Genomic DNA, 72,089 nt, shown 5'->3' with positions numbered 1-72,089 from the left:
AAATAATGTTAAGAGACTGTCAAGGGGGGGTGTAATGTTAGGAGACTGTCAATGGGGGCTGTAATGTTAAGAGATTGTCGGGGGACATATGTTAAGAGACTGTCATTTCTATAGCAAAAAGATGGTAGTTCATCATGCCCAGACCCAATTCTTCTCCTCTTCTGCTGGATACTGGTGAAGTCTTCCTGTCACATTTAAAGTTTCTCACATTTAAGGAAGTACTTTATTATAGCCGCTATCTCAGTTTCCAATTCCTGTAGCATCCTGTGTTTAGACCCCACGGGATTGTCCTGCTTCTCCTGCATTGCTCTATGATGGAGAGGATGCAGGTGTTACAAGCCAGAGGTGCACCCAGCTCACAGGTTCTGTGGCCTCCCTCAACAGTGCTTCAGTGGAAAGAACTACATGCCAGGACACCACACCATTCCACGTGTAGAAACATTTTCTTTAATCCCTGATCACTTTGCACACTGAAAGTTGTTCTAAATGAGTGTACAAAGTGTCAGTGAAACAGACTGAAGGTATCACTGTCTCCCTTAGAAAACTGCCATCACACAGTACAAGGCGGAGGCCCAGTTGCTAACTCAGATCTTGTGTTAAGCCATTTGCAGGTCATGGGAATTGGCCAGAGTTTCCTCCCTGCCCACTGCCTGGATGACTACAGTTCTCTGTCAGACAAAAAACCATACACTTGTCACTAATTTGACTGCCAGGTCAGCCATTGCTTTTCTTTTCTTGAAGTGTTTCTTGGTATCTAGGAAGAAAAAAGTCTAGTTAAATACTCTGGTTATTTTCTGTATTGCTTTAGGTTTTGGCTTTGAATTTTATCAAGTAGTTGTTAAATCCAGAGAGTAATTTTTTTAATAAAAGTAATATATGATTGAGAGCTTTAGACAAATAGCATGTACAGTTTCATTGACCCCAGAGGAAGCCATTTTAGTTTGATATATAATTTTCCAGACCTTTTCTAAGAACAAGTGAGGGTGTATCTATACTTCTCAAAAATAGAATTATGTCTAATTTAATTTCCCCTATAAATAAATCTATAGCCGCTGGGCCCTGATTTTGCCACATTCTCTAGAAATTTTTAGATGATGATTATTTTGGAGGCCTGCCTAGTACAGATTAGAACTGCCATGACATTGTTATCTGGAAATATTCTTTCACACTTTGACACATCTGTGGTATAAACTGTTGTAGGAAGAACACTTGTGAGGCTTTCCTGGAGTCCCAAGCTCAGTAAAGGCTATGACAACTCATCCTGAAGTTCTAGTATCTTTGAGGAAAGAGAACATCCTTTCATCTGCTGGCCCCTCAGGATCCTTTCATGGTTTCTAATCAATCCATCCTCACTCATCAGGAAAAGGGAACTTGGACAGCTAGTAAAATCTAGGTAAAATGATCTGTCTGCATTTACCCTCTGGTGGAAACATCAGAACTCAATAAGCAGAAGCTCAAAAGTGCACTCAGATGAAAGGTTGTGTTTACATCTGGAGGTCAGGAAGTCAGTCAGGAGTGCTGTGTATTATTTTTCCTTGCAGTACTGTGAATTAAACCCTTAAGAAATGTGAGGTGAGTTAGTTTCAAAGTGATGATCTTACAGGGAGATAAATGTCCCTTCCATTCAAGTCTGCATTTGATAAGGATGCAGTGTCCATGTTCCGTTACAGTGCTAGGAATAAAGAATCTCAAGCTGTCTACTGTGAAACACGATGGTTCAGAGACTTTTGCTGCTTTTAGACTGTGGCTACTTCTTAATGAAGGTCTCTTTTTATTTTGTTTTGTACTTAAAATGGAGATCACAGAGTCACACATGGGTAAGAAAGGGTTGGTGGAGTATATGAAGGTGTCTGCATACATGCCTCCATTCTCTGTTTTGAGTCCTTACAGCTACTGTTAGCTACCTGACAACTGTCAAAGCCAGCTGCTTTAACTTGTGCGAGTTTCATTAATCTATTTTTTATAGTATTTTAAAGAGTTGGAGCATGTATCTGTTAAAGAAAAAAAATCTTAACCAATTATTTCCTCAAATACAATTGCAGTTTCTACACCAACATGTTTTTATATATGAAACAATTTTTTTTATATTTCAGAATAGTTTTTCCATCCTTTGAAACAGTAAATTCCCAGAAAAAAAGTCCATTAGTCTTTATATAGACTCTACTTTCCAGCAGACTTTTTCTTCCATTTAGAAAACAATGTCTTAGAATTTAGTCTGTTACCAGCATTAGCTCTTCCATAACTGGCTTTCTTTCCCAAGCTTCCACACCCCCATGACAGTCAATAGATGAATGTATGCATGGTTAATACCAGTTTCTTATGGCACTAGGGGGAAATAAAACTTTGTTTTGTTTTGTGGGGTTTTGCTGTTGCTGTTTTGTTTGTTTTGTGAAGGTCTTACAACCCAAGCTGTCCATGAATTCAGTCCTCCTTCCCTGACATACAAGTACTGAAATTACAGGCATTTACCCCAGGTCCAAGATAATATACTTTAAAATCAAATTATTAACCTGTGTGATCTGGTGAAAACAGCTTGCTGTAGATAGACGTTGTGGTTTTATTTTTGGACAGCAAATTCCATGTTTTTGTCCCTCATTAGATAAGGTTCTAGAAGAGGGAATTTGTCCCTAAATGATGAAATCACTGATACATATTCCTGCACAATGACCAAAGTGTACATAGAGGTTGAGATAAATAAAACAATGTGAAAAGTCTTTAAAGGTCAGCTCATACATTTATATTCAGTTATTACTCATACAGGATGTGTCTGAAAATGATTTTGACACAGTTTATAAGAAAAGACAAATAGGGAGCATGCCTTTAGAAATAGGACAAGAATGAGGCCAGGCAGGTGGCATGTGCCTATGAACCCAGAGCCTTGGGAGCTGGAGGCCAGAGACACCAGTCCAAGGCCAGCATCAGATACACAGCAAATTTGAGGTGCCCGAGCTACAAGCTCTGAAGACAGCAGAAAAGGAAATAAGGCAAAAAGATAAATGCCACATAAAGAGAGGAGTAGGTAAACGGTGCCAAATCCTACCCTAAGGAATGCTTACAGGTAGTGAACCAAATTTATACATGAAGTGTACCATGTTATATTACTCTCAATACACATGCACACACACACATATTTAGGAGATACAAACCTATTCTCACTAGTGGCAAGGTCGAGTTACATAATCTAAGTAGCATAATGCTTTTTGTTATTTACAATAGGTTTTTTATATTAATTTTGATTTTATTTGTATGAGTTTTGCCTGCACCATGTGTATGAAGTGCCTGTGGAGACCAGTAGGGGTGTCTGATCTCCTGGAACTGAAGTTTTGGACCCTTGTTAGCCACCATGTGGCAAACCCGGGTCCTCCACAAGAGCAGTAAGTGAGATTTCTCCAGCCCAATAGTAGCTATATTGAAATGCAGACACTTAATCCAAAATAGTAATTCAGAGTAGTAGAGGTATTTCTGAAGATGGGAGAAATAGGAATTTCCACCTTTCTGAGACATCTTTTGCTGTTGCTTTTGGTTTTCATAATTAATGTAAAACTCTAAGGCCCGTATATTTAAGAACTAGTACAAGCAATAATAAATTACCATGACAAAACCATAAAGGGCTCTTCTGTACCGGTAGAAGGGTCATTGAGGAGACTAGCTCTCTTGATTTTCTTCTCTGAACATAGACAGTGAAGACAATGAAGACTTGCATTCCATACTTCCTGTCAGAAAGAATGTGGGTTTTAATAAATCATCTTCTTTTGTGCTATGTGTGATGTGTTCCAGTTCTTCCCCTGGACGCCGTGAAGATTTTCCTTTAAGGGTCAGAAGTTAGGCTTCACACAAATGCCAACTGGAACAGTGTTTTCTATGTACTAAATTTACTGAGCTCCAAATGCTCAAACATTAGATCTAGTCATCCTCTACTTTTCTGTGTACCCCATGTTCAATCCATGAGAAAAAAAATAATGCATTATTCTTTGAGATCTATCAAGAATGTATGCTTATACTTCCCTTCTACTGTACTGACCATGCTGGACTAACATCTCTTGCCTAGACAGCAGACATGCGGCCTTCACCTGATCTTCCTGCTTCCACAGTTTCCCACACACGACACTTCACAGCCAAACTGATCTGTTAAAATACAAAGTAGATAATGTGTCATCATCTATGTTTTCTAAACTCTCATTGTGATCGTGTTCCCCTCCCAATGTGGTACAATTCCTATTCTACCTTTCTGGAAATTTCTACTATCTCTTTTCTCCTGTCTGAACACTGCTCTTTGATTTTTAGCACACCAGGCAAACAAACTCTTTCTCAGGGCCTTGGTTCTGCATATTAATTTATTCTGGATACTTCCAGGGTTCACTTCCCAACATCCTTTGTACTTCAGTGACTGTCAGACCATGTCTATCATATAAGGGTCACCCGATCATCTCACCCTACCACCTTATGTTTCTCCTTTGCACTTACTCCCTAACATTAATTTCTTTGTTCTCTGATTACTTTTCCCACTAGATCATGAGCACCTAAGAAACAGGGAATTTGATCTGTTAACTGCTTATTACCCAGAGTCTGGGAGTTGACATATAACAGGTACTTAGTAATCTTCCTAGAATGAAGAGAGCATACCATATTAGAGAATCCATCCCCAAATCAGAACAGTAGAATTTTTAGCACCAATAGTGATCGTTAACCAGTGGTTACCTGAGAGCCAATCTGCATTTAAATGTGAAGTCTATGTCATTTTAATGTAGAGTGAGCAAAGGCTATGGAGCTGACTGATGCTCAGAAATTTGAATTTTTAGCAGTATCCCCTGGTAAAATATTCAGACCCATTTTTAGAAGTTATGTAGAATATAGTGTCTGTATCTGAGCATTTGAGCTGAAGCATTGTCCTGTAAAATCTGGACCATCAGTGTTTCTTGGCTTTGTTTTTGTTTTGTTTTGTTTTTTAATTTGTTTATTTTTCTATGTGTATAAGTGTTTTTGCCTGCGTGCATGTAAGTGCACATATGTCGTGCAATGCCTATGGAGGCCAGAAGAAGGCATCATATCCCTTGAAACTGGAGTTACAGATGGTTCTTAGCCACCATGTGGGTGCTGGGAATCGAATCCTCATCCTCTGCTAGAGCAGCCAGCACTCCTAACAACTGAGCCAGCTCTTCATCCCACCATCAGTGTTTCTTTACTCTGGTTTTGTTGTGGTTGATTATCAAGTCTATGAGTCTTGAATGGTCACTCTTTAGGAATTAGGTTTGTTTTCTCAGCCAATTAAAGAATTAAAAGGCAGGAAAAATCTCAGACAGAGAGCAATAAGCAACCCTTTATTGAAAGATACAGAATCACATCCATACACATAAAGAATCGGACACACACATAAACTCATACAGAGATAAAGAGATACATATAGAGATAAAGCTCTCCATGAGTCGAGAGGAGAATTCGGAAGCCAAAAATCTGAAAGCTCCCATGGAAGGCCTGGGTTTTAAGGGTCTTAGTGGATCCCGTTTCTCCCCTAATTTTGGATTGGCCAAATTAAATGGAGAGAAGGCTGGTATGTCACTTCTCCAAGCAGAGCCATGTCCAGGGCTGCATGACTCTATGTCATTTGAAGGGGCCCTGTTAGAGTGAAAAGTAAGGCCTTCCTTCCAGACCAAGAAGTAGGATATGTGTCACCTTTATTCTCATTGACCCTGTTTGCTTATTAGGGATTTAGTCCCTTACAGTTTCATGTTACAATCAACTTAGGAGGCAGCTTTAGAATGTCAGATTCTAAGGTTTCACCATGGATTATAATACAGGACTACATGGATTCATCTATCTACACAGTTTACTTATTATTTGGTCTTAAGTAAGTTAGGTCTCTTGAAAACTGGAAATTAAAATAACTCCTATGTTAAAATGCCAAGAAGAGCAAGGACTGAATGAAACAACGCATTAAAATGCTTAGAAACTGGCACAGCTAAAGCACTCATAAGGGGTTCATTGATATTAGACTTGTTGACAGTAACTACTCATCTTTTATTGCTGGTCTTATAAAAAGATTTCATTTTACTCTTTTATTTTGCTGAGGCATCAACATCCTAGCAAGCCTTGCTGCAGTGGCAACAAAGAAATAGCTGCACATCCGGTCATTTCAAGACCATTCTACTGAAAATGTTATAAACAGGGATGACATGGAGGTGATATCATTGGAGTAATTTATGACACGTAGATAATTTGTTTTTATTAAAAACCCTATTTTCAATACCTCACACCTATCATGAAAAAATAAATACAAAGGGACAAATTCCAGGTGGGCAAGAATCTTGATGTCAGTAGAACTGATAATTAAAATAGGGTCTACTTTAACTGGGATCATCATTGAGGAGGAATCTGAGACTGGTACCCAAGTGCTGAGAGTGAACATATTTTTCTACTTAAAAACTGTTCTAGTTTGTTTTCTGTTGCTGTGACAAACAGTATGACCAAAAACAACTTAGGGAAGGAAAGGATTTATTTGGCTTATGGGTTACTGTCCATCATTAAGGGAAGCCAGGTTAAGAACTGGAGGCAGGAACTGAAGCAGAGACCACTGGGGAGTGCTGTTACTGGCTTGCTTCCCCAGGCTTGCTTGGCTGCATTTCTTCTACAGCCCAGGCTGACCTGCCTAGGAGAGGCACCACCCACAGTGGGCTGGGCCCTTCTACTTCACTGAACAGTGAAGACAATGCCTCACAGACATGTCCACAGGCCAGTCCAATCGAGGAAATTCCTCAACTGAAGTTCCTTAGTCCTGGTAAGTTGACAGCAGACTGTGATTATGATAAAGATCAATGTGAAAAAAGAGGTAGAAAAGAAATTTAATTGCAAGTTTTATGGGGAAATCTTTTTACAATGTATCTGGTTTATAAAAAAAAATCTCAGTTTCTCATTTGAGTCTCTTGAAAATACATATAAAGCTGTGGAATCCTTGTTACTAAGTAGTGTTCCATACAGTATTGATGACCAGTGTCTTAGTTTGTTTCTTCATTGCTGTGACAACACACTCTGACCAGTACCAACTTGGGGAGGAAAGGGTTTATTTGTCTTACATCTCCCAGGTCACAGTTCATCAGGGAGCCCAAGGTAGGAACTCAGGGCAGGAACCTAGAGGCAGGAACTGGAGCACAGGCCATGGAGGAATGCGGAGGAAAGGGTTTATTTGTCTTACATCTCCCAGGTCGCATGCAGTTCATCTGGGAGCCCAAGGTAGGAACTCGGGGCAGGAACTTGGAGGCAGGAGCTGGAGCACAGGCCATGGAGGAATGCTGCTTACAGGCTTGCTCCCTTGGCCCCTGCTCAGCCTGCTTTCTTATGCAACACAGGCCCACCTGCCCAGGGGTGGCGCCACCCACAGTGGGCTGGGCCCTCCCACATCACTCATCAAGAAGATGCCCTTCAGACATGGCCACAGGGCAGTCCAATAGAGGAAATTCCCTGACTGAGGCTCCCTCAACCAAGGTGTGTCAAGTTGACATTAAAGCTATCCAGCACAACCAGCCATTAGTTGTTTCTTGGAGTCACTAGGAAATTGTTTTATAATTCTTTTTATTTTTTTTTATTTTATGTTTATGAGTGTATTGCCTGCATGTATAAGTGTGCCTGTGTCATACACTGCCCACTGAGGTGAGAACAGGGTGTCAGATCCCCTGGAACTGGAGTTATGGATGGTTTTTAGCCAACATGGGGTGCTGAGAATCAAACCCGGATCCTCTGAAAGACTAGCTAGTGCTCTTCATCTCTGAGCCATGTCTCCAGTCCCAGAATATTTTTCTTAATTGTTTTTCATCTAATTTTGGGATGGACTATTTCTTCTTGTAGTAGAAATTTAAACAACAATGATTCAACACACTGTTAAATTTCTGTGGTTTTGTTAAAATGCAAATCAAAGTGCAATTCTATGCTAGGATATTTGCTGAGATATTTTAATGTTTATTTTATGGTTCTGTAGACCATAACTGACATATATTTGAAAGCACTGAATTTCCAATATTGAACTTGCAAAATTGGTTTTCACTCTAAAGATTGCAAAGGGGTATGGGCACACATCAAAATTTTCCTGCCTCAGAAAATGAGATTTGTTTCATATAAGATAACATTTACTGAAACACAGTTTTCATGCCCTCAATCTTTATGATACTATATTTGCTTATCCTAAGACAGTGGAAGGCAAATCTTTGAGAGCAGATGTCACACCCTCAGGATCAAGGCAGAGGAGGGTGGACCACAGCATACAATGTCCTTAGGAACCCAACTCTACAGACACTCACAACATGACCTCTCCAGATGCACTGGAGACAGGTCAATGTTTTGTTTTGTTTTTGCAAATTTAAGAAAATCATGTTTGTTTGCTTAGTCCTTGTTCTTTGTTCCAGGAATTCCTTAGTCCTTGTTCTTCCCCAGGAATTCCTCTCTGCCTCCCCTTGGAAGAGCTTTTTCATTCTTTACCTAAAGCCTTCATAAAATAGAAGTCCATCTGGAAAAACCAATTCTTTGTTGTATCAATATTTCAATTACTATAAAATCTTGAATGATATTTCACTGAAAATAGAGAACTGAACTGTGCAAGGGAACCAAGCACAAGTGTGATAAGGGCACATGGCACCATGAAGAGATCACACCACTCTAGTGTCAAAGGTACCAACCTCTCAGAAATCAGATATAAAGACACGGCTAGAAGATGAGGGCGTTTACTCAGACCCTCACTGTCACAGTCAGAAAACTTCAGATCCTGCTCCAGCCTTCACACAAACTCAGTCTCCAGCAAGTCACTCCTATGGACCCTCATCTATAAAAAAGACCATTTGTTTGCCAATTCTCACCACTGCTGAATTAGGAAGTTCTCGCCGCTGAAGTTCTACTTATTAAATAAACGCTTCTCCATTTTATTTATTAGAATGACTAAATAAGAGCATATGTTATGGTCACTATAACTAATATTGAATTTAACTCATTTGACCTAGCCTTAAACCAAAGAGAACAAAATGTTGGTTCAGGTTTTTCCTAGATAGCTGTAACTTTAAACTTTTAAATGGCCAAAGTGTAGAGATCAAGAGTCTGCTGAATGCTGGTCTTTGGACAGGACTCCTTTATTAAAGTTTACCCACCCAAGCCTCAGAGGCCATCATGGAAGAGGGGGCAGAAAGATTCTAAGAGCCAGGGACGAGGCGCATGACCATATGGAAACAGTCCTACAAGCTCCTGGGACCCTGCTCATATGAGTCTATGGCAATGGTGTCAGCATACACAAGCCCCATGCAAACTCAGGCAGACAAAAACCTAGCATAGAACTGGGAAAATTAACAACAGACCCCAATCTTATCTGAAGAAATATTGGCAACTGATTGCTGCTAGGTGAAGAAGAACTGATCTTCCTAAAACAAGGGACTCTAGATAGGCTGACCAGACCTCAGTGGATGGACTTGCAGTGGGGAATGTGTGAGGACACTGACTTGACACAGTGGGCCTAAACAGGGATGACAGAGCATATGGGCTCCAGTTGGGGGATATGGGAATGTGCCAGTGGGGACGGGGGAAAAAGGTGACTAAGATTGATTGAGATGTTCTTTATGAAATACACAAAAATTCAATAAAAACATTTAAAAACAGTATTGAAAAAAGCTCTACTTTCTGTCCATTCTTCCTTGATAGTTCCCAAATTTGGAAACTCATGTTGTGAACCAGTGAGGATTTTGTTGTTGTTGTTGTTTGTGGGGTGAGGCATATTGGTTTGGTTTAGTTTGGCTTTTTGAAACAGGATCTAGCCTGGAACTTATTGTGTAGACAAGGCTGGCCTTTAACTGGCAGCGATCCCTTCCCACCTCTGCCTCTTGATAGCTGGGATTAAAAGCAAACACCATCATGCCCAGACTCAGTGAGTTGTTTTTTTTAAACTTTATTTTTGTATTTGTTATGATTGTGTGTGCATGTGTAAGGTGGGGTACAGAAAGGTCAGAGTACATCTCTGTGGAGTCAGTTTTCTGCCTTATGGGGGTTCTAGGGATTGAAGTTAGGTACTCAGACTTGCACAGTGAGAGCCTTTACAGGCTGAGCCATCTCCCAGGCCCTAAAGCAATGAGTTTTACTGTATCATTTACGTGGTTCATTTAGACTAATCTTAGTCTCATTGATCTCAGCATATGTGTATGAATGTCTCTTATGTGATGATTATTCATTAATCCACTCAAGAACGTACTGAACATCTCTGTATGTATAAGATTCTGAATAAGTAGAAATATTCATTAGGAAAAGAAGTTCTTGTGACTGAGAAAAATAAAACAGACTCAAATTGTAGCTGATCTGGTATTAACTTACGGTGTGCTCTACTACAGATGATTCTAAATTCTTGGGAATCATATAAAGAGGTCATGCTGGCACATCGCTCTAACATTCAAGCCTTTTATTTCTTCCTCCTTTCCCCTGCTTAGAATGCAGAGGTTGTATGACTTTACCATCATGAGTTAGTATCAATATAGACATCTTAACCCTGAAGATAATGGAAAATAATGATCAAAAAGAGCCCGAGTCCCTGTTACTGTCTTTAAGAAACTGGTTGAGGGGCAGGAGAGATGTGTCAACAGTTACTAACACTGGCTGCTTTTGCAGAGGACCTGGGTTCAATTCCCAGCACCCACATAGTGGCTAACAGCCACGGTAACTCCAGTTCCAGGGGAATCTGATATCTTCTGCTGACTTCTGTGGATATTGCATGACACAGGTGCACTTACACACATGCAGGCAATACATTCATACACATAAAATAAAAATAATAAAATACTTTAAAAGAAAAGAAATTAGACAGAACTTCCCTCCTCACCAGTGGACTTCTTCTGTAGGGAATGACTTTCTTTTGCTTAAAACTGAATATTTTTGTTATCCATTATTTGGAGTTGAATCCATCCCTAATCAGCTTATAATTTTAATCTTTTTGATTATCTGCCATAACTGAGTACTTAGAAAGTACTGGGCACTGTGCCGAGTATTTTAGATATTCTAATTTAACCCACACAGGGGCCATGAGGTCAGTGGTGCTTTATTGCAGGTCATGTCTGACGTACAAGGTGGATGGAGCTTATACCCCTGTGAAACTGGAAATTTGTAAATAACCTGGTGTTCATAAGTATTAGGCAATTTTGCATAACTAGTAAGTAACAATGCTGGCATTCAAATAATATATTTTAAATGAGTGATAATTGTCATGAACAACAAGCAGTTCATTTTTACTTGTGTTTCATCTACTGTGAGACTGAAATTGTCTTCCAGTGAATATATCATTGTTGTGTATTTTTCCCACTTTTTTAATTAGGGTACCTCTATGATTACAGATGGGGCTGAGCCTCATCTACTCTTCCATTGGGTCATTTGTTGTTTTGCCCCTCTTGGTTGTCTTATTTCTTGACATACAAAATCACTGTCATTATAAAGTTCAACTTAATAATTTATCATTTCTGGTTTTTACATTATTTCTGGGCCTATAAGAAATATGTGTTTCTCCCATAATTTTACTTGCATGATTCCTCAGTGTAATTGCCTCCCTAAAATTTTGACTCCATGATCATTTATTTCGTTGTAAATCTGTAAGATGTGAGGTAAGATTGCAACTTTCCTAACATAATTCTACCGCTACAGGAGCAAAATCAAAACCATTGCTTATTTTGTATGTTACTAATCTTTCTGTCCAATTCAATTGATTTCTCATGATAGACTGTTTCTTTGATAACTAGCTAAGATTATAACATACTATCTGTCTAATAGCTTACATAAAATGGATAATTACACATATTTATATAAATATCAAATATTCATTCTTTGTGTACCAGGAAAACAGTGGTGGTTTGAACAAGAACGTCCACCATAGGCTCCAAGTATTTGAACACTTGTCCCCATCTGGTAGCACTGTTTGGTGAGGATCCTAGAACCTTTAGGTGGCATGGCCATGCTGGAGGAAGCATGTCACTAGGGTGGGCTTTGAGAGTAGATAGTCCCATGCCATTTCCAATCCTCTCTAATTTCTTTGCATGCTTGAAGATGTGAGCTCTGAGTTTTCTGCTCCATCTGCCTCCTGCCATGCATCTTGGGTGTGATAGACTCATTGCTCTGGAGCATAAGCCAAATAAGTTGCCTTGGTCATGGTGTTTTATCACAGCAACAGAAGTAAGCAATACAGAAACTGTAATGAGACCAAAGTGCAAAACCACCAAATGCTCAGGAAGATGCTCAGTCTGTCTAACAAGCTGGGGAGGAGAAACTAGGGGGCAGATGAATCTTACTTCTTCATTGTCTTTGCCACAGGAAGTTTTCCTCAGCTGAAAGCCACCAAGGAGCCCTATTCCAGGATAGCTCGTCAAGATTTGTTCAGCAGTGTGAGCCCTGAGTTGTCTGGATACATTGAAATTGAAGATCAGTTTGCAGTGATCCCTAAACAGCCCTGCCTTTGCGGAACAACTCTGCTGTTCCATGAAAGGTGTCAGCCTGGATGACTCCACCCTAGTCAGAATTGTGGCCACTCAAAGCAATTGACCTTGTGCAAATAAAACGGATGCTCACTCAGATGCATCAGAAAACCCTAAGCACAATGATGGCAAATGACACAAGCAGAGATTACAGAAAGCTGCTTCTGGCCATTGTGGGCTGGTGACAGGGAGGATTGTGCTAACATTTATTTTTTAATGCAACTACTCAGGGTCATGAGACCCGCATGCAGCAAAACCAAACACTGCCTAAGCAGAGCAGCTTTTAACCAAGGACTGTGTCAAGGCAATGTGCTAGTTTGCACATGTTGTCATTGCCTTAATTCTCCTGTTAGTTTTTTTTCTGTATCTAATCATGTAAAAGCCACACCAATGATGTAGTAATTTTGCAATATTTGTAAAGCTTCATTCTGCTTTCATTTTAATCAAGATTTCAAATTCAATAAACATCACAGTAATCTCTAAAAAATTCTTGGAATTTCTATTTGGAATTCAAGTCTGCAAGATCATTGAGAAAGGAAAGACTAAAGCAAAAAATGATTTTTAAATGAGTTAGGCAATACCCAATGCACTACTTTGTTTACTTTTAAAATTATAAATTTAAAAACTTCCAGGCATAGAAAAGCATACCTATAATTCCAACATTCAGGAGGCTCCATGTGAAGACCTTGTTTCTAAAAAGAAATTTAAAACTAAAAACTAGTGCTTCTTATAGTGAATATTTCACTTAAGATAAATTTTTCCTATAAACATAGATAGGGACGATGAAGATATTTTCTCATTATCATTGAATGTAATGATGCCAACATTACAATTACCTGAATAAAAAGGCCTGACTCTTAAATTTAGTTTTTAAGAATGGGCTCAAACTCGGAGGATGCTCATTCCCCTGGAGATCTCTTGGAACTCTCTGTGCCCTGGAACTGTGCTGCTGGAACTGTGTCCTGGAGTCAGGCCTCACCCATTATTTTATTCCAAACTATTTCTCTAGCTTCAATTGGGGAGGTACAAGTTTGAATTCACCCTTCAAACAATCTTGCCTTTTCACCCCTAGTTCTTGAATGGCTCATGCACACAATGCCACACATCCTTTCTCAGTTTTCATGTTTGTAGTGAAGATTGGTGTGCTGTCTTTCAGAATTCTGATGTGTTAATTCTCAAGCATTCCCACACTCATTCCCTATCTAGGGGTGGAAGAGCAAATAGAGGCTCCCAGGAAACATGATCAGGTACCCAAATTACAAGAGCACATGGTTCAGTGAGTTTGCCAAGGTTGATTAAAAGTCATTGGTCCAGATTCTTCCCATTGTATGAAAGTCATTTCTACATGTCATCAGTAATTTTGCAGGAATCTATAAAACTATTGGGGATTTCCCTTTTACAAACTTCAACTTTGAGATTTTAATTGATTTTAAAACTATTTAAGCAACAGCTTAATTTTACTTTAATTTTGCACTGTCCATAATGTTTCTATCATTAACCTAAGACAAAGACTTATAAAACACATATTTAACAAGTCATGTTAATTCTTTCTCTTTCTTTTCAGTAGTGGGGATTGAATCCAGGGGTACGAAGCATGTGGTTGTTACTGGTCACTTATTATTACGCACATACTTTAGTATCTTTTTTAAAGTTCATACTTGACCACAGCCAAAATCTCTGTTGAGCCTTATTAAATCTTTTCTTTATTTTTATTTTATGTGTGTGAGATGTGGGTGACACTGTTTCATAGGTTGAGAGCCTGGTGTAGTAGCAGGAAACTCCCGCCAGTGTAGGCTTCCCTCACTCAGCTTCCTGGTTGCTATGATATGAGATGCTCTGCCCAGCATCACCGTCACTAAAACCTCTGTGAGTTAAAATAAATCTTTGTTCCCTTAACTTGTTTATGCTATATATTTTATCACAACAACATAATGTCTGTCTAACACAGAAGGAAAAAGGACAATTGTTTCTGCAGAATAATATGATGCATCAGGATACAGGAAAATATATTAATAAAATTATTCATAAAGAACCAACCCACCAGTGCCTAGGTGACAGACACCAGATGTTATAAGTAGATATAAGAGTCTAAGTGTTTATTTTAGGAACCGATGTCTATTTGGGGAACATTGCAATGTACTGTGAGCGACAAATGAATGACATGAAAAACAAAATGCTGTAGAAATCCCACTGTTTGAGGAAAACACATCACAATTTTCAGGCTTAAAAACATTGGCTATAAGGCTGTGGCCTCAGGATTAAGACAATGTAAAAGGAACTTCCTAGCCTGGTTGTAAATGTTTCCCAAGGCTTTGCCAAGCAGTTAGTTCTACCTCACATGACTCTACTTTGTGCTAGAATTCTCGTTTTCCGCAGTGCTGCACCGGTGGCCTGCCTTGCTGGCCCCTTAACGCTCATTTCATTCATCTCCTTGCAAATGACCAATCACCTATCAAGCATTATTTCACATGCTAGTTCCCGTCTGTCATTTTCCATGGCTAAATAGCCACGAAGGCAGACATAACAGCTTTGTCGCCCATAGCACCGTGTTCAGTGTTCTTGCTCCTTCAGGCTTTTACAGTACTAGTGGGTGAGTCTGAAGTTTCTAGTCTTTAGGGCAGAGCCCACATGATGTCCTCCATCTATGTATTAACCCCTGGCTCTTATCACAGTGGCAGTGCAGAATGAATGCTCAATTGATATTTTCTTACTGTGGAGCTATGGTGGACAGCACTATGGCAGGGTAAGTCAGAGAAGAATTTTCAGTATTAATCCCAGAAAGTGGAAAAGCAAAGTGGGTAGGATGATGGACGGAGGGCAGACATGGAGTATCTGCCAGCCAAGGTGCCAAGGTGGTCATCAGGAATGAGCACTTGGGAATGCTGGATAATTAAGAGGTTAGTACAACCTGAGATCTATATCTCCTTAAAAGTGCAATTATAGAATAACAAGCTAGTTTCTTGATTGGTTTGATTATAGTTCAAAGAGTCAGCTTGCTGCAGTTCTTTCACTTTATACTTGTAGAATACATGTGTGTAAGTCATAGTATAGCATTAGATTATAGAGTATCTTTTAAAAGTTTAAGTTTTGGTTTTTGGTATGTTGGGGGTGGGATGCATACACGGCCCTTTCGTGTCATGTGTATGAAAATCAGAGGGCAATTTTCAGGAGTCAGTGCCCTCTTTCCACTGTGGGTTCTGGGGATCAAACCCTAGTTACCTACTGAGCCTTTTCATTGGCCCAAGAGTTTTTATTTAAATGATACATTGTGCTTTTCTATTACCTAAATTTTTACTGTACTGTAATGATTTTATTTTTTTCATAATGCTTTTAACATTTAAAGGAGAATATAGACAGCTATGTTTGAAAATATGTTATTAGTTGTTGGCAAGTTTTAAAGAAATGGATTACCTAAAACTTTTCCTATATTTCCATTAAAATCATTAAGAATCTAGCTTTTATTTTCAAGTCTTATAGTTATTTGTTAGCTCTGGATTTTTAGCAAGAAACCCAGCAAATTGAGGTAATATTTTATCCTCACTGAGGGGGAAAAACAAATCAAAGGGAAAGAATAATTTTAGCCATGAGGTCGCATGAAAAAAAATGTTTCTTAAAAACAAATGCCTTAAACTTACCATTTCTCTGAGTTTTATATTAACATTCCATTTAAAAACAAATTTTAAAATCACAGACCCTTAATTACTTGTCAATTCCATTGGAGGGAGGGGGGCTTTCTCTAAGGCAGAGGATGATCAGTGGCATTGCTTCCAGTAATGTAAAAGCTATAAGCAGCTGCTACTGATTTGCGCATAAAGGCAGGTGTGTAGTTGGGACATAAAGGAGGTTAGAGAGAGAGACATGAAGCAAACACATATCACCAACTGAGCCTTAAGTTGATCTGCTCTCCTCTGCAGACATGAAATATATATATTATATATAACACAGACCTTATCCCTCTCACTTTCTATGCTCTTCTTCTGTTTTGTTTTATCTTTTTTATGGAAATTTCTACTCCATGGCATTTGGCCTCCATGTTTATTTTTTCTGTACCCATTTCAGTAGAATTCCAATCACTTAGGATGGGGAATTCAAGTTTTCACTGTTGTGCTGTCAGTTTCTTAGACTGTCAGAACATGGAACTTGTTCAACAAGTATCTTTCATAAAAAGAGGCTATCAGTCCACCAGACAGCCAAAAAGGTATTTGTGTTCTGATAATTTGGGGGTAGGTTAAATTCCATTAACCTACCTCTACCTACACAACAGTTATAAAAGCCAAAGGAACTTAGGGAAGACACTGGAGAATAATTAAAATCAGAATTCAATCCCTGGCATGAGGACACTGCTCTTCCGTACTTCCACCCTGGCTTGTGTAGTACAGGGGAGCAAGAACTCAAGCACAGAGCTGCTGTATTTTGTTTGAAATGCTACGGGCATGAAGTGCTGCCTGAGTGGCTGGGAATTCACCCTCAGAAAGAAGTAGGGGACAAGAATCACATTATAAATGTCAGTTTTCCTCAAATCCTTGGAGATTGTGAATCTAAGGGAGAATGGAAGCAGCTCAGTGAACTGCAGCAGCTTACAAGTTTAAAAGGCTCAATGGAGAGGCTGGAGAGATGCTCAGCAGTTAAGAGTACTGGCTGCTCTTGCAGAGGACTTGGGTTCCACATAGCAGCTAACAACGTCCATGACTCCAGTTCCCAGGACTTAGACATCCTTTTCTGGACTCTGTGTGTTGGTGTACTTACATGCATGTAGGCAAACACTCATACACATAAAATAAAAATAAATAAGAGTTTTCAATAAGGCTTATTGGAGATTTTGGCTATGGCCCATGTTTTGAGTATGAATTTAACAAATCAGAAAACCTTGGTTTTACATTTTGATAAATTTTTTTTGGTATTAAAGACTGCACCACAGGAATTAACTTATATATGAACAATCCAAAAATAGCCAACCTTTAACAAAATGCAAAAGGCAAAAATGTCAAAAGTTGTAGATGAGCAATAAGGAATTTAATATCCTACTAGGGAAAATATCAGCAGTACTCATAAACAATAACAGAATCCAGCATAATCTACCATTTGCAGAGCATAACAATTACTACATATACACAGTAAAGCTGTGACAATGGATCTAGAAAAGGAGCAGTTCATTGAAACAAATCAACAAACACAGCGATAACAGATTTTGCAATTAGAAGATAATCACTTTAAATCACTATTATAACTGTGTTCAAGGACAAAAAGAAGATGGCCTTAGTGAATAAACATGTAGAGCATCTCAACCTAGAGATATAATCTGTGCAACACAGTGCAAGGTCCAGATCTGAAAATGAAAATATATGAAACAAAAGTGCCATATGATGCTCTTACCAGTATATTAGAGATGACAGAAGACACAGATGAACGTGGAGCTAGGGATCAATAGTAGAGCATTTGCCAAGCATTTGAAAGGCCCTGGGTTTGAAACCCAGAACCACAAAAGCAGAGAGAAAATAAGGGGAAAGAGAAGGAGGGAAGGGGAAGAGTGTGAGAGGAAAGGATGGGGAGGGAAGAGGGAAAAGACACTGACTCCTGAAGACGCATCAGTAAGTACTATACAGTTTAAAGAAGAAACTATTAAGGATAAGGAATAGAAATTCAGAGAGGGTTAATATCTCAGCTGACAAAGAAGAATAGGAAAAAATACACGATGAAAATGTAATGACTAGAATTTCTCACATTTCTTGAAAAACACACTTCAGGTTTAAAAAATATCAGAGGAAACTTAAATGAATAGATAGAAAACAATAATTGTGTAGCTAATAATAAAACTCCTATAAGTAAGAATAAAATAATCTTGAAAGCTGGAAGAGTTTTGCTGGGTGTGAGAGAAATGGAGTATTATACACTGGGAAACAGTGATTCAAAGATGATTAATTTCTCACTAAATACTCAGAAAGCAAGGAGAGGCAATGTAACAAAGTGATGAAAGGAGGGGTTGGAGGGATGGCTCAGCCATTAAGAACAGTGGCTGTTCTTGCAGAACACATGTGTATGCAGGTGTGCACTCCCACGTGCTTGCACACTGGTCAGAGTGGCACATTGAGTGTCCTGCTCTCCCCTTACTACCTGGTGGAAGATCCTTCACTTGCAACTGGAGCTGGGCTGTCTGGCAGCAAATCCTCACAATCTTCCTGTGTCCACGTTGCCCCCCGGTGTTGGGGTTACAGGAGGGCACAACCAAGCCCAGCTTTTTATGTGGGTTCTAGGGATTCTAACTCAGGTCCTCATGTTTGCACAGCAAGCGTCCTTACCCACTGAGCCGTATCCTTAGTCAAAGGATGTCCTTTGTCTTGTAACTCCTTAGTCTTTCCGTGCATGTGTGTGTATATGTGTGTGTGTGTTTACGTCACAGCCTCTATGTGGAGCAGATGACAAATTTTGGTGTCGGTTGGTCCTTGACTTCAGCCCTGTCTAAAACAGCGTCTCCTGTTCACTGCTGCTTCTGCCAGGCTGGCTGGCCCAGGAGCTTCCAGGGACTCTCCTGACTCTACTCCTCATCTTCCTACAGGAGCACAGTGGTTACAGATATGCACTACTGTACCCAGTGAGACCTGGGACTTCCAGATCAGATCATCAGGCTTGTGTGGCAAGCACTTTATCCATCAGGCCATATTCCCAGCCGAACAAATGTCTTTTAATGGAAAAATTGTAAGTTGTTATTTTGAGTTTTGTGATATATGTGTTTGAAACACATAATAACCTATGTTAAGTAGAAGCATGCTGTTAAGCCCTGCTAATTTAAGTGGAAAAATTATTAACTATATGTAGAATGATAAAAGTTAGAGATGCATATTGTAATTATATATATACATTACTAAAAAGAACTTCAAATAGGTGAAGCTGAAAGAAAAAAAATTCAAGATGAAATGCTAATAGGCTAAGTAACCCAAAAAAGGCAAGAAAATACCCAATGTATTTCACTGTGTGTGCATTTTCACCTTAATAAGATATAACAAGAATTGTGAATCACAGCCCAGCATGTGGCTCTCACCTGTGTTGTGTGGCTCCTTTTGCCACTCGGATGCGTTCCCTCCTCCAGGGAAATGGAGGTTCATGAGACTCTGGACAGTCGTAGAACTTGCAAGGTTCAGGGCCCTCCCGAAGGTGAATAAGCAGTAAATAATAACTGGGAAAGGGAGGCTCTTTGGTGTAGCTTACTGCAAGTTATACAGGGGACTCCAGTGATGCAGCTTCTGTGAGTTGTCACTCCTGCCAGTTGTCATCCTTGTCAGTAATGCAGCTGCTTTGAGTCCCTCATGTTCCTGTAAGTGAACCCAATAAACTCATGGTTCACTGAGTTAGACTTGGGTGAATCATTTCCTAGCTCAGTGCTTGGTGCCTTATTGGGGTAAATAAACATTTATTCACATTTCTCCAGGAAAAGTCAAACAGCAGCTTATAACCCCCAGCACTTGGGAGTCTGAGGAAGGAGATACTGCTGTGAGTTCAGGACCAGCCTGGGCTATAGTAAAACCTTGTCTCAAAACATCGTCAACAGAAATACAAAGGAAAATGAATAAAAACTGACCTAGCTGATCAGAATGTTAGGAGTTGAATTCAAGAAATTGTGTTTTATAATTCACTCCTCTAATTGTGATTATCCTCATGTGTAGATAAGCCTTACCAACTTTACTGTGTTGTAAAAGTATAAGAATTCCACAAGGCTTCTTCAGGTAGACACATCACTCCACTGGAGAGGAGCAGGAATACAGACCTGTCAGCTGGAAGAGGCTGGATATGGCCTTATGGTCTCAAAAACCATGCCATCAAAGCCTAGGAGAGTTTTAACAGCTTGTTCTTTGTTAATCCTTATATACCTCTTGTAACTTTTATGTTCCTTCAATTTGCCTGCCTTTTATAGGCGTTTGATGGAGACAGAATTATCCTAATCTGACACTTCCATTTTTATGAGGTAAGATTTGCTGGAGAATACCCGTGTTCTCATTCAACTCACACATTTATGGCTTGAGCTAATTTGCCATGGGGGGTTTCAAGAAGACAAGTCTATTACACAGACAATTTGTATGAAGGCAATGCTGTGTGGATGGTGAAAGCCTGTCAAAAAAGGCTAGAGGGACCTATTGGAGTGCTGAGCATCTTTAGGCAAATCAGGGGAGATTTAATATAGGCCTATTCTCTCCTGTCTCTAAATATCACCTTATGTTGCCTTGAAGCAAAAATGAGGGAAGCTCGTTAAAAGAAAAGCAGAGAAAGAGTCAAGAAAGTAATTTATAATGTTGAGACTGGAAATCTCACCACAGATTTTTTATTGAGTTTTTGAGAATTTCATATTATATATTTTGATCATATTTAGCTCCTCTCCCATAGCTACTCCCTCTTACTAAACCCCACCTATAGAGTCAGACACCCTTTGGTGTGCCTCTATCCACCGAAGTGTGGTCAACCTACTAAAAGTCTCACCTTAGACTGAATCTCCTTCCCAGCAGCCATCAGTTGCTTCTAGTTCTTCAGGTAGGATTGGGGTTTATTACCACTTCCCACTTCTATCAACATAGATTTTTTTAAGTATAAAATTTGTAAGGTACAAATGCCTATTTAATATAATACACACAAAACTTTAAAATAATTTTATAAATGCTTGTTTTTTTTTCCCAGTAACCTGTTTTGAATAAGGCTCTGTAGTCAATAAGAACTCTAGATTCTTAATGAATATACTAATTTAAGGCTATGGATATTTAATTTAACTGCACAGGATTCCAATTTGGAATTTCTTTTTTATTAATTTTAATGATTTAGTTATCTTTTGAGTAGCAAATGTATTTAGGCTCTGTGTGGCTACTATCCTGCCTTACACATCCTAGTCTAGTGAAAGACACACAGGGCTACAGTGAGAGGTGTGCAACACTGTGCTAAGCACAGTGATGGAGAAGAACATGCATCTTGAGAATAAATTGGACTTGGGAAGTTAGTGAAAACTTTCTGAGAGATGTGATCACAAAGACAGGTCTTGAAAACTACCTAGGATTGATGGAAGAGGGAAAGATCTGAAGAGTCCAGGAGGAGGAACGAATGTGCAGAAGTTTAAATGTGAGAGAAGGCATGGAAGACTTGATAAACCAAAAGTAACTCATTCTACTCAAAATTTAGGGTGGTGGTTTAGACCAAGAGCATTACAAAACGGGCCTGCAAGGAAAGCAGGTATCATTTAATGGAAAATATATGGGATAGTTAAGAATTAAATGTTTATTTCAGAGGCAATTAGAAGTCAGTTTTAAAGGGGGAATGGTTAAATCATGGAAGAATGATCACTTTGGTTCTAATGGATTGGAAGGTGAGTTTGGGAACATAGGGTTAGAAAAAGGAACATAGAGAGTTCCAGGTCAGCTGGGGCTACAAGAAGAAAAAGTCTGAAAAGTCCAAAAAGAAAATGAAATTTAAAATGAAACATCAGATAATATTATGAGCAAAGAAAGCAAATGCCAGGTGGTGCAACTGAGATATATCTGGAGGAATAAAAATCACAAAGAAGATGTGTCTGAAAAGATGAGTGATTACCTGTAGAAAAAAACCTGAACAGGCTGAAAGACTATGTAGAGATAGAGACAGAAAACTAAGAAGGAAGCAAGCTCACAGAAAAGCAGAGCTAGACATTTTGAGAAAGGAGGGAAGCACAATCAGTAGGTGTCTTTGTCTCCTGGTTTATATGGGAGGCAATAGATGCAGGACTGTGTGGAAACAATATCTGGTCCTTGGGGACATATGCCAATTGTCCATCCACAGGGAGCCTCTATGTTTCTGACTAGTGTAGAACAAAATGCAAAGAAAGCAAGAGTAACCTCATGAACATGGAAACCAACCTTCATTACTAATATTTGCTTCTGATTTTTTAGGTTTTGTGGGACTTGACTTCCTCCTTAAAACTTTTAATGGGATTTAAAAACAAAATATCTTGAATGGCATGTAATTTGAATAAATACCCAAAACCTCATTTTTCTGTTTTTCCTTAGACTCAACCAGCAGGTACAGAAGAAGCACTATATTGAGATGTTGAATAAGCAGTTCAGTTGAACTCCAGTTCACTTTATGACACATAATTACCAGCCAGCCAGAAACCGGAGAGGTTTGTGGAAAGCAAGTGACGCTCCTTCAGTTGGAGTCTAGTGTGAATAGAATGCACTTACTCAAGAGGACTTTGTGACAAGCTCTTGGTTTGCAAATATGAAAAAAATAATAATTGAAAGTATTTCTCACAAACATTTGTTTATTTTGAAAGAGCTACATTTCAACTCATGAAAGATAAATGGAGATGGTCCTTTCAGAAGGAACTTAGATTTAAACTGACAACACCAGCCTCAGTGTGATTCCCTTCAAGCAGGTTTCCAATGGATTGCTTAATATCCCATCCCCACCAATAAAAAGCTTAAAAGAAAAAAAAAATCCAGTGGCGAATGCAGCTAAATGTGAACTAGTGACAACACTCTCCAGAAACACAGAAATTTCCATTGCATGCTGAGCAAGTAAAGAGAAATGACAGACAGGTAAACACAGCTGCCACCTCACACCTGAGATTATCTGGGAAGAAGTGGAGATCTCGCTGTAGTTTTGCTTTTAAATGCTCCTAAGTGCCAGTGTATTACAGGCTTGATCCCATGATGTTGCTGTTGAGAGGGACTGTATAAAGTGGGGTTGTGCGAGGTCATTAGGTCAATGTGAGCTCTGAGGGATGTTGTGGGACCCTGGTCCCCTCCTTGCTCACTTCTGTTCCCTGGGTCATGATGTAAGCAGTTTCCACCCTGACAAGCCTTCTTTCCAGGATGTGATGAAACACCTCAGTCCCAAAGCAACAAAGCCAGTTGGTCATGGACTGGAATTGCCACAACTGTGAGCCAAAATTAACCTTTCTGAGATAATCAGCTTAGGCATTTCATTATAGTAATGAAACACTACTACACATTTCAAAGAAATCATTGGTGCCCACTGCCTGTAAGCTTGGGACCTTATCTGGGGGCCAAAGCCATATTAATTATTGTGCATGTCATATTTAATTATGTGAGGCATAAAGTCAGACAGACAGAAACTTAGAACCATTTATTTAAAGGAAAATAAAAATCCTTATTTACAACAGAGTCTTACATTAATATAGTGCTACATATTTAAGAATAGTTGAGATACACTCCTGTTTCACTATGGCACACACACACACACACACACACACACACACGGTATGTTATCCTACATAGTTTCTGGATACAAAAAGTAAAGAAAATGCACCACCAAAGAAAACTATGTGGACTCCCTCCTTGCACCAGTCACTTAGATCTCTCAGCTGGTCAAGTGAGTGTACGACTTAATCCTTTTCCTCTTCTTATGGATGCCAAAGATTCGAATAGGAATGTAACAGTGTGTGGTAAGCCCTATTAATAAAGACTCCTTTGTAAGATGAAATAAATCATATCGAAGAAGGTCACACCTTCTTATTTACAAGAAAACACAAATATTTTCTTCTTAAATTGAAGGCAACAGTGACCGGAAAGATGGTTCAATTGCTAAGAGCACTGGCTGGTCTTCCAGAGAACCTGATTTCCTATCCTATCACCTACACTAGGCCACTCAAAACTGCCTGCAACTGCAACTCTAGGGGGATCCAAAGCCTTTGTCTTCCTCAGGTACCTGCACTCATGTGCACAAAGGCATGTATATAAAATAAAAACAGTAAAAATTTTAAATGTATATAAAAATAGTAAAAATTAAATCTTAAAAATTAATGCAGCAAACAGCAGGAAGTTTTATAAAAATTTGTCTATTTCTTTCAATAAATATATGAAATACTATAACTAGAAGTGACATATAGAATATTTCCAACTCAGCAAGTCAATGGTATGTCTTCAAAATAATCTAAGCATCTGTCTTCATCGGCTCCCTCCCTATTTAACTTAAATATATGGTAGTCACGAATCAAAAGCTATCAGTTCAAGTTTTGTCTCTTCAACTTCTATCAGTCAAGTGTTTTCCACAATGGGTTGACTACTTTTGCTTATAAAAATGAGAAAATATTCTATGATATTATGTGTTCAGAGCGCTTAATCTGAAAATTATATGGAATGTGTTACATAAAAATGCCAAGGTGGGAGACAGTAAATGCCTTTTAGCTTCTTTTCCTTCGTTTCCCTTCCTTCGTTTCACTTCTTTTGTTTGGCAGTGTTCAATTATTTTCTCCATTTCAATGTGCAAACTCTCACCTCAAAGAAGATAAGAGATAGTTTATTCTGGAGCCAAATATGAGTACCACGGCCCAGGTACATAGACTTAGCTTATCCCAAATTCCGTGTTCCACCATGGTAACAGTTTCATCAAGTTTTTGCAGTAACAGAACAAGAAAGCTGTTCTAGTCTGCTTTTAATTGCTGTGATGAAAACACTGACCAGAAACAACAGCACAGTCCATCATCAAAAGATATTATTTGTCCTTTTGGGGTTTTTAGTGTGGAGGCAGGGAGGGCTTATGGGTGCTACCTGGCATCTGAGCACTTCAGTTCCATATTAGATTCATTCATTAATCACTGATGCACCAAAGAAACGGCAGAGGAGTATGGACAGAGTGGAATGGCATGATCGTTTTGAAATCTACATTATAGCAGTTTTTCCAGGTGCCTGGAACTCGGCTACTTCCTGGAAGTGTGAGTTCCATCAAGTTCTTTCTCTTAACCTTGGTTTGCCTAAAGTTTCTTGAAACCCTGAGATTTAAAGAGGCTAAAGGAGAAGAGACAATTAGCATAATGCACAATTTGGACCCTGGGTAAATGTTAATTCACATCACTTTGAGGATCTTTCAAGGAAGTGATGAGCATTAAAATGCACAAGTGAATAATACGACTGAAAATTACTTTAAATTACTTTTGCACTTACCTTTTTATCTCACGCTTTCTTTACAACTCATCTCCTTTACCCTGAACCCTGTAAAGTTTCTACCAAAGGTGAAATGAACGTCCCTTTTGAGATTCAGAAATTGTGGTTCATTTTAAAATATGTATGAAGAGAAGATAATTCTCAGAATGGTCATTTAAATATACTCATTTTTATTCTGAATACATATCTAAAGACTTTAGCTACTGGAATGAATAATATACCATGGTGTTGTGGAGAGAGTTGGCAGGTGGGATTTGGAAGACAAAAATGGGTATTTATTGCACACTGCACTTGTTATCGGCAAGCGAAAAGTATTAATTGGGCAAGTAGTAATTAAATATCTGTATTTCAATATTTCTACAAGTAAAGCTTATCGTTCTGTAGTTTATGTTTTTCATTGCAAGACTGAAGTTTTAAATTTTGATATTTGACATTCAAACATTTGTCAAAAATCATTTCTAAATCATATATAAACATGCCGTTTGCATGTTGATTAACTGTCACAATTTTCCCTGTAATAATCTCATAACTGAAAGTGCACATAAATTAAAACTGAGTAGATTTCTATTCATTCCAAAAGCTAGTATGAAATAATCATTTTCTGAACAAAATCTATAGTGTGCAAATTAGCCATTTGTTCATACATGCAATTTATAATGGATATTTAACTGTGAACTTATTTATACAGAATGCTTGGATTTGCAGATCCAGGCTATAAATACAATAAGGACCCAGCAGGCCTGAAGGACAAACTTCGTGTTATTAAAACAGTTTGGAAACCAGATTAGGTGATCAAGAATGCTGGCATTACCCGCAGCAAGGCAGGTGAGGGAGCTCTTCCCACAGCATTCTGGACTGAGCTTCAGAAGTAAATCAGGTGTGAGAAGCCAGCAATCAGAGCAAGCAGCACCCTGGCAATTGCATATTTGGAGACCTCAAGAAACATAATTAGATATATCTCAGCTGGCAGTGGAGGGGTCCATTCTCAGTTTCCTGGAAGTTTTCAGGGACTCTGAACAGTTTTGGAGGAATACCAAAGTTACCTTGTCCTCTCTGAACTGAACAAAGATGGATTTCAACTCTGTAAAGCCATCCAAGTACACGTTCAAGTGTGCTTAGGAATATCACACCAGCCTAGCAAGCAAGTACCTTCTGACCAGAGTCTCAGAGGTAGCGAAGTTTGCTAGGTTAGCAGCCTTCACTCTCTAGGAAGCTTCCAGCCACAACTCCCAGTACTCAGTGTACTTAGATTTTGGGTTCTGAATTGTTTCCTTAACATATTTTTAGAAACTAAGAGTTCATAATCCAGTAAGGGAGATGGTTTAGCTGGTAAAGGTGCTTGCCCACCAAGCCTCTGGACCTGAGTTGGATCCCCAAAACTCACATGCTGGAAAGAGAGAACCAACTCCTGCAGGCTGTCCTCTGACCTCCACATGTGATCGTGGCAGGAGTTGCACATGCACACATACAAATAAATGTTTTTCTTAATAGTTCTTATTAATGGGAAGTTTGGAGCTTTGAAATGTCTCTCCATTAAGGGATGATTTTGCCTGTGTTTGGTGGGAACTCACAATTAGAATCTTCCTGCATTTTTTCTCTATTTTAAAACTGCACTAATTGTCCCTAGTCTCTCTCTCTCTCTCTTTTTTTTTTTATTAAACACATTACCAAAGAGGCTAGAGAGAAGGCTCAGCATTAAGAGTATGTATTGCTCTTGCAGAAGACCTGAGTATAGTTCCCAGCACCCATGTTAGCCAGCTCACAGTCACCTATAACTCCAGATCCAGGGTACTTGACCCCCTCTTCTGGCCTCTATGTGCACAGCACTCATGTGCACAGCTCCCCCATATACTTTTAATTAAAAAAAACTAAAACATCCATATTTTGTAAGTACTTCTTTATTTTGGTTAGTAAGAGTGAACACCATATCCTCACTGGCTTTATCTATAACATGACTAAATATAATCAGCCTGCAGAGTTAGTGTTGTCTGTTTTAAAAGCTTTCAGGTGGTCATCTTATCATCACACTCACTGTCACTAACCCTCAAATAGAAGCATTAAGCTATTCTGTTTAGCAAGCCCATGGCATCTCTTAGGCTAGACTTAGGCTGCTACATGTACTGAAAAAAAATACAGTAGTGAATTATGGATAGAATGAACTATGTAGGTCATATTGAATTTATCCTTAGACAGAAATAAAACATCATCTGTAAATAGATTATCATGTTGAAATTATGACATCTTTCAGTAGGTGCCTAGCATTCATAAAATAATTGGGACAGAGCATTATGTTTTCAAGGAAAAGAAAATCCAACCCTAATGACAAGTTACTGATACATTGACATTTAACTATTCTTCAGCTAAAGTCTTCAGTTAGGGAGGTGCATTGGTTTCTTTTCTGTTGCTGTGATAGAAACACTGACCAAAGCAACTTATAGAAGGAAGAGTTTATTTGAGCTTATGATTCCAAGAGGCAAGAAGTGCATCATGGTGGGGAGGCATGGCGGCAGAGGTGGCTGGAGGAGGAATGGAAGTTAAGCTCTCACATCTTCAAGCAGGCACTGGAAGCAAGAGAGAGACTTGAGATCTCGCAAGCCTTAAGAACTCTCTAAGCCAGTCCCCAGTGATGTGTTTCCTACAGCATAGCCACACCTTTGAGACCTCCCAAAACAGCGCCACCAACTGGGGACAAAATGTCCAAATAATTGGAACCTAGGGGGGATGTTCCCATTCAAACCATCACAGGAGGCTAAACACTTGCATATTAGAAGAAAGAACTGAGGCTACCTGGGTCCTGAATCTGTCACATTGGTTACAGCAATGCAGTGTTTATTTCCTACTGTGAGACTCAGAATACAGAGTTGTCAGGATACAGAGTATGTCTAGGTATACTAGATATGTTCAAAGGTCACTGGTGAACTCAGTATTATTCACACTTATATAATGCTTAGTAGAAATAAGTAAAAGCATATGTGTCTATATGCCTATGAATACAGGTAGAAACTAACATCTACTGTTAGGTATAGATGTTACATACATATAGATTGCCACATAAGAGTGTGGGGAAATAAGCAATAAATGATAAGGAAGATGAGAAACAGTTTGAATGATGTCTAGTGATAATTCTCTTCCACGTTCCTCATGGTAAAATTGTTTTCCCTCTACCTTTGTGGGTATGCAAATTAACTGACATTTTCATTTTTTAATGTTAGGTTTGATATATTCTAGGTCAAACTTTACATAAGTGTCACTCAAGCATGGTAAATTAGTGTACTTTCTAATAGACATTGTGCTAAGGTACATGTGGGAGTAGCAGATGCAAGTGTTTTCAGCTAAAAACACAGAGGTTAGCTGCCAAGACCTTCCACCTCACTTCACCTACAGGTTCTTTAAAAATCTTTCCCAGACAGACTGGTCCAAGTATGTGTAAAAACGGTCAGGGTCTCATACCCATCAGGATAGTTGCTGAGAGGGAAGATGTGGAGAAATCAGATCCCTTACACATAGCTGAGCATGGGATGTGACACTGCTACTATGGAATGCAATATGGTGATTCCTAAAAATTAAATATAAAATTAATATATGACCCAGCAATTATACTTCTGCTTACCCATCCAAAAGGATTGAAAACATAACAAACCAATATTTGCCTATCAGTGTCCATAGAACTGCTATTAACAATAGTCAAGAGGTGGAAACAACCCCCAAGTGTCCATGGATGGATAGAAAGCTAAAGAAAATGTGTCACACACATACAATGGAGTATTATCCATTGAAGAAGGAGAAGGAAAGCATGGTACATGGATGAATCTCAGAGACATTTGTGCTAAGTCAATAAAGCCAGTGGCCAAAGCACAAATACTTTGTGACTCAACATAGATTATTCTACCCGGAATAATAAAATTCTAAGTAGCATGGTAGTTGCAAGAGACTGAAGAATGGGAAAGGGGAATGGTTTTTAAGAGGGATAGAGTTACGAGATGGAAAAAGTTCTGAGCTTCGTTGCACAACAATATGAATAGACTTAATGCTACTGAGCTTTACAGTTTTGGTTGAGGAAGTAATTTTTGTTATGTGTATCTTAACACAATTAAAATGTTTGTGTGTGAATGTTTACATACGCATATTGCTATTTTCATATATTGTATCTTAGAGCTTTAACTAGAAATTTCTAATCATGAAACTACTTAATAATTAATGCCGTGTTTGGGATAGAAGGATAACATGAGAATTTATCTGACCACTGGAATGTCTTTGTCTCTTTCCTGAAACTTGAAAAGAAATGTCTCAGAAGACACAAGAAGCTGAAATTTTAGTTTCACTGGATACAATGAAAAGCCTTGACTCCTTATGTAACCTGCTAAGTATAACACATTTGAAGTTTAAAATTATTCAAGAAGTTTCACTTTTTAAAAATACATGCTTAGATCACATAGTAATCTGTTCTTCTTTAGAGTTTTAAAAATGCTGTTGACGCCAGGCCCCAGATGGAAACAGTCATTTAGCATCTTTGGGTGTATCATCTCCACATGTGCAGGAGCTGCATGCCTGTGTGTTCCTTGGTGTACTGGGTAGAGAAACAACTAAAATCACTTCATTTCCTACTGCCACTGAGCTACTTCAAAATCATATATCCATAGTATTAAAATGCCTGTGAGACCAAAGAGAAAATTAAATAAAACATCAGAAAAAACAACCAACCAAACCAAAAACCTTGGAGACAGATTATATTTACATAAGGAAATTAGGGACTTTTGGCCCAAAGACTTCAGATAGTCAGCTTAAAAAATGGTTTTCTTTGGCTAATAGAAGAAAAGTTCCTCAGGAGGCAAACACATTTTTATTATTATTAATTTCCAAGCATTGATTTTTCTGCCTTCTTCTACATGTACCTTAAATGTTGCATCTCTTCTCACACATGAGTCTCTACTGAGAACATTCACCTCGTTGTCCTGGCTCATCTTTCAAGTTCAAATTATTCTTCTATCTGCTGTATTTCCTTATTAATGGTCACTTGTTAAATGTCTCTGATGTGTCACATGAGACCTTATGAACGTTGTTTCTAACTCTGACAGCAGCCTTTTAAAAATAAATCATCACCTTTTTTTTTTTTTTAAGATGAGAAACCATGTCATTTATCTAAGGTTTCCTGAGAAAATGCTTTCCCACCCCATGGCCTTCACATTTGCTTTTTGCAGTGTCTAAAATAGTCTACCTCTAGACTTTCTGAAAGAAGATTGCTCATTTTTTTGTTTCTTTGTTTGCTTGTTTAGGTATAGATTATCTCTCCATTCCAGAATGGAAGGAAGCCAGGAGCAAGGAGGTTGCTATTTCATTTCCCAGTGTATCCTCAGTTCCTGGAGGAGTCTCTGTAGTTGTCAGAGATGCTCAGCACATGGTGGATGAACCAGTGCATGGACCAATGAATAGATAAAGATGAATGAAAACCGCTAACACATCACCGTGGCTTTCCTATTCCAAGCTTTTCCTCCCTAACTTGATAGACTCCATTCCATTTAAGATTTTATACAATGATACATCCTAAAAAGATAATGCTAATACTGACTTAGGATTCTACCCCCACAAACCCCAGAAAACAACCCATGGTCCTTATAAGGAAAGAGATTTATTTTGATGAAATAGCTCACACAGTTAGAGCCTGGCAAGTTCACAATCTGCAGGTTAGGCTACAAAATTGTGGAGATCAAAGAAAAACCGATGTTGAAAATGAAGGCCAGTATACAAGCCTGAGGGGAGTGAGCCCTGACTTCAGTCAGGCCCTGATGTCACTGGACGGGGCCCACTTATATTTTGAGGTCAATCAGCTTGGCTTAGCGTGCACAGGGTTAAGTGTAAATCTAATCCCGAAACACCCTTAAAGAAATATCGCTCCTATCCCCTCATAACCGAGTTTCATAGCTCACCTTGATGAAACCTTGAAATAATTCAAATCAAAATGCATTTTATTGAGGTGAGTAAGATAAGCAGCCTACCTATAATTATTGGGCTCATTCATATCCATGCAATGCAGAAATGCATAATATATTGACATCTTCATGTGTACTATGAAACGAAACAAACTGGGTCTTTGACCTCAGTGTCACACTTAACACATATGTTTTTCTTAATCCGGCTCCCTTCCCTTTTCTGACAGTTAGATCTTCCAAAGCATAGAGGAGTTTATCAGATCCTCCTAATTTGGTTGTGGAATACCCAGGGCTTCGGTTTCTTCATTTCTAAAGATAGTACAATAACTTCCACGTTGTCACAATGGGACAATGATGAGATTGACTCGAAGAAATAAAGCTTCAAGTGGTGGCAAGTGGTGTGGAAATTTAGAGCAGAGAAAGAGAGAGCAATTATGTAAAGCAGGAGGTAATGGTGACTTTAGGAGCCAAGTATGGGTTTGCTTACAGCTCAGCATCCCAGTAGAACAGTGGAGCCCAAATACAGTGAGGACATTGTCGTGCGCGCGCGCGCGTGTGTGTGTGTGTGTGTGTGTATGTGTGTGTGTGTGATTTGCTTCCTCCCCTGTCATCCAAACACACACACACACACACACACGCACACACACACACACACACACACACACACACATATCCTATCAATACCAGCCTAGCTGGCCTGGAGACTCTGGCTACATGCCTGCCTCCTCACTAGGTGCAAACAACTAGCACCAAACAAAATTAGCACCTTCCCAAGTGTTTACATGGGTGCATGGGTGGGATGAAGAATGGCTCTATGACAGGCAGGATCAGGCACCAGCAGGCCTGGGATTCAAGCTCAGGGGGTAAGGATGCCCCCTGAAAACAATGCTTGTAAAAATCCAACATGGAGATGCTGGGAGCACCTCACACATAACAGGGGTCAGTCATATTACTATAGGAACATTACTAGATTGACTTCATTAGAATATTCTGTGATATGGGTTCTCTATAGCATCAAACTACCATCATTCTGTATATCACTAATATTATTCATTGTATTCTGCACAGTGTATATATAGATTTTTCATATTTCTAACCCCTTGTGCATTCACTATGTCTGAAGTTTTCTCTGAAAGGGACACTATTCACCTTCTCATATACCCAATGTTGGCAGGTACAGAATATTTTACTTATTATATTGCTCAGATACAACTGTATGTGCTTGGTTGACTATTCACATATTTGATTGGTTTTAGAACAAGATTCCTATTTGGTTTTTTTTTCATATTAAGAATAGGAAATTACACTATTTCTAAACATAAACTCTCCATTTAAAAAAGTCATTCAGCAGCATTATGACACACATGAAACTCCTCAAGCCTTGTGATGGTATTGTTATAAATATATGTTGTAAATGTTTTTTCTTGTGTATGATGCCAGATTTGTGATTACCACAACAGCAAAATACCAGCATGGCCATCAGGCGCCATCAGATACACACACACACACACACACACACACACAGGAGAGAGAGAGAGAGAGAGAGAGAGAGAGAGAGAGAGAGAGAGAGAGAGACCTTTGAAACTTCAATTAATTTACATATGTCTTCGAGTAGAAGCAAAACTCTGGTATGCTTGTTAGGATTATGGTCTTTAAGATTTGGCTCCCCCACTTTACTTCAACTGCACAACAGAGAGAACTGAACTTGAGGCTGGCATGGCTTTGATACTTTGTTCAATGACCACAATGACCTCCTTTCAATCTTTCAGCTGATTCTACTCCCCCTCCTTTGCACATGGTTGTTTTCTGTGCCTGGAATATGTATCCTTCCCTTGCTGCATAGTTAGCATCTAAGCATTCTCTAGAGTTCTTTTGTAGAAGTGTTGTTCAACTGTCTGGATAGGGTAAAATACTTCACACTCAGATTCTAATCATCACATGTCTCACTTTCACCAAGATTGTCTTCACTGAATTTTTTTACTTATTTTTATTAATGTCTTCTCTGCATTGCTATTAAGCTGTGAGTTCATGAGAGAGAGGCTTTATCTGTTTATACTAACTGTTACATTTCCCAGAGCCTATCATTGTGCCATGGGCTGGTGGAAAACTGATGAAAAGATTATTTTGAGCAGTGTGTGAAATCACATAATGTCGGTCATGTATTTGTACAATTGGACAATCAGAAAAAATATAGACTATATATATATATATTGAAATGAAGAAATTCTAGTGAATATCTCTCCCTTAATTATTTAGGGCACCTACCAATTGCCAAATGCCTTCAAAAATGTTTACTGTTTCTTTGACTTTTATTTGTTTTCTTGTTGTCTTCAGGGAGCAGAACGCCTGTATGATTCTGCTTGACAGATCTACTATGACATGTCTACTCTGATAGAAAATTCTCCTCCCACAGGTTTTGCCTCTCCTGCAGAGAAGGCTCATGAGCAAATGCTGTCACCAGCAACCATGCGTTGGCAAAGAAAGGAGTGAGGAGAGATATCAGGCAATGTTTCAATGTGCAGGTTTTAGAAGAAACCCATGGAGAATTTTCAGGACATTAGCTATAGATAAAAGCAGCATTTCTCTTACATCTCCAAATGTCCTTAGCCATTGTGCTTTTCTTAATTTTTCTTGGCTCTCTATTAATAATCAACTCATTAGCTCTTGTAATTTTCAAAGATGCTTTTATGTGAGCGGCTTTTTAAAAGTTAAATTATGCAATTTCACTTCCCTTTTTACTTAGCCTATTTCATACCTCTATGTTTAAAATGATGAAAAGAAACTTTTCCTATAGCTAGGACAATAGGCATACCAAAATTCCTTATTATTATTTTTTTTTTGTGACAGGGTCTCCATGTATCCCCAACAGGTCTGGAACTTACCAAGTAGACTGGGCTGGCCTTATTAAATAGAAATCTGCCTGCCTCTGCCCCTCAAGTGCTGGGATCAAAGACTTGCATCACTGTCACCAGACCTAGCTCACAATTCCTTATATAACATATTTTTTCTTTGATTTTTATATACACAGAAGAACCATGGCATAAAAATAATCAATTTTTTAATGAATAAACACACTAATATGTGTGTATGTCTGTCTCTTCAGAAACCATATGACAAAGAGTAATACTTGAATTTTTTAATTTAGAAAACAGGAAACTACAGTAATAATCTTATTTTCTTCTTGGAACCCCAAAGTTAGATGAATGGAGAGATTTTACGGTACAATGAAGTCTCTATAAAAATTTAAAAATGACAGCAATCAGAGCAGTAAGATTAAAGGCAGATGGTAAAATTAATGGTACATCCTGGGCAATTGTTTAAAGTTGTTTTCTTTCAGGTTGCTATTACTTATGGGTGCTGTGTTAGTCAGGGTTCTCTAAACAAACAGAACTGGTAGAATGTATATACATATATACATATTATATAACATATATGTGTATTTCATATATATATATATAGGGATTTATCAGGTTAGCTCACAGGATAGAGTCTGAGTAGTCTAACAATGGCTGCACCACACTGGGGAGGCAAGAATCCATTAGTCGCTCAGTCCATGAGGCTGGATGTCTCAGTAATCCCAATCTAGTGCTGAAGGTCTGATGAATTCCAAAAGATTGGCTAGTCTTCAGTCTACAGTAGCAAGATGAACTCACCAGCGAGAGAGAAGGCAAACAGCAAGAAGCCAGGCATTTTCCTCTGCCATGGCCTTTTACACAGGCTGCCATCAGAAGGTAACATCCACATTTAGGCTGTGTCTTCCAGTTTCAGATGATCTAATCAAGGAGATCTCTCTCATTTCAGTTAATCCCAGATCCAGTCAAGTTGACACCCAGGATTAGCCATCACAGGTACCTACATGCTATTGGTAATTAAGGAAAGATTTGGAAGGAAAGGAACTTTTGAGGTTCAAATATAAGAAGCAATATGATAGATACCATAAGATGATTAATATGCTCTTATCTAAATAAATAGTTAAAATAGGAATTCTCTTATGTATGTCAAATAGGCCTTGTAATAAATACTTAATAAAAAACACTTATTGAAAAGTGATTAATATATACCAGAAATAACTTTTTAAATCTGAAATGTCTCTTCATCAATCTTTTAAGAGGTAGCCAATGACAGGAGTGGAACTTCTGAATGGAGAGCCTTGTTCCTGTTTTCTCTTTCTTTTGTTGTGTGTGTGTGTGTGTGTGTGTGTGTGTGTGTGTGTGTGTGTGTGTGTGTGTCTATGTACACATGTGTGTATGTGTGCAGAAACCAAAGGTCAACATCCGGTAAGTCTTCCTCTATTATCTGCCACCACCTTTTTTTTTAAAAAAAAAATTCCTTAATTGATTAATTGATTTTTCTCTTGTGTGTATAAGTCTTTTGTCTGTATGTATGTAAGTGAACCCATACATGCAACGTCTGTGGAGGCCAAAAGAGGGCATCAGATCCCCTAAAAGTGAAGTTATGCATGGTTGTTAGCTGCCATGTGGATGCTGGGAACTGAACCTGAGTCCTCTGCCGAGCAGCCAGTGCATTTAATCAGTGCGTTGTTGTTGCAGCCCCATCTTATTTGTTTTTGAGACAAGATCTCCCATTGAATCTGGAGCTCACTGATTTGGCGCTGGAGCTAGCTAGTTCCTCGGGCCCTCCTATCTTTGCCTCCCCAGCACCATGAGAGTGCAGATGCCCACAATACCCATCTTTCTATGTCGTGAGAGCTGGGGATCCAAACTCAGGTCCTCCTGCTTGTGCAGCAAGCACAATCTTGAAGACTGGGTCATCTTCCCAGCTCCCCTTCAGACCCTTTCTTTTACAAGTTGTGACTATAACCTATTATTTATATTTCTAGTTTGAATTTCCTGAGAGTCAGACCTTTCCAGCTACAAAGGAAAAATGGAGACATAAGCATTTTCAACTTCTTTACATAGTGTTTTGTAGTTGTCTCACATGAAATTTAAAAGTAGTTTAAATTGACTTTATACAGTATTCAAGACAATAACTCTTTACTTTCTTAGTCACTTTCCTCATTTTTATAAGTGTTAAATTAATTATAATGACACAGGCAACAGGCTTTTATAGGTAAGGAAAAGGATTTTTCAGGCAAAATAAGCAAGACTTAGAAAGACAAATACATGATGCTATATTTAATATATGGAGCATAGATTTAACAACAACACCAAAAATATATAAATGTAGATTTCTTATAATGAGCAAATGAAGCAGCAACACAGGGAAGGGAAGGGTGGAGGGTAATGGAGGGGTGGCTGATAAAAGTACTCATATGCATAAACACATAAAATATCATAACATGCCTTTTTTGGTACAGTTAATGTCTCCTAATTTTGGCCTTGTTAAACAACAAAAGTCAAGGACTGTTGATTAGTGAGTTCTTTAAAGATTTTTTAAAAATTATGGATAGATGTGTGTGTGTGTGTGTGTGTGTGTGTGTGTGTGTGTGTGTGTGTGTGTATACATGAATTCACAGAGGCTAGAAGAGGGTGTCAGATGCCCTGGAGCTGGAGTTACGGGTTGTTGTGAGCCACACCAGTGCTAATGCTGGAGCAGAACTCAGGTCTTCTGCTAGAGCAGTATGCACTCTTAACCTCTGAACCATCTTTCTAGCTCCCAGTTAGGAAGTTCTAGTCGGTAATGAGAAAGAAGTTTCAGTGTATTCGGTCACAGTAGAGTGATATTGATGATACCTCACTGTAGATTGGGGAAAAAAATCTCTAGAACAAAAAAATTTGAATATTCTTAGTATAAAAAATTGATAAGAATTTGAGAAGATAAATGTTTAGCCAAATATGAATACTATACAATGTATATGTGTACTTAAATATAGTAGCTCATAATACAAACATATTTTGCCTGGGGATGCTAAGACATACTTGTAATGCTAGTACTCAGGAAGCTGAAACACAAGAATAAAGAATACAAGGCCAGCCTGAGCTGCTTACCAAGTTGCAGACCAGGGTGGGCTATATTGTAAGACCCTACCAAAAACCAATGAGTAAAGAAACACAAAAATGTACAGCATTTACTACACTGAAGAAATATATTGAAAGAAAAGGATCTTCCTTGTCTCAGTTTACTTTCTAGCTGTCGCTCAGATAGAATCTCATGCAAATGGCATATAACAAACCTGTTGGTTCACTGTCTCCAGCCACTTTGCATTTCTTTAATGTGGTCTCCAAGTTCTTCATAAATGCTGTACCTGTTTAATTACTCTTTATCTCAAGCCCAGAGAGGAGAAATGCTTTCTTCACCTGCTTACCATATTCTGTGCTAGAGTCAAGTAAGCTGTCTGGAGCTACAAAGCCCAGGTCACAGAGATCCTCCTGCTGTGTGTACCTCAAAGGCAGTCAGAGAAAATGGGAGCAAATATCAGTCTCCTTCCCATAGCAGCTACACAGAGAGATATGCCTTAAGCTGACCTTTGATAATTTAACTTGTGTGAATGGAATATGGAGTCTTTATTTCCTTCCTATATAGGGTCTGTGGAGAATATATTTATGCATAAAACCCTGTATGGGTGTGGACACAACATATTCTTATTCCCTAAAAAATCAAGGAAACAAGTTTTGTACAGATTTAAACATCCAAATTCTAGAAAAGCCAATAATTTTGTACATACCCAGCTGTTATTTAAGACCATAACTACCTTATTCATTCTATATATTTTACATATATTACCTTTTCAATCATCATGGCATTTGGAGTGAAGGAAGTGAACACACATGCCTTTTTCTCCTCAGAGTTCCTTCTCCTGCTGGGAAATGCCTCCACAATTGGTCTTTGAATGCTTTTCTATGTAACATAGCTGTGTGATGGCTTCACAAGCTGTGCACAACTTCAACTTGCACAATTCCCCTGGCTACACATGAGAGACCCACGATGGTCATCTGATCATATTGCCCCCCCCCCTGAATATTAGGACTAAATAAATTCTCTAATGATTGGCTTCTGGCTACACATGAGAGACCCACGATGGTCATCTGATCATATTGCCCCCCCCCTGAATATTAGGACTAAATAAATTCTCTAATGATTTCAAAGCTTAAATAAAGAAGGTGTTGGTTCCACTGTAGATATATCACCTAGGGACTGGGCATTTCTCTGTGTGACCAGTTGTGGAACTCTGCTAGACTCCAGTGCATGAACTAGCACTGGAGGACATCTGGGTACAAATGCTTGACAGGATAGGACTTAACATGCATGGCAGAATGCATGAGGTCTGGTGGGGGTACATGGGTGATGGTGGTGGTATGAGGATGTGTGGGGACACGGATGGGGAATGGGGTCTAAATCGATTAAGAACTGCTGTATGAAATGTACAAAAGCTCAAAAAGTTTTAAAAAAGAAGTCGTTGGAAGGTGTATTTCATCTTATATTTGAAGTGTAAAGGAAACTGGGATTCAGGAAGAAAGAATAAAACTAAGTGTCAGAAAGCAGAGACAACGGATAGATTGGGGACCAAATATTTTCCTGCACCTCCCTGTACTCTGTCACTGCCAGGCACTCTGTAGAACCTCTGTGCAGTATTGCCCTTGGTTTTAAAATCACTAGCTTAGGAATTCACTTATAATGGACCCATTTATTGGCTCTCTGACCCATGTTCACTTCTATTTCCAGCTGTAATATACTAATAGCCATTTCCTCAGCTTTATCCTGGTTTCATCTGGATGTCCTATTCTCTTCTTTCTTCCATCCCATTTCCATATGCACTTAGAAATCTCTCCTTCACAAACATCTCTATGACCTAGCCCCTACCTTGTCTTTGAAAGAGGACCTTGCTGTTTTTCTAGCACTTTTTATTCTATTCTGTAGCCAATTTTTTATAGAATATTCTAAAAGAATGTCAACATTTTAATTACGTTCTCTATTACAGTGTGAGATCCTGGAGGATCAGCGCCACAGTGTCACTGTTCACTACTCAGTAATGCATGTGCAGCCTACTTTGAACAGTGTCTTACTGCAGGGAGGCAGACAGTAACTATTGTTGAATAAAAAGATTGGTGTAAGTTTGAAGATCATTAGACTCAGCACAACTAGATGTCTCTGTTAAACCATGACCTTAAAAGCATTGTCTAATTAACACCTCTAAAAAGTAAAATACATACTGTTTTGAAAGAATAATAGCTTTACCTAATTTCTAATTATTCTGGATTGCTTGCAGTTTCACACACTCCATCCTTTCCATTTTTTCCAGCTTTTGTTGGGACAATCCTTCTCTTGATGTCAATATCAGACTACATAAAAATTTTTATTTCACTGCTAAATGAGATTTCATAGATTCTTCTTCTGTATCTACGCTCTCCTAGAAGCTTCTACTGAAAGCCCCCAGAAATTCTGATAACATCCTCTCATCCCTTCACTCTCAAAACTTAATTTTTTAAAAATAGAAAATCTATTTATTTTCACTACAAGAGATTACAAGAATAATCTCACCCACTTTGGTCTTAATTTCCTTCTAAAATGAATGGGCTATACTACTCTATAACTAATTTATTTTGAGCACAATTCATTTTGTAACTAAAGCTCTTTTATGAAGTCTGAGATAGATCTTGATTGAAGCTTTATTAAGGATCAAATGTCTCTCCCTTTTGTCATTGAGCTATAAAGCACCTTGGAATCTCGGGAAGGAAACTGCTCTGACATGCACTGCTGAGAGAGGCCACTCTAGACACTTTGCAATCTGCAGAGAACTTCCTGAGAAGACAGCCCACGTCCGGGCTCCCCAGTCATATGACCACAGATACTGGTCTCTCTGATAGAGGAGAAGTCAGTTTCTTCACTGTTGGAAAGTCTGGACAAAAAAGCTTTGCAACTAAAATTGAATGCTCAGAAAGGCTATTGAGTTCCCGAAGGGTTCTCGAGGGAAGAAAATCAGTTTCTTCACTGTTGGAAAGTCTGGACAAAAAAGCTTTGCAACTAAAACTGAATGCTCAGAAAGGCTATTGAGTTCCCGAAGGGTTCTCGAGGGAAGAAACGTAACAAAAGCTCTCCATGGACCAGTTTAAAAGTGAGTACCCAGTGCACCCTAAAAATGAAAATTGGAGAAAATAATTATCTTCAGTATCTAAATTTTATAACCTTGGGTCTAACTTTAAAACTTTATGTTTAATATTCAAAATTTCCATGGTAGGTCAATTTTTCATAATGACAAAATAAACATGTTCCCTTTCCATGTCTTTAGTTGATTAGAAAGTAAGTACAAGCAGATCTCCTTTTCAACATACACACACTCCATGCCTCCCACACCTTAACTCCAGCAGGAAAAAAAAAAAACTATTTATAGAATATCTGAGAAAGTACATGTGAAAAAAACAGGGAAGATTTTACTGGAAGCAGTTTCCTTTGGCTGACCAGTCTTTAGGATAGAGTTTTATAATGCTCACAAGCAAACCCCATTCTAGTACCACTTATATTTCAACTGTGAATCAAGAACATAATTGTTAAAGGTGTCAAGACACAAGGCTTAGATGTATTCATTGAATTGATTTCTTTGTGTGAGGTAAAAATGAATAGGTTACCGAGAGAGCTAATTCATTCTTTTCAGCTCCACACTGATTAACTCGCCCATTGACTTTCCATGTACAAATGCATGTTCTTCCTTAGTGGCTCTGCATACAAAAATGGCATCCAGTCATATTACCAAAGATGCAAATTTACTAGCATTTGTGTTTTCAGTAATGACTCCTGTTTATACAGTTTGGCTTAGGCTGCCTTTGTATTTGTGTATTAGCTAGCATCGACTTTACAAAGAAAACGACTTAAAATATTTCACGTGGTCAGAGACAAAGCAACGGAATAAAATGACTTGTTTTGGACAGTTTTAAGAGGAATCTTTTTGATAGAACATACATCCAGACCCAAATGTAAGGAGAAAGAAGTGAAGTATTTTTTCTAGATAGTTTTTAAAAAGTGCTATTTACAATGATGGCTATAAGGTCTAAAACTAAAGTAATATAATTTCTTGAAAAAATATTTAATTTGTGCAGTTATGATCGACTGAAACTGGAGATGCTCTGAGCTTTGGTTAAATGATGATTGGTCCAAGGCTGAATAAGTGTTAAATTATCTGTGCTTCTCTGTGAACTGTCATAAAAAAGATGAAGCTGTCTCATGAGATTTGTATCCATAAAAAGCTGTGAAAAGTTGGAAGCAGTTGGTCATACATGTGTTAATTCATCTTCAATTTTATTCCTTTTTTGCATTCCAGGTTTCCCATGATTTTTTAAATGGACTTATTTATGCATCATAGTGGTAGTGGAGTGGTATAAGTGTGGGGCAAACATGTTTTATGTAGCTTAAGATCTACATTTTTTATATGGCATAAACAACTATTTTCATTATTATTATTTTATTTTTAAAAACTTAAAGGAAAATTTTATTTATTTTTATTTTACCCATATGAGTGTTTTGCCTGCGTGTGTGTAAGTGCACTCATGTCATGCATGCTGTAGAGACCAGAAGAGGGCATCAGATCCCCTGGAACTGGAATCACTGATAGTTGTGAGCTTCCAAGCAGGATCTGGGCATGTAATCCAAGTCTTCTGCCATGGCAGCCAGTGCTCTTCACCCCTGAGTCATCTCTCCAAGCCCTGACCCCGCCCCTCCCCCCCTTTTTTGAGACAGTCTTATGTAGCTCAGACGTGCCCAAATTTTAAATACTTTAATTTAAAGTATAATTATGGTGATGTTATGTTTCTAACACAACCATTTTCCTCATTAATTCTAATTAAGCTCTCATATGTGAAGAAGATAGTGGGTAGAATAATAGACGGCTGGTGGAGCCTTCCAAAGTAATAATGGGCCATTTAGGAACACAGAGAATATGCAATCACAAATTATAAAAATTATAAAGGGAGAACTGAGTCTCGGAGAAGAATAAACTAGTGTGGCATGTTGCATTTTTTTTTCTTATGAGTATAGTGCTTTTTTTTTTTTGGTCTTTTGGAGACAGGGTCTCCCTGTAGTCCCAGCTCTCTTGGAACTCACTATGTAGACCAGGCTGACCTTGAATGCACAGAGATCCACCTGCTTCTGCCTCCTGAGTGCTGGGATTAAAGGAGTGCACCACCATGCCTGTCAGTATAGAGCTTTTTAATTCTTTGAAACAATAACAAAAGAAAACATATATGGGAAGTGAACTGGCTGCTGGGTAAAATTTCTCCTGTTTAATGATGTATCTTCAAACTTAAAGTTGTCATTTCTTTTATTTGTAATACGTCTTATTTCAGCACACCAAACACTAAATGGAGTGTAATAGATTTTATAGAAATGCCAAGACAGGTAGTAATTTACATGTTCTCTTTGGCATAAAAAAAATCAATAATATGTAATATAAACCCTTTGGAATGCTGACACAGAAAATACTCATGTCCAAGCCAGCCCTTTATGCACAGATAAATGACCTCAGCTCTAAACCAGACAATGATTATCTAAATTCCTTCTAGTCTATATTTCTAAAGTAGAAATTACAAAAATAGATGAGTAGTGACTATTTCCATTTTTAAAATATAGCAACAGCTGAGAGAAGCTTTGGGAAAACATTTGAAAGCATTTGCTTTACTTTTTGCTTTGAAAGCATTTCAAATTGTCTTAGAAAATAAACCTATTATTTAGACGTTTATCAAACATATTCTCATTTAAGGCTTATACATTCGTATTGGCACTTAATTTTTGCTAAGGACTACAAATAGTTGAACTAGCAATGACATTGAATTTTTAAATTTTACATAGTCCTTTCATAGCCACTTAATCAACATATCAACATAATAAGTTGTGTGGGTAGATCTGAAAGCAGGTGTTCATATCCTTACACTAGAGAAGAAAAATTGTATTTCTGAAAAGCCAAATAATTGATAATGTTCCTGGCTCAAACAGAGCTCCCAGAGTTGTTGTTCATGGTCACATTAAGACTTTACTTAAGAAGCTAGGATGTGGTGTCCATCCAAGCAAGGAGGCATCATTGTTCAGGTGGAGGAGGGACTGCTTAGGAACAAGAAAGCATCATCTCAAGTGTACACAGGCTGTTTTTTTACTTTTTATTAAGCCACATATTGGGAGATGTGTTTTGCTGTTTGCATGATGCCCGTCTTGGGCATGAGTTAATTACACTGGAGCTTCTGGGAGGGACACAAAGGATTTTTTTCTCTGTTGTTTAGCCTCTATTTCTTTCCAAATATGAGTGGAAATTAGTGGCATATTTAAGTGGTTGAGAGTAAAAAAAAATAGAAAAGAATTGCTTATACATATAATCCAAACTTGAAGGTAATGTGAGAGGGAAGACAGCATCACTGACTTTATTCTGGCAACTTGTTTTCCTGTTCCATGATTAATCCAGCTCCTCTTTTGGAATTCTGATTAAATAAACAAAATACTACCATTACAATGGAAAATTTCACACATCCTGGTACCATTCCTGTTTTTCTTGAAATTAATGACAAATCTTTTCTATTACAAAGTTTATACTTTTATAATATGCATCACCTTGTTTTGTATACATCTTAAGAGTTACACAGGTCTTGGCACATTACTCCTTGTTTTCTCATCTATTCCCGTCTTTTGGGTCTGGTCTGGTTGATAAGTATAAATCTAGTTTTTTGTTTTGTTTGGTTTTTTGAATATATTATATTAAAATGTCCTTTCTTATATCGATTGTGATTTGAATTATGTCCATGTTTGGTTTTGTTCTTAAAAACAAATGAGATTTGTTGTGCTACATGCAAGAGTGTCACTAAAGTTTATTCTTACTCTAGCATTTTGGGTTGATAGGATACAAATATTCAATATTTTGCAGGACTGACTAATTTCTCCCTCAATATTCATATTCACTTCTTTCCATCCTCTCTTGGAGATAGTGTCTTTCTTTTTCATTTTTTCCAGTCTAATGGAAGGACAATTTTATCTGTATTCTTTTTTCATTTTCTTTTTAAGAGAGGGTCTCCCTGTAACCCCAGCTGGCCTGGACCTTGCTCTGTCTCCTGAGTTCTGGGATTAAAGGCATGCACCACCACTTTATCTGTATTTTAATTGGCAGCTCTTCAACTGTTTGTGAGGTTGAGCTCCTTTCCACACTTTGACTTGTTACCTGTAGTGAAATTCCTGGTTCCATTTTTATGCCAATCTTTCTTGTGTTTTTTTTTTCCTTACCAATTTGTGTCTGTTGTGGCTGTTAGTTGTCAGTGTTTTTGTCTGGGTCACAAGACAAGGAGAAAATTATAAAGAGCTTAGTGGGATGTGGTTCATTTGAAAGAAAATGGCAAAAAGGTAGAACACTTTGATGTCACAGCATTCCTAGTTGATCCTGTGATATTTGTTCCATTTGGTCCTAGAGCAAACTTCAGTAAGTATACATTAAAACACTTTCAGAGGCTGGAGAGATGGCTCAACAGTTAAGAGCATTTGCTGCTCTTGCAGAGGACCTGCGTTCAGTTTCCAACACCTATGTGGCAGCTTATAACTGTCTGTAACTACAGTTCCAGAGGACCGGATGCCTCTTCTAGGCTGCAGGTACCAAGCATGAATATGATACACACATGTATATTCAGGCAAACACTCATATACATAAAAGAAAAATCAACAAATCTTTTTTAAAAAATAAAAACTTTTCCATTGGACTTCTGGGCATCCATCCTTCAAAGCCTCCTTAGAAGCTTTATCAACATGTATGCAGTGCTGGTTTCTTTTCTCATTACTATGACAAAACAGAGACAGAGTTTACCCTGGTTCACAGTTTGAGCTGACACACTTTATCATAGTAGAGACAGCATAGTGGCAGGAGTGTGAAGTACCCAGGCACACTGTGACTGCAGTCAGTAGAGATAAAGGAATGCTGGTGCACAGCTGGCTTCCTCCCTTTTATTCAGTCCAGGACCCCAGCCAATGAATTGGTACCACCCACATTCAGGCTGGGTCTTCAAAGCTTCCTCATTTAAATTTCTCTGGAAATGTCCTCATACAGACATGATCCACATATTTCCTAGGTGATTTTAAATCTAGTCAAGTTGACAATGAACATTAACAGCCACACATGCAAATCAATTAATATCACATCACCTGGTAGTGTAATGTAACAGTAGCTCAGCTTCCAGAAAGTGTTTTGGATACTCATTTTGTGCCTGATTTCTTGCAGCATCTGTAATCCTGGATCACTTCATTGCTTTGGATTTCTATGACCAACTGCAATCAGACTTTTTGTTTCTTGATGAGTAGCCACAGATCCCCCAATCCTTCCAAACACACTTTGATTTCACCTTGTGGCTGGGTGTATCATTGACTAACTGGTTTAGAAATACAAAACCTTAAAATAGTTATATTTATCATTATTGTTTTTTATTCCTTTGAGTTTTGAGTCTTATGAAACTGTTACTACTCTGATGTCATAATGACTATCTTAATTTTCTTTTCAAAGTTTTACATACTTAATTTCATATGGATTTTCAACTTTTCCTGGCAACATTTGTTGACTTGCTCAAACATTTCCGTCACCTGTCACGGTCGTTTCCATCAAGTTCCATGTAAGTTTATGCGTGTTCTGTTTTCTCTTTTATTTCACTGGGTTATGCGGCTACCCCATGCTAATACTGTGCTATTTTTAGGACCATGGCTATACAGTAGTCTTGACATCTAGTAAGGTACCTCTGCTAGCTAAGCCTTCACTAAGAGCAGGCCTTCTCCTACTACCACTGTTCACTTACTCCCAGTTCCCTTCTCCATAGCATAGCAGCATCTACACAATGCATATACATTTTACTTATTCATTACACCTTTCCCAAAAGAATATAAATTCAGTAAAAACAGGACTTTATTTTGTTCACGTCTTTGCCCTAATTAGCCTGCCCAGAGTATTTCTTTAATGATTTAACAAATTTGAGACAATTGACATGTATAAATGAATAAATAGATGCACAAATGTGGATGGGTTCTTGTCCACAATCTTTTTTACTTTGCCTGATGTTGATTATAAAGTTATTCTGCCTTCAAAAAAGCATTGGCTAGATTTCAGATGTTTTATATAAAGTTATTCCCAAGACTACATTAAGGTCTAGAGTTTCCTTATGAGTAGACACTGATAAATACTTTGGTCTTTTTAATATGAGAGTTTTACTAAGGTTTCTACAAATTGTTTGGTTTTTTTTTTTTTTTTGAGCTATTTTGTGTGATTGGACTTTTTTTCTGTAAAATTGGTTCTGTTGTCTATACAGATAGACAAATTCGTGCATTAATTTACCGTCACTGCCCCAAGAGATGAATGCAAAATGCAAAAACAGGTTCTGGAGGTCAGAGATCAGAAGTCAGAAGTTGGGTGGGGGGGATAGAACATTGTCCTCCTTTGTCAGTGAGCTCTCATCCCTTTTTGGCTTATGGCCTGACTTTCTCCAGACCCTCCTGCCTTCCTCTTTTTGGGTCCCTTATGTGCTCACTTAATAACTTACAATACTTTCCATCTCCAACTCCCTAACTGAATCTCACTGCAGATTTGCCATGTGAACACACATTCACAGCAGTCAGTGATGAGGATGACAGCTTTTAGGCTTCACCACAACTACCACATGTTGACTATATGTTCTCTCGTGCCTCTAGATCAATTCTTCTGTTATTACCTTTGTCTCCATTTCACAAAATGTTTATTTCTTCCTCTCTCTTTTCCTAATTTGACATCTGTCTATTTTGTTGCTTATACCATAATGCCTATACAGGGTCATAGGTTTAGCAGAAATGTTGGAAAGGCATGGACAGCGGTTCTGGAAATTCGGTTTCCTCCTGCTGTCAGCTTTCAGTTCTCAGTCCTTCATTAAGGAGGCTGTTATCCTTGTGCTCTGAGTGGTTGAATGTAACTCCTGGTAGGATGTTCCCAAGTCTGTGTTAAGGTAAGAGTGGAGCCTTTTTACACTGCCCCCGCCCCCTCATTCTCTATGAAAGAAAGCCCTAAGCCCCATTTCTTTCCAGTACTCCTTCAGGAGTACATAAGGAGCTGACAAGCTCACTATTCTCTGGGTAGGCTGAGGCCCGCGCATGCGCACCAGTTGTTGCCAAATGAAGATTACAGGTCTCATCCTTTCTACTCTCTCCAACCATCACCCCCACCCTCTAGCCAAGAGATCTTCCGCTCCCTAGCGACCTGCGAGGTTAGGTCTGGTTGGTTAGGATATCGAGGGAATTAACCTATGCAGCTCATCTCTTCGCCTCCAGCCGCGCCCTTGTTCCCTTGTGGCTCCCAGTTCCCCCGAGTGAAAGCCACTGAAACCCGCTTGAATGAAAGGTGTGTGGGATTAGTGTGTGGTGAAACCACCAGGGGATCCTGTCTCTCCACAAACCAGAAGCTCTGAAAGCACGAGGAGGACTAGAGGGAGGAGACCAGGAGAGGAGCGCGCGGTGGCGGAGCCGCAGGCAGTGGCCGGGCCACCTCCCCTCGCGACCACGCACCGCGTTGCCCGCCCAGGGCGGTTCCAGGCACCACCGTCTCTGCCTGGGCTGCGCCTGCTGTGTCTATGACAAGCTCCTGCAGCCGGCAGCACTGTGCACAAACCAGCAGCTCCTCCTCTCTCCAACCCGCATCTTCCCGGTAGGGGCGCGTCGCGCAGCTGTTATCTATCCCCTGGTCAACTTTGAGCTGGAGGAGCAGCAACTTTGACAGTGGCCGCGGGTTTCGAATCTGGCTTCTCCTTAGCAACAGTAGCTTGAAAGTCTCCGGAGTTAGGCGGGGCAAGAGTTTCCCGGTGTGTCTGCGCTGCCAGTTTCCAACGCGCACGCAGGCAGCCAGGAGTGGAATTGTGACAGCGAGTTATCTGGTGGAGGGGGACTTGCTTTTCTTTCTCTCTAGAGACCTCGGATTGCAACTGGATAACGCAGCACGCAAAGGATGTAAACAGCAGAGCAACTGTTCTCAAGAAGGCAGCAGCCACCCAAAGGCAGGGAGGAGCACGGGGGCTTCCTCCGGGCTTCGCCCAGTTGCAACATTAGTCGACAATCAGGTGGTGTTTGCAACTTTTCAAGGTCAGCCAAGAGGATCAGCTACTCCTTCGGGTGCACGGAGCTTGGATTGGGTTTGGTTGGGAAATGCACAGGACGCCAAACAAGGAAGGATTGTAGGGGTGTGTTTGTGACCTCCCCCCATCCCCATCCCCTGCTGTCCCCGCTGCCTTGGCGGCGGTGAGTAGGTGACATGTGTCTAACTCTCAGTGCCAAGTCAGGCAGCAGGTGTCGGTGCTAAGCGGGAGCCGGGCAGCTGGGTGCGCCCCTTGCAGAGCCATGTGGGCCCGGGGCGCGCCTCTCCCTGTCACATCGCTGTTGCTACTCCTGCTGCTGCTCAAGGTTTCTGTCTCTGCTGCCCTCGGCTTTGTCCCTGCGCCGAGGAACGGAACTTGTCTGGGGGAGAGCTGTTCCCCACTGATCCAGCGCCGCAGCAGGGATGTCTGGGGACCCGAAAATTCTGCCAGAGATGTTCTGCGAGTCCATTCGCCCAGGGAGAAACTGGAGACAGAGGTACGGGGAGCGACCTCCTGGGACCTCTCCGCCGCCAAGGGTGATGACACAGGTGTGAGTGCAGGGCGGGAGGCACCTGCTGGACCCTTAGGACTTCCGACCAGGCCTCCAGGCGCCCGGAGGTGGAAAAGTGCTGGGGTTCAGGAGTCATCTGGAAATTTGAGGAGAAGGGACCCCACGGACCTCCAGCTCTTCCTTCAGACCTCTGGGGAGGAAGAGATAAGTCCCAGAGGTGCTGGCCTTTCTAGGCACAGCCAAGAGCAGAGTGTGAAAACAGAACCCGAAGCCAGAGACCTCTTTTACTGGCCAAGGAGAACTGGGAAACTGCAGGGTTCCCACCATAAGCAGTCATCTAAGACAGTCAATGGGCTGGCGGGGCACGAAGGGAGGACAATTGCGCCCCCTGGCAGGGCACTACCCCAAAATGGGTCCTTGGGCGACGGGGTCCATGAGCAAGGGGGTCCCAGGCGGGGAAACAGCACAAACAGGCGCATGAAACTGAAGAACCCCTTCTACCCACTGACCCAGGAGTCTTATGGAGCCTACGCTGTCATGTGTTTGTCTGTGGTGATCTTTGGGACAGGTATCATTGGTAACTTGGCGGTGATGTGCATCGTGTGTCACAATTACTACATGAGGAGCATCTCCAACTCTCTCTTGGCCAATCTGGCCTTCTGGGACTTTCTCATCATCTTTTTCTGCCTTCCCCTGGTTATCTTCCATGAGCTGACCAAGAAGTGGCTTTTGGAGGACTTCTCATGCAAGATTGTGCCCTACATTGAGGTAATGCCTTCCTGCTACTGTCTTTTCCCATTTCTGGAATTATAGCACCAAAGAACTGCTGCTGGGGGCACCTATCTGGCTGGACTTATTTTTTTCTCTGGGTCCTTTCTCCTAATCTCTTTCCAGTCATTTATGATTGCATATAAAAATAAAAAAAAGACGGCACTTTTGCTAAATCACCCTCAAATTCTTCTGTTCCTGGCCTATGGGGGGAAAATGATGAAGATTTTATTTGTAGAATTGTTTGTGCCCTCTGAATATGTATTATGGTATTACGTATATTTTGTATTTGACACCCATCAGAGAGCCCAGGGTTAAATGCTGCTCGGCCATGGTTATCCTTATTAGAACCTTGTAAAATTGGGGCAAGTTCCTTACCTAAGCTCCAGTACTTCAATGTGATCCCCTCCCCCAGAAGCCCATTAAATACCAAAGCTGTAGTTATATATTTCTTTCAAAAAGGAAATCAACATTTGTTTGCCAGTTGGCCTCATGATATGTTAGTAACTTCTCAAATTAGTTTAAGTGTCTGGCTGTCTGCCAAGGTACTCCTTATAAATCCTTAGGTCACTCCTCCTTGCTCTGTGCTTCCTTCTCAATTTTCTAACAGTTTTCTTATTTTTGAATGGATGTACTTAAGCAAAAGTGAGACTATCCACCATGACATGTAATCTCACATTCCCAAAGTTATGAGCTTGTGATGGTTATGCAGAATGGATTGTTTAAAGGGACTTACTCTATAAGATTAGAACACTTCTGAGGGAAAAAGTTAGGTTCCAAACTTTGAAAATGAAAATAGTTCGAGTAAGCTTTTACTACTTCATGCCACAGCTAGTGTACCAGCCATTGCTGTGGTAGTTGGATTTGCTCTGTAAATTGGCCTCTCTTTAAACACCAGCTTTGGAACTTGCTCAAGTATTTTGCTGCCAGTTGTGTTTTCAGCCAGCTGGCCCTTGATTTTCCCCATTCAGACTGACCATTTCATTTATGGAAGCAGAAGAAGGGAGACTGTAAATATTCCAGAGCCCCCTGATCCCGTCTGGCACCAGGGCCAGTTGACAGTATGTTCAACAATGTCCCAAGGCTTCAGACTCCAGCATAAGTAAACAGAAAACAGTATCTACTTAAAAGGACCAAAGCAAGAGACCTTCAGTCATCCTGTTAGAGGTCAGATGCAGAGCCATTCTATGCCTACTAAACCAGCTGCTGCTACTTACTAGGATCCAGCAATCTCTGGTTGCCAAGCATGGAGTGTCTCTGACACTGGCATTTACTGGAGAGACAGTTAATTCTTTACCTGAAGAGGAGATAGTTGAATTTTTGTAAGAGAATATTTTCCTACTTACAAATTGTCTTTTCATGGCTGATTTTAGTTAAGCCTTTTCTGATTCATTTGACTAATGTAGAAGACTTAGGAAAGAAAGGGATAAAAAACATTAATGAAGTGTAAGATGACAGGAGAGGAAACCCAGTAAGAAGGAAGTGTGTGATCTTGCCTCATTGGAAATGTACTGGACAGGTAGACCTTTATGCTTAAGCTGAAAAACAACAGAGAAGGCAGAAAAAAAAAAAAAAAAACTTGGGAAAGAAACAAATGGCCAAAGTTCTTGAAGGAAAACTACAAGTGAAAAAAATTGTATCGAATATAAGAATGAATATAAAACTTGGGTTAGTTTAATGAGATCTAATTTTTCATAGTGATGGTGTTTATTATGCATTTAATTTTCTTTTTCAGAAATTCTGGGAGTTTACATTTTTTTTCAGTTTATTGTGTTTTGGATATTTTTAAATAAGACCTCGATATAGTCCAGGCTGGCCTCAGCCCCACTTTGCAACTGAGGATGACCTTGAACTCTTGACCCTCATGCTTCCACCTCTGGGATTTTGGGATTACAGCTGTGTTCCATCATATCAACCTGAGAAATTTTTTTTTAAATGTGGTACTTTATTCCATTTTTTTCCAGTTTTCAATTAATTTTTCTCTTTTAGGCTACTTTCTTTTTACCACTATTTCTATTGTTAGTAAAAACTTTCTTATATTCTTTGTAGTTTTGTTAGTTTTCCCTAATTTTTACAGCCCTTTCTGTTTTTCAAATATTGAGATTAGGTTTTATTTTTTTCTAGAGAAGCAAATGCTTGACACAGTTTGCTTGTTTCTATCCTTAAAAAATTGATTCCTATTCCATATTTTTTGAGTCATTTTCCCTGTATCCCAGCTGACTGGGAACTCACTATATAAACCATCCTGGCTTTGACTCACAGAGACCCTCCTGCCTTGGCCTCCCCAGCTCTGGGATTAAAGGTGTGCAGTACAGCACCCAGTTTATATTACACATTTTAAAAACATACACTTTTTACTATTATGGTATAAATAACAATCAATATATTACATTTCTATATTACTACATTTTATGCCTCTGAAATAATTTTACACTACATTAGCATACTTGTAGAAATAATTGTTGAACCATAGTGTCAACTTCCTCATTCCTAAGAATAAGAACTACAGTCCAAATCTCAAAGCATTTATGCCTCCACGTGGACATGCTCTTTTCAAAGAAATAAGAGGGATTTAGTGACTGTTCCAAGTCAGACTGCTGAATAAACAGACCATGAGATGGAGATTTTTTTGGGGGTGGGGGGATAAAGTTTATTGTGGCGTGTTCAAGTTCAACATTTGTTTAGTATTGGCATGGAATGGGCAGAGGGAGAGGTGAACTATGATTAACTTGCCACAAAGACCTCAGCAGATACCATGGGCACCTCCGAGCCTAGGGTAGTCAGGAAGAGATGCTCTGAATTGAATAACAGGTTCTTTATAGTCTATAATGAACTCATCATTGGATACATACTGCTTCCAAGAATGAGCATTACCTTGAATGGATCTCTTTGGTGAAGGGACATTCCTAGAGAGGGGTGCAGCCAAGAGCTGTCAGGTACATTTAATCCCAGCAGCTGGGGTATGCAGTGCTTCATTCTCGAAGGAATTGGACTGGGGGAAGTCTGATTGGAGGACCACAGTATTCACTACTCCCGCTTTACAGTTTCAAAGTTAAATTAGAAACAGGACAGTAGTTCACACTCCTCATTTTAATGATGAAGCAAAGGAATTAGCAAATACCTAGGCAGAAGCACCCAGATCCTTAAGATTAAACACTCTACATTGATGTTTGCTGTTTAAACATGTATAATGCAAAGTTGTATCCAATGAGTGTTTTGTTTGCTTGTTTTTTTTAATATTTTATTTATTATTTTCATTTTATGTGTATGAGTGTATTGCCTGCATATATGTGAGTGCACCTGTGTCGTGAAATGCCACAAAGGTCAGAAAAGGGTATCAGATTCTCCTGGGACTGGAGTTAAGGATGGTTCATAGCAGCCATGTGGGTGCTGGGAATCGAACCCGGGTCCTCTGCAAGAGCAGTCAGTGCTTTTAACTGCCGAGCCATCTCTCCAGCCCCTGTTTGCTTGTTTTAAAAGTTCTACTTCTTTACACCTTTTGAAAAATATTTCTGTATCTATTAGACAGGAAAACAGAATAAAACCAATTAGCATTATTTGGTATATGTGAAATTTATAGCTTTTTCTATCATAAATTTAACCCCATTCTTGCAATAAATTCCACAGTATGTAGCTGGTTCATGTTTTGAAAATTGCAATAACCAGGGCAGGACTTAGTGGTATACACCATTAATCCCAGGACTCAGGAGGCAGAGGAAAGTGGATCTTTGTGATTTTGAGGCCAGACTGCTCTACACAGGGAGTTCCAGTCCAGAGAGTCAGATAGTGAGAGTATATCTCAAAAAATAAATTGCAATAACCTGAGATAAGTGTATCTTTTAATATTTCAAACATAGTTGCTTATATGATGAAATAAAATTATACAGGTCAATTTTACATTCTTAAAACTACAAAATGTTTTAGACTGTCAAAATATTGCAAATATATTACAGTTGTTCAAACTTTCTCCCAAGCCTCCCTCAATATTTTACCTCTTTTTAAAAATGTTGCTTTTTAACTGTTGAGAATTTTATGCATGATATTGTCTTTGCATTATTTCCATCCCTCCATTCCCCATCCAACACCTCCCTTGATCCCCACTCCTTCTCAATTTCTTGTTCTCTTCTTTGCTTATTATTGTTATATATACATATGTGCATATGTTTATATATACATATATATTTATATATTATGAATTGAGTTCATTTAGTGGTGCTCATGTGTACCTGTGTTTAGGACTGATCACTTGGGAATATATAAGCTCTCAGAAAACTAGACCCTGGAGAAAATTGATTCCCCCTTATTGGTTGCCTGTAGCTCTGCATCCTGAGGTAGGATCCTGTGATAGTCCCCCGATCAACTTTAGCCTGTCAACTGGTTTTGCTATTATGCAGATTTCATTAGACTACCATACTGATGAGATTTCATTGGTGTGTCTTCCCTACCATGTCTAAAATGCATTAAATAGCCTCAGGTCCCTCTGACTCTTACATTCTTTCTACCTCTTCTGCAATGTTCCCCAAGACTTAGGTATAGAAGTTGATTTGTAGATGTGTCACTTAAGGTTGGGCCCCACAGTCGTGTATTTCTGGGTTTAAGCAGTTGTGTAACTTTGTAATGGTCTCCATCTGCTATAAACAAAGCTTCACTGATGAGTGGTGAGAGGTCTATAAATATATTTAGAATATCATAAGAATTACATTGGTCTAGAGAAGTGACAGAATTAGGTTCTTCTCTATGATCTACGACCTCTCCAGACATATGTACTTGGCTATGTTTATAGCACCACACATGAGTTCTCTCCCATTGACTAGGTCTTAAGTCTAATTAGACAACTGTTGATTAGCCCCAAGATAAAAATACCACTGCTGCACCAATAGAGATTTTTTTTCTGGACTTATCACTGTTTGGTTCATAGGCTTTACAGCTGGGTAGGATCATTGATTGGTTTTCTCCCTTGGCAGCCTGAATGGTATTTTTTGAAACTATGAGAGCTAGTCTTCAGGGAGGAAGCATCCAAGTCAGTTGCAGTTCAATTGTTTCTCTTGACTGCAAGGCTTCTAAAAACTTTTTTTGACATTTATTTCTTTAAAAATAATTCTGCATTTTGTAGCTTTTCACATTTTACTTATATTAATTTTATTTTGGGGGCTGTTTATTCTTCTGCAATCTTCTATCTTGTTTACTTTTTCTCTTCTTCTGTAGCTCTTTTTGTTTACCCTATAGTTTGAGTATTAGTAAAATCTCAAGTGTTCAATGAAATTCTGAGGAGAATTGAATTTGTATAAAAGATAGGCAACATTTTTTTAAAAGCAGGAACTATAAAGGTCTTGCAAATTGCATTAACTTTTGTTTATTTAAATGTGTAGGTCTAAGTTTTGAAGACAGGACCAGCTTCCAGGGTCTATCATAAAAAAGATAGCTTGATATTAATATGGTCATGAGTGGGAATGTGCTACTCTGGTTGATAATTTCTTCCTCCCTATGCCAGGGTTATTATATCATAAATCTCATAAAGATCAAGGCAAATGGAATGCCAGGAAAATTGGATAGGAGAGAAAAGAACCTGAATGGATATTGCAGCTATCATCATAGACACTATTTCAAAATGGTCTATCACATAGTATCAGAAAAAGTAATACTCAAAGTGTATGTATGTGTGTGTGTGTGTGTGTGTGTGTGTATGTGTGTGCATTATGTAGATTAGGGCATGGGTTGCAAAAGGAGACTGGTACAGGAGCTACCTAAAATACCAGTCACTTAAGGATCTAGCAAATGTTTAAAGCCAAATAATTTAGGCACGGAATATGACAGCTAGAAGAGTGCTTTGCTCATTAGTTGATGGACAGAAGCCAGTCCAAGTCATGTGTCAGATGATCCCAAACCACTGCCAAACAATTACTTGTGTTTGGACATTAATTATGGGTTTTAAATGATCTAAGTTCCTCTGCAGTTTAAAGAATTTGTTCCTTTGTGGAAGGATGAAAGATTTCCAGTAACTCTTAAGCCATCCCAGATCCAACTGTGCTTTTATTTTACTGGGATGCAAGATTCCTGTGTAGAGATAACGATGGCCCCAGGGAACACACTTCCCTGGGGATTATGGTCAGGGATAATTTGTGATAAATCTGGAATCTTTTCTCAAGAGAAGAGATGGCATCTCCAATAGCATAGAAATATAGGTTTCAAAGTGTGTGAAACTCATGATTCTTTCATTGCCTAAGTGTGTAGTCAGTACTCATGAGTAAGAGGGCTTAAAGATGTCAAGGCCACATGAGTATGCTGCTCTGCACAGATTTTCTTAAACCCACATTCAAGTAATAACACGTTTATCACAGCAGACGTGACATTTGATTTAGTGGTGGATTAGCTATCAAGTATTCTGATGGACTTTTAAGTGGAAACATGCAGTTTTATGAGCAATTTGAAAGTTACTAATAATATTCTCAGGGAAAAGGGACTCAGTCTGTGACACTGCTGTTTAACAAATATTTTATGACTTCCCATTAGTTCCTTTGTAATCATTGTCTACATTTACATGCAAGTGAAAATATTTAGCTGATGATTCCAGTAAGAAAGAGAAATGTTTTCTTAACATGTATTATTATTTATATCTCTATCCCTGAAGAGTATACCATGAATTTAGCTGAATTTGAGTCTTTATAAATTTCAGCTTTAAATAACTAACTTGGTTGTAATGAAAATAGACCCTTCTCTAAAACTTGTCAACGAAGTAGAGACAAGGTCAGGTATTTTTCTTCAGTTCTTCTCTAGATTTATTTATTATCTGACATTCCACTTTTAAGGGTTATTTATAAAACAGCAGCACCCAATAACTGACTTAGAATGGTTTGAATAATTCATTAGTTGCTATGATCCTTTTGCATATATGTCGTCAGGCACTCATTGATTCACCACACATTCATTCATTACACATTTATTAGGCTTTGCTTCAGTGAAAGGCACTAGGTTAGGAATTGGTAGGAAAAAGTGGGGGAGGATAAGAAGTAAAAGTTTCCAAAGATGAACATCACAGATAAGCTATTGTTATTGAAGTTTTGGAAGAGAGGTATAATGTTCTACAGCATGACAAATACTGTAACACAAGTTTGAAGGAAGTATCAAGTATGTTCTTGAGTGATTATAGACGGGTCAGGTCACAAACAATGAGTTTTGACCAACGTTGGAGAAATCCAAGTGAAAATTACAGTCTCTATAATATTTTGTTCACTTATTTTCTTTTAAAAATATTTTATTAGTTAATTTTACTTAGTATGTATGTTGTATAACTATTATGCCTGCATGTATGTTAGTGCATCCATGGCGTGCAATGACTGCAGAGATCAGAAGAGGGCATTGGATTCCCTGGAACTGGAGTTACAGATGGTTGTTATGTGTCATGTGGGTGTTAGGAACTGAACCTGGGTCCTCTGCAAGAACAGCCAGTGCTTTTAACCACTGAGTCATTTCTCCAGCCCATCACTTATTTTCTTACTACTAATTTAAATGCCTCCACAGGTTGGGTTGATGACAAGAAGTGACAATTATGAAAATTGTTTCATTCTTGTTTTCCTATTGTCATTAGCTTTCTTGAGATATAAAACCAGTAATAACTGGCAAAATAAGGAAGCAGAGATGAAGGTTCTAGAAAATTCTTTTTTTCTTGTAAAAATTTTATTGAATTTTTGTGTATTTTATACAAATCATCGTAATCAAACTTAATCATCTTTATACGCCCTTCCCCACTGGCACCCTCCCATAGCCCCCCACGTCACTGGAATTCATACATTCTGTCATTTGTGTTAAGGTCTATCATGTCAAATTAGTGTCCCCAGATGTCCCTCAGTGCAATGTTATCCACTGGGGTCTAAGCAGCCTATCTAGAATCTCTGCCTTTAAGAAGACAAGTTCTTCCTCACCCAACAGTAATCAGTTGTCAATAATTCTTTCAATAAGATTGGGGCTTGTTGCCCATTTCCACAGTTCTGTGCTGGGGTTTTGCCTGCTTGACTTTGCATTGGTCTTGCGCATGCTGACACCATTGCTGTAGATTCGTATGTACAAGGTTCAAGGAGCTTGTAAAACTGTATTTTCATATGGCCATGCACTTCCTCCCCGCTCTTACAATCTTTTTGCCCCCTATTCTGAAATGGTCCCTAAGCCCAGGGTGGGTGGAATTTAATATGGGAGTCCTGTCCAAGGACCCATGCTCTGTAGAATCTTACTCTCTATACTTTGGCCATTTATGACCTTTTGTGTTACTGGCCCCCTATTGCATGAGGGAGCTCCATTAATGAGAATTAAGAGATGCGCTTGTATCCTCTTTATCCCTTCTTCTATGTTCAATGAGCCTTAGGTGTAGAGGTTGCATTTGTAGATGTGCCATTTATACTTGGACAATTCACAGACGACGTCTGTGTGTGACCAGCTGTGGAACTCTGTAATAGTCTCTGTTTCAAAAGAAGCTTCTTTCTTGAGTGGTAACTGGGATACTTAAAATACAGTTTATGTCAATGCCTAAAGAGCTATCTTTACTTCATAACTGTTAGTACTTATTAGCTATTCAGATATAAAATAGAAAATATGTTTAGGAATTTAATACTACCGCACTGAATCCTTTTTCCCTGACAATCTCAAAACCACTCATTGTCTTTAATTTTACCTTTGAGAAATTAGAAAGGAAGGCTGGACATAGGTGATACTTTGCACATTATTATAGAGTGGTGGGAGGGAAGGAGGGAGGAAGTATAAAGAATGGACTTTTCCAAGAACTGAGCTAATCTCTTGAGTGCATGCTCTAGACACTTACCCTGAATGTCTGAGGGGCTTCAAGGTACCCAAGTATGTCAGTTAAGCATCTTTCAGCAAAGAAAAGAAGAAAATGTGCCTTCAAAAGCCAAAGTGATTTGAACTTATGAGTGTACTCAAAGCTGATCAGGGACAGTCTATCTTGTTCTTCATGCAAAAAACTACATAGAATTTTCTCACCTTTAATGACAGACTTATATGTTGCAACCAGATTTAATTGTGTTATATTGGAAGCACATGGACCTGCATCTGAGACTGTGGGAGGAACGAGATGGGCTGGCATCTAGGCACCAAGGTTTGCCTCTGATATTGTGCCCATGTTCCCATTCTCCTGGGAGACTTCTTTCATTTTAACTTTCTCCTCACCATAAGAACTTAATCTGTCAAGGTCCTTTAATTAACTCAACCTTGTTGCCAAGACTGATTCTTGAGTATTCTCATTAGAATATTATTCTCTCTGCCAGAAAAGATGATCTCATAAAAAAATTCATAGTAGAGGATGAAATTACTACATCTTCAAATACGGGGCCTTTCTATTTGAAAAGTGGCTATTGATTTTTTTTTTCAGTTCTTTTTCATAAAACACATGCTATAATCTTAGTACCAGGCTTGTTCTAGAGAATGGATCCTTTCTGTTTGTGAGTTTATGATGGCGTTCAGTGTTATTTTTTGCATAGTTGGATGGTTCATAGAGGTAATGAGGTCAAGCTCATTGTTTTCATCCCTACTAGAATGACTTGTTCTCATTAGTCTGTGACTACTAAGTATGGTTACTTTGTTGCCTACTGTTATAACACTCTCTACCTACAAAACTCAGGATTTTATCCTTTGTTCAAATTTCTTTCTTATAGGAAAAACAGTGTGATAAATTAATTCATATCAAGATGCCAGAATTTCAAATAAGAGGACTGAATGGAGAACAGCTACTTCCTTAACAGATTACCGATGATAGAATTTTAGTTAAAAGTAGAGAAATTTCATCTTAAAATATGATTTTATCTAGCATTAAAAATGGGATAAATGTTCAACTACAAAGAATTCTGTTTTTAGTTTAGACTCACTATTGTGTGATTTGATGTCAGTAATGACAGGAGAGACCAATGAGAACCAGCAGTGTCTCTTGGATTCTTACCCAAGCACTAGGCTAAGAAACTAGAATTCCAGGTCATTGGGAGATCAATATAGAGTATCATAATACAGCCAAGAATTATAAATTGGACTGTGAACTTGAAGGAAGTATTACACTTTGAAATGAATTTTTAATACTGGGAATAAATGTCAGATAGAAAAATTTCTTTAGATTGGTTCACTCCAGGAATATAGCTTATATCTTAGAACAAATGGTGCTGATTTTGCTTCTTTTCATTTTTTAAAAATTAATGGATATTTGACAGATATACAGTTGAGTAATATTAGATAAGTTATAGTTATTTTTTAGATATAAAAGGAATTTACTGTGTCAACAGAGTTTGTAGTTGAAAGAAAACCTCAATCAAGCTGAGGCTATAAAGGGAAAGAAAACAATAAGATCAAGTCAAGTTTGGGGGTGGTATGTTGATTTTAAGTAGTCTTATTTGATTTTTAAATAAGAATGAACTTGCTATCAAGCTTAAGCAACAGAAAATAATGTAAATTGAGGCAAAAAATAATGGTAGCTGATGTTCACAATATTTTTTCACTGATTAGAAATCACATACAAATGAAATAGGCTAGGTGTCAGACTAAATGGGTTTTTTGTTATATGTGGCTATGTTAGATAGAGCATCATTCATATTGCAAGGGCAAGAAACCTTCTCTTTGTGGAAGCATAGAGAACTTTCATTCCAGAGATGCTGCATGCTTGTGAGGAGTAAGGCTTATCTCCCAATTTGCACTGTTTTGGGTTTGGAAACACTAATAAACGTGTGTTTCTACATCATTCTCATTACCTGTGCTAATGCTGAAATGAAGACGTTCTGATGAAGGTAATATTATTTATATCCATCGATCAGCAGCAGCTCTGTGGAATGTGTGTTGGTGTGTACTGTTGTTTTACTGGTGAAGTTGCCCTTAAGTGTTGTAAGGATGAAAATTATGGAAAATGCAAAAAGAAGCCAAAGACATACAAGTTCAAGACATTTAGAGTTTGAAAGGAAAGTGCCCTGTGCTCACCCTGTTTCTTCCTGACTGGGTATTAGTCCTGTAACTGCTGACTTACAATAGCTTGCCATTCATGACCCAAATGAATGGATTTCTCAACAATAATGCCCTTGTTTTCTAGAATTACTTGTAAACAAAAGGCACTATATAAATAGATGTACTAAACTTTTTTGATATAAAAAAAGTTGAGTACAAGTTTTATGACTTTGTTTAAAAATGTCCCTATTTTATAGAAGATTGTGTATTTTAGTCAGTTCTTTTTCTTTAGTTTGTAGATTCAATTTCATGTGATGGACATTACTTAGAACAAAACTGATTTTTCCCCAACAGCAGTATCACTGATTTCTATAGAAAGTTTAGTAAAAGAGTTTTTGAAATAAGTGTTGTATTCACATAATGTGATATCTGTTGGGTGTCTCACAACCTGCTCTCCTTGATAGTTTCTTGACTTCGTGTTTGTAGTGAGCTTTTGAGAAATGGAGCAATAACTTAGAAAGCATCTCTATAGACCACTGTTCTTGTAAAATACCCATATGCTGTTCATATGTGTATATATTGTTTTGTTTCTAAGTATGTGTGTGTTTTGGGGTATGTGTGTGGGTATATCCATGTAAATAGTGGTGCTCACAGAGGCTAGAAGAGGGTGTTGGATCTCCTGGAGTTGGAGTTACAATGACTGTGAGCCATCCGATGTGGGTGCTGGGAACTGAACTTGGGATCTCTGTAAGAGCAATCAATGCATGATTCCTGACCTTCGAGCCATCTCTTCATCCCTTTTATATAGTTTTATAAAAGATAATTTTGTAGATTTCCATTCAAAGTAATGGGTTTCAACTTGACATATTTTGTATGCATCACCATATTTTTTCTCATTCATCCTTCTTCCCCTCCAACTGGAAGTCGTTCTTCTTGCAGTTTGTCCCAATTTTTGCTTCCTTATTACACATATGCCATTATTCATTTCCTACCTCCCTGAAGACCACTTCTTGACATTTTATGATCCCCTTTATAGTTTCATAACCTACGCACACATATAAATGTATATATGAGTGCATATATACACATATAGATAGAATTAAAATCCAGGTTCTACATATGAAAGAAAATGTAGTATTTGTCATTCTGGTTCAGCTTATCTCAATTAACATAAGAATTTCCAATTCTATCCATTTGTGCAAATGCCGTGATATAGTTTTTCCTATTGACCGCATAAATTTCCTTTGTGTGTATGTACCACATTTTCTAGCCATTCATCGATGACAATATAGACTTGTTCCATTTCTGGCCTATTGTGAATAATTAGCAATAAACGTGGATGTGCAAGTATCTCTGGTTATTGACTTGGAGTTCTTTGCGTATATGACCAAGAGTGATGTAGTTGGGCTGTATTGTCATTCTTTTAGTTTTTCTTTTTTTTTCTTTTTGTTTTTAGGAACCTCCATACTGATTTCCATAATGACTTCACAAGTTTTCCTTCTCACAGTCGGTAAATAAGATTTTTTCTTGCTAGCATTTGTTGTCCTTTGTTTTCTTGGTTATAGCCATTCTGACCAATGGAAACTGAAAGCAGTTTTAATTTGGTTAAGGATGTTGTATAGTTTTTCAAGCATTTATTGGTCATTCACATTTTTCCCCCAAAACTGTCTACTCAGCTCCCTAGTTCATTTATTGATGGAATGATTTTTTTGGTGTTAATGTTCACAGTTCTTTATGTATTTTCAACATTAATTCCGTCTCATACATAGCTGGCAGTTTTTTCCCACATTCTGCAGGCTCTCTCTTCATTTTGCTGATTGGTTTTGTTTTTTTCTCTGTAGGAGATTTTTAATTTCATGGAATCCCATTTGTAAACCCATGCTGTACTTTTTGAAGTCCTTTCCATCTGGTGTTAATGAAGCTTTCTGCAGAGCCTAACATTTCACTGAATTAGAAGCACGAACAGTAAGATCAATGAATCCAATTATATCTTGATTTATAAAGTACGAATGGTGAACATATGTGATTACTTTCATTTGTTGTGATTTTTGGATGAACCTAGGAAACTGTTGACCTTCAGTTTAAGTTATAATAGATCTTGCGATACTTGATTGATGGTAAGGAAGAAGGCAGTTTCACTCTGAATCTTTCCCTAAAGACATACATTACTGTCACATACTTTGCTGGTATAATTTCTCCTCATTGGTGAAGCATGGCTGTCTTAAACTGATCAATATTATGACCAAGCAGAAATCTGGGACTCAAGACATCATAAATATGCATTTACCAGAGGGGTACAACATTTGAAAGTCAGAGCCTATCTATAAGTCTTGTAACTAATGAATTGAGTTTATCTAAATTCAGTCTTGTCAGTGGTGATAAAGGACACTCTGAAGACCCATGCAAGTTATAGGCATATGACTATATTTGTGTTGTTTTATTATAAGACATTTGCAGCAGTTTGGTTAGCTTCTTTAATAAAGTATAGATGACAACTCTGTAAGTCATTCCTCAAACTTCCATTATAATTTTAAAATTCTCTATTTCTTTTTTTTTCTTTCCAAAGGTATCAATTCTTCTCAGAGTCCACAATGAATGGAGAAATATAACTGCCCTACTTCTTAATAAGGCAACGTAGTCAAGGGGAATATGATAGTTCATCTATCGTGGTATTAGATGTGAACTACAATATCTGGGTCATTCACTTGTATCAGTTTCACCCTGATTATAATTAGGAATAAAAATTTTTATATGATTCAAAATAGAATCCATTTTGGATTAGTAAAACATTTAAAATATAGACTATAACACACCTCTTATAATGAGTGATGTAAACCTGCAATATTCATTCCCGAGTACTTCATAAATCTCCAAATCAGCAAATATTATGAAAGCATTAGATTTATCTCTAAGAGAGGATCTGAGTAGCCATTCAGACATTAGATGACCCTATTAATGACTAATAGATGAAGTGAATGACCTTTGCTCTGGGCTCTTATTTTCCTACACAGGAGCAGATCTTTTAATGGGGGTCACTGTACATGCTAGGAACCACAGAACGCATATTGAGAGCTAAGTTTTGTGTGGACTTCAAGGTTCTCTTGTCTCTATGCTCTATCTTTGCAGCTCATGGATTTGAAAGCATTCTTTAAGATATAACTCATATCCCTTCGACCTTTGCCCACCAGGAGCTCTGCTGTTGCTGGTGGCCAGAACAGAGGTATACAGCAGCCCTCCTTGGCACAGGGGCCTGGTGGCTGTGCCTAGTCTGTGGAATCACGAGGCACATGTTCAGAAAAGAAAAGAAAAGAAAAGAATAGAAAAGACATAAGTCATGACTATCTTGATTGTAAGCATGTAATACAAACTGCCAAACTCCAAGTTCATCCTAGTTTGATAAGTTAAGCAAAACATAGAGGGTTTTTTGGGGGTAAGAATTGGATCACCTCCTTCATAAGTGTATATGATGGGAGATTTCATCACTTGGTCAGCTTGGGAAGCTAGCTAGAGACCCATAGCAATTTCTCTTGGGGAATATTTGGTAATTACTTTTCTCTTCCTGTCTCCTTAAACTGACTCCTTCAGTTGCTACTTAAAATCATGGGTCTCTCTCAGAAGAAACACACTAGAAATTGTAAAAAGTCAAGTCTGTCCATCCTGGAAAGCCATTCTGTATATAAACCCACTTGGGTAGCAACAGGTAGGGGAATAAAAAACAAACAACTTCTGGGCTGATATCTCTCATGGACAAAATAAATATGTGATTTATTCATCATGGTTCCTGGAAGCAAGCACGATATATTTTATAGATTCTGTCCCAAATGTGTGTTTATATTCATATGGATGTGTTATTTATACATATGTGTGTTTAAATGTGCATATGTGTGTGTGATTTTGTGTGTGTGTGTGTGTGTGTGTGTACACAGCACTGAGTTATGCAACAGTTTCTTTGTCTATAAATAGAGTTAAATAAATCAGTAAAGATAGTAACAGTACAAGACTGATCACAGTGGCCCTTAAGTCCATACATTGCACTGTGGCTGCAGCCTCCCTCTGTCAATCCTCAGTGTGGACTTTCACTGAGTCTGTATTAAGCCTTGGAGCCATGCTGTAGGCGGCTGCAACTGCCTGAAGCCTCCTTGCTCTGGATCTTGATGTCACACAAGCTAAAACATCTTTGTGCTGTTACTCTGGGATGCAAAGAACAGCAGGACATTGTACTTTTGGAAGAAAGAACTTCGAGTTGTTTATTTTGATTCCGTTGCCATTTCTAATTTTTGATGCCAGTCTTTTCAAAATGCTTAATAACTTATTTTCCCCAGTATTTAAAATGTTCTGCTTCCAGCTTTCCTCTGATCTTGAAATTCTCAAAATGAATAGTCTTGTCTATCAAAAGTATTTACAGTTTCTTCTTTTGTGGCTGTTAATTTATCTTCCGTTGCCGTTTAATTCATTGGAGACTGCATCTCACTGAATCAACATCTCAGGCGTTGCTTCAAAGTACCATCCAGCTAAGCCAACACTTAACAGCCTTCCTCCTGATAGTATGCTTCATGGCGATACTGAATGTTAGCAATCAGATATGGTCATTAAAGGCAGAGGAGCCAACGATCATGATACAATTTTATAATTATGTATAATTGCACTATTCATCTTGGTAGAATTTTTAATAAGCTGTAGGTAAACAAGTCTATTTAAAAATTGTGAAGGAAATCTTTTCTTGTCATGGTAACATTTAGGAATTTAAATTACATGGATTGATTTCATACTTTACACAGAAACCAGTTCAGTACTCCTGATTCTGATGATTTTTATAAATTTATTGTTGGGATAGATACAGCTAATTCTTCACATGTGTTCAAGCCTTCTATAAATAGTTTGTGAAATTACTGAGCAAGAGCCTCTGTGTATTTCTTTTTCTTTCACATCAAAAACTATAGTGCATGAGTGAATTTTCAGAAATGATCTGAAGTAATCGGACTGTGGATGGTGGCAGCTGGAGAGCAGAGAGGTCTAGGACCGGCATTTAGGCTGCGATTGCTGTTGGCAACTACGTTGAGGGGCTGTCAGTTTTGGGGTTATTACAGCTTTCCCCACTGTTCCCCTTTGTAACTTTTCTGATGTTCTTGTAACCTTTCCATGCTATTCATTGTGTTTCATCTGAATATTAACTGTAGAACATGCTATCAGACAGAAGTACAAATTGGAAATAAGAAGCTAGATCTAGGAGTTACTTGAATTTTCCATATGAAAGCTGGGAAGGATTCCCCTACGCATTATCTCTTAAGACAACTACAGAATCAGACATAGTTCATATTCTAACCTGATACTGAAGCCTCAGAAATATGTTTGACCATTTTCAAGTATAATAAAGTAAAAAAAAAGTTCTGGAGGGAAGAGCTGGTGCACATATATATGCTACTTAAACTTTGCCCTGCTGTCTGTTATCTGGTGAGATGCACTGTTTGGAACATGGAAAATGTTTTGCTCTTTCAAGACCAGGAGTGTGTTCTCACTAAGCAGCACAGCGTTTGCAGTCTCCGGAGCTGGCACTCCAGCACACCCATTTAATACACATCCACCCACATGCATTTGTTCTGATTCTCAGGAAGTGCTCTTTAACGGACTTGGTGTTAGGGATGAAAATGCTAGCACTTGTCATAACTGGTCCACATTTTGGAAATCTCTAAGCTTATAATTAGGGAGAATAAGAGCTAAGATGCTATCTACTGTGTGTTTTATGTTCTTCGTAAGTAATGACAGAAAGCTTCCAACAAGTAGATGTGCTGAGCCTCTAACACTATATCTTCTCAGAGTCTCTGTTGCTTCTATATTATGGAACTTTCCTTTCAGTAGAAATGCTATGCATAATTTATAAAGGATGAACAGCATAATGTCTCAGGATATTTATATTTGTGGACTGACTGGGCATATATTATGTGGACTGACTGGGAATATATTATAACAATGATGACAAAGTACCGTGAGCAAAGATTTGCCTTACTGAGACTACATATAAAGCTTCCTTCAGGATTTGCTTATACTTGAGGGTTTGAGAATTGTTTTGTTTTGTATTCTTTAAAAAAAGTATTGTATTTACTATTTTATTTTATGAGTATATGAAAGTATGTAAGTGCACCTGTGTTGTGTAATGCCTGTGGAGGTCAGAAGAGGGCATTGGATCCCCTAGAACTTAAGTTACAGATGGTTGTTAGCCCCCATGTGGGTGCTGTGAATTGAATCCAGGTCCTTTGTAAGAGCAGTCATTGCTCTCAACTGCTGAGCCATCTCTCCAGCTCCGTGTTTTACATTCTTAAAAGAAACTAATCAAAAACATTTCAAGACTTTTAAATAGAAAAAGATATTTTATAAGATCTATAAAATAGAGTACTATAATTTCCACATGATATTGTTTGATGGAAATCTTTGGATAATGACAAAACTTTTGCAGATTTCTCCTAAGACTGGTGATTACTGACACTAAAAATGTGTCGTTATTGGGGTTATAGAGATGGCTCAGAGGTTAAGAGCATTGGCTGCTCTTGCAGAGGACCCAGGTTCAATTTTCAATTCTCAGTACCCACAATGCAGCTAACAACTGTCCATAACTCCAGTTCCAGGGAATCTGATGCCCTCTTCTGACCTCTGACCACAACATGGGTGCACCTGCATGCAGGCAATACACTCAAACACATAACAGTTAAAAAATATATCATTGTGGATCAGTAGATTATATGCATATGTATGTATATATATGATATTTAAGGAAGACTGAAAATTTCAGAGAACAATAATTATGGCCATAAGCTCAATCAAAGACTCTTTGTCTGCATTGATTTAAATATTTTTATGTGTTTTTCTTGTCTTTTGCTTTTCATATTGTACTTCATTTGCAGATTTTTGTCCTCCAGTAATGATAAGAATGGTCACAATATGGGTCCAGTGTCCTTACTTCCATATCAGAACTCAGGGACAGTGTGATGTATTGTGTGTGGGAAGCAGAGAGAGTATTTGACGGACCCCGTGAAGCAGGTTGGCACAGCTCCAGGGACAGTGGCGGCTTGAAGGCAGAAGATACACAGCAAATGTCTGAGCACTCTATGATGTGGCAAATAGCTTTCATTTTGCTGTCATGATCCTTAAATTCTAGAAACTGATATTAACATGATACATTTTATTTCCTTTCCCTATTTCCAAGTTATGATATACAACTGTTTTTAGCATATTGCCGTGAGAAGGAGAAAGGAGGTGTACACATAGGTGGGGGTCTGGGGCAAAGGCCAAAGCATTCCAACCACATGAAGACTTTTTTTTTAGTGTCATGTTTTATCTAAAATGTCATTAATACCTTAAGTTTCATTTACTGTCCTTGTTTAAATCTATGAGTAATGATTACATGTATAAAACACTAAATTATTTACATTTCAAAACAAGTATCTGAGTAAACCTTATGCTCCTGGGCAATTATTGGGCTCAAATTGTGACTCCAAGAGCACTGCTTCCCTCGTAGTTGACTATGATCTCCTTCAGAGACCGCTGCTTCTTCATATTTCTTCAGTATCAACTACAGTACTTGGCCTAGAGTTAGTATCAACAAATATGTACTCGTGTTGGATATATATCTCTTTGCCTCATTCAAATATATATGATGCTTAATCAGCATTTTACAGACAAAAGATAGTAACTGTATATCGGTAATTTTTGCAATGCTGTGATCAAAATATTTGATAGGAACAATTTAAGGGAGGGCACATTTATTTTGGCTCATTGTTTTGGAAGGTTTATTCCATTGTTATTTGGTTTCCTGTGCTTGGGCAGAGTATCATGGTGGTAGGAGCCTGTGGTAGAGGCTTGGGTGGAACATTGTGGTGGAGGGAGCCTGTGGCAGAGGCTAGGGCAGAGCATCATGGTGGGACCCAGTGGCTTAGGTGTGAGCCAGAGCATCATGGCAGCGGGAATCCATGGCAAAGAAAGCAAATAAAGAAGGAAACAGGAAGAAGTTAGGTGAGATTTAGCTCACTTCTTGTGACCTTAGAAGTGGACAACTTCTTATTCCAACTAGGCCCCACCTCCTACCATTGACAAGTTGTCAATAAAGCCACTACATTATGAATCCATTAAGGGATTAACCCTTTCATTAAGTGAGAGCCCCTGTGATCTAATTGTTTCTGGAAGTGTCATCAGAGACAAGCACACATGTGCTTTGGTGGTCCTTCCAGTGTTTCTGGTTAAGCTGACAACCAAAATTAAAGGTTGTCACATATTTAGATTAGGAACTTGTATTTACATTCCTGGAGAAGACTTGGTAGTGAAGAAGACAGACATATGTTTCTAGCTCTAACTGCTCATTTACTTCTATGTCTGGACCTTAAGCACACGGAATAAGGACTTTTGATAGAGTTCCCTACATGACCATTGTTAAATGTTTTCTGATGTGAACGGTTCCTGTACTGGGACATCTAGACATCCCACTCAGCTCCTTTATGGATTTTCCTTGGTTAGATTTATATGCAATATTTTTGCCTTATTTATTTCAGCATCTCATTCTCTTTACATTTGAGGATGTTTGAATTTGAGTACTTTTTTTCATGGTGAAGTCATGATTTGATGCTTTACTCTGTAACTTGTTTTTGTAGCATGTGAACTCATAGAGGTGGTTGTCTCTTCTGAATCATGGTTCTCATGCTGTGCATCATATTCCCTAAACTCTATAAGGGTTCCTCTGAACCATGATTATGCAGTGCATTCTTCCAGAGGGTTTGTGCTTGCCCTATCTGAAATGACTTTGAATTCCATTCTGGATCTGTTCAAGCTCTGCAATTGGTTTAAATTCTAGAGCTCATGCCATGTAAAAAGTCTAGCTTTAAATAATGCATTTTTTCTCTCTCTTTTCTCCCCAATTTGCCCAGATCTTATCATGTGGTTAAGTTCCTCACATATTTTGTTTTTGTGCTTTATACTCCTAAGGTTGTTGGTATTCATTAATGTCAAATTCATAAAGGGGTCTTTGTCCTAAACCCTATCCATATAAAAAATTAAATTACCTATTATTTATTTGTTTATTGTTTATGTATGCATGTGCACATATGTGTGTGCGCCACAGAATGGAGTGAGTAGAGTTCAAAGGATAAGCTGCAAGTTTCGATTCTCTTGTTCTAGCAGGTGGGTCCCAGGGGATCAAACTCATCAGCCTGGGCAGCAAGCACTCACTGAGCCATCTTGCCAATTCTCTCTTATGTACTTTAGCCCCAAGTTTGCCTTCTACCTCTATATACCTGAAAACCTGGCAGGCACTAGGCACCAAACTGCCTGGGAAGCCTCATGGGAAGGAGGGTGTGTTAGTGGCCACATTGGAATTTGTTTTCTCAATGATTTAGGACTGTGTAGAATTTCTCTGGCATGTTTTTCAGAAGTGTCTGCCTTTGAAAAGAACAGTAAAGATATATTTTCGCATTTAGGAGACACCGGCAGTCATTGAGCTTGTGGGAAATAATAATCTCTTGAGTGCTCCTTGCAGGCACTGTTCTGACCCCCACCCTGGAATGCATCATTTTTCAATAATCAAAATGAGACACTAGCCAGTCTTTGTTCCATATCTAGATGTCCTCGTAAAGGCTGGCATTTTCATGGTGTCTGAAATTCTTAGAGCCTTCAGAGGTTCTTATCTGTAAAAGAAAAATAGCATTGGACTTGCCTGACCTTTATAGATGCTTCTGGCTCTTTCTCTCTCTCTCTCTCTTTCTAATGTGGGTGTGTGTACATCACCCCTGAAATACTACAATTATACTTTACAATTTTACTTTCCCTTAGGCTCACAATGATTTAGGTAAAGTGACTAGCCTACTTTCCCTTCCCCTTCTCCTGTTCTGGCCTTTGCTCTTCGCTCCCCTCTTGTCCTTCTCTCCCCTCCCCTGCCCTTCCTCCCCATCTCCCACTCCCTTGTGACCGCCTTCCCCACTTCCCTTCCACACTATCTTGTCTACCTCTCCTCCCTCCTGGGTTTATTGCCCAGCACTTTGAGCTCTCAGAACCTGTGTATTTTGTGTCCCCCACAGGTGGCTTCTCTGGGCGTCACTACCTTCACCTTATGTGCGCTGTGCATAGATCGCTTCCGGGCGGCCACCAATGTTCAGATGTACTACGAAATGATCGAAAACTGTTCTTCCACCACTGCCAAACTTGCAGTGATCTGGGTTGGCGCCCTGCTGCTGGCACTTCCGGAAGTTGTCCTCCGCCAGCTGAGCAAGGAGGATTTGGGGTTTAGTGGCCGAGCTCCCGCGGAACGGTGCGTCATAAAGATTTCTCCGGATTTACCGGACACCATCTATGTCTTAGCTCTCACCTATGACAGTGCGAGGCTCTGGTGGTATTTCGGCTGCTACTTTTGCCTGCCTACGCTTTTCACCATCACCTGCTCTCTAGTGACTGCCAGGAAGATCCGCCAGGCAGAGAAGGCCTGCACCCGAGGGAACAAGCGGCAGATTCAGCTGGAGAGCCAGATGAACTGCACAGTGGTGGCCCTGACCATTTTATACGGGTTTTGCATCATTCCTGAGAACATCTGCAACATCGTTACGGCCTACATGGCCACAGGGGTTTCTCAGCAGACCATGGACCTCTTGACCATCATCAGCCAGTTCCTCTTGTTCTTCAAATCCTGTGTCACCCCGGTGCTCCTTTTCTGTCTCTGCAAACCCTTCAGCAGGGCCTTCATGGAGTGCTGCTGTTGCTGCTGCGAGGAGTGTGTCCAGAAGTCGTCCACGGTGGCCAGTGATGACAACGACGAATACACCACGGAGCTAGAGCTCTCGCCCTTCAGCACCATCCGCAGGGAGATGTCCACGTTCGCGTCAGTCGGAACTCACTGCTGAAGGCATGGACTTGGTCTACTCAGATTCATTTGACTTTCATATCCTGTGAAAGTATTTACTTCATGTTTTTCCTTACAGGGGAACCATGCAAAAAAAAAAAAAAAAAAAAAAAAAAAAAAACAAGCAAGGAAATACACATTAACTACTATAGAACTAATTTTGCAAATTAATATTTATGCTCTGAGGAAAAAAATGTTTCTATTTAGTTATTTAAGAAGAAGAAGAAGGCCAGTAGTTTCAGATCATTTTATCTGGTATGGTGCTAATATTTTATTGAAAAAATTACTGCACCTTAACAATATTGATTGTTAGATTTCTTTCTTTCTTTTAAACATATAACCATTGTGTATGGAAGACAGCCCTGTGGTTTTGTGTTTGAGTTGTGATGGAAATTACATTGTATCTCAGATGATTTGTACTTAGAGTCATTTACAGAGCAGCAAAGCAGCGCCAAATAAATTCCACTTCATTCTTTAATGTGACTGTCAGTCTACTTTTAACCAAGACTGAATAAATCTTTTAATTGCCTTAAAGACACAATTACTGTTTCTATGCACAATTTAAAACTGGCCTTATTGTTTTATAATTACATTTTCCTTTAAGGCAGGTAATCACTATGTTATAAAGTTTTCCTAATAGTACTATTTTATATGCATGACTCACAAAAGTATATTGTACATTAAAACAAAGCTGTATTTTAATATTCACACCTAGATGTAAAAT

At 38.7% G+C, this 72,089-nt stretch overlaps 1 protein-coding gene across 1 annotated transcript; it reads left to right on the top strand.

The window, feature by feature from the left end:
• Positions 1-47,631: 47,631 nt before the first annotated feature.
• Gpr37 (G protein-coupled receptor 37) lies at positions 47,632-71,489 on the top strand. The gene is made up of 2 exons (XM_008824879.2): positions 47,632-49,572; positions 70,551-71,489. The coding sequence occupies exons 1-2, from the start codon at positions 48,556-48,558 to the stop codon at positions 71,364-71,366; spliced, it is 1,833 nt and encodes a 610-aa protein (XP_008823101.1). The 5' UTR covers positions 47,632-48,555; the 3' UTR covers positions 71,367-71,489.
• Positions 71,490-72,089: the final 600 nt, after the last annotated feature.

The sequence above is a fragment of the Nannospalax galili genome, unplaced genomic scaffold (assembly GCF_000622305.1).
Source record: "Nannospalax galili isolate Female #2095 unplaced genomic scaffold, S.galili_v1.0 scaffold449, whole genome shotgun sequence".
Lineage (NCBI taxonomy): Eukaryota > Metazoa > Chordata > Mammalia > Rodentia > Spalacidae > Nannospalax > Nannospalax galili.
Note: the sequence above shows the minus strand (reverse complement) of the source record. Positions and strands in the feature narration are given on the sequence as shown.

Coding starts and splice junctions, on each gene's coding strand:
- Gpr37 (XM_008824879.2), top strand. CDS start 48,556: ATGTGGGCCCGGGGCGCGCCTCTCCCTGTCACATCGCTGTTGCTACTC. Junction 49,573..70,550: donor AGATTGTGCCCTACATTGAG/GTAATGCCTTCC, acceptor TGTCCCCCACAG/GTGGCTTCTCTGGGCGTCAC.